A 72,089-nucleotide genomic window follows, 5' to 3' on the forward strand; every position below is an offset into this window, starting at 1 on the left:
CACTTAAATATACTAGACACGCAATGTTTTGGTGTGGGTGGAAATGTCATTGCCTTTGGTCAGCCTGCTTCTTCCCCTGCATCTCAACTGCGTAAACTCTTCTGGATGTTAACCCAGTCAAGAGATTTTTCCTGAAAATTTGTTGAAATTACAAGTCGTCTCTGAGTTTTAATAATGCTATTTCTGCTTTTCTTAGAAAAATTACACATGTCCTTAAATGCTGAATTTTCCATAATTTTTGTTTTTTGCTTACTGTTTGGAATCTGCAATTTTATTCCTGCGTGGTATTACATACCCAAGAGAAGCACATCTTGCATAAGGGGTTCTGTGGAGTTTTTCTTTTCTTTTCTTTTTTTGGCTTAAATTCTTTTGTCATTCTGAATTTGAAAGATCAAAGATTTTGAATTCGAGAGATCAACAAATATGAACATTTTTGTAGTACTCCCTTAAGGATGAGCAATGGAGCATCTTAAACCCTCAGCCCAATCCATACTTCTGAGAAGGCATCCTGCCACTTATGGGTATTCTTTTAATTGGCTGCTGACCTGAAATTCCATGGGGCCTACTAAAAGGGCAATCCCTGCCCCTCAAGGGAACTTTCTCCCATTTGCTTCCAAGTGTAAGGATGCCCTCCAAGGGTTAATGAGGGGATGACTTTCCCCCACTGGACCCAAATCACGAGCACATGGCCTCTTAGGGCAGTATGTGTCTGGAATGGATCTACCTCTTATTGGTGTCTTTTTCCCCTTTACATGGATCTTGTGAAACCTTGGAAGGCAGCTGGTGTTTCTACCTTTCTTGGGCTCCTGGGCTGGAGTGAATGAGATGTTACCAGTTTTTGGAAAGAGTGATTCACAGATACTCACAGTTTTTTTTCACAGATAGGAAACCCAGGAAAGAAAGAACTCATTTGGCACTGATTGCACTGTGCTTAATGGAGGAGAATTGAAAAACAGCTAATGAGCAGCCATGTCGCAAACATCCCAAAGAGGCTTGAATAGTAACTTCTCAACTGATTCTAATGAATTCTGTAATTCTTTGTTGTTTAGCATTTCCCTTTCTGTGTGGGAATAAAGCTGTCTGTTGTATTCCTGATTAATGTTTGTACTCTTGAGACTTTTCTACTCCCTTCTCCCTCTTCTACCTCCCCTCCATCCCCTTTCCTCCTTGCTGGAGACTCCATACACTAGAGCCAAAAATAGAATTGCTCCTTAGGAATCTGAGGTGAGGAGTAGAATTGGAGTACTGGGGAGTGTGAAGCCCCTTTTGAGGAGACAGACAGCCCCAGAGCAACGGATCCTGGTCAAACAGCCAGGGCAGGCAAAGGAGCTGGAATGTCAACGTTACCTGCTCCTATGGCCTTTGTACCCACTTAAGGGAGTATGGATCCTGGCTAGCTGTTGTACTAGGTTTCTATATAGAAAGGGTGGAAAAAGAGGACTGCATATGAACAATGTACAGCTTATTTATTATCATATACAATAAGCTTTCAAACATAATGATAAATTTAACTCATTAATTTCAAAGCTCTCCTGCTTATCTGTCCCCCTCTATATTTCTTTCTGCTCTCATCTGTGAATTTAAATGCTTTCATTCATTCTCTTTTTTAATTTTTTGTTGGGGGGGTGTACAAATGGGGACCTTCCCTCCCCATTTCCCTTCACCACTCTCCCCTACCAAAAACCACAAGCCTTCCTTTATAACAAATATAAGGCGAAACAAATCAACAAAAAAATCTACCTAAATGTCCATTTATGAAACTATGTCTCATTTTGCAATGGTAATCCATTGCTTCTCTATCAAGAAGTGGCAGGATGCTTCATCGGCGGTCTTTTGAAGTAGCAGTTCGGCATTGCCTTAATCAGAGTTTTCAGTCTTTCAGTCAGAGTTGTTTTTCTTTATAATACTGTAATAACTGTGCAAGTTGTTCTTTCAGTTCTTCTCACATCATCATGCATCGTTTGTGCCAGTCTTTTTGTTTTTTTTCTAGTAAGGACCTCAGTGCCTGGTACCGTATCCTGTCAGGTGATCTTCAGAATCTTCCTAAGACGATTCAAATAGAAGTGATTCAGTTTCGTGGCATGGCACTGGCAGACTGTCCAGGTTTCAGAGGCATACAGCAATTCAAACCCTATGGGCTGGCCATGTTCAAATTCGAAACATACGCTTTCCAAAAAGACTATTTTATGGAGAACTCACACAGGGCAGGCATTCACATGGTGGTCAGAACAAGTGATAAAAGGGCACTCTCAAGGTCTCTCTTAAGAACTTTGGAATTGATTATGTGACATGTGAGACACTGGCACAGGATGCCATCATCAGAAAAGATGCTGTGCTCTGTGACCAAAGTATGATTGAAACAACTCAAAGGAAACTCAGAATGCACAAATTTAGAGACTCCACCCCAAATGTTCCCACGTACTATTTGTGCTCGACCTGTGGTAGAACATTCTAAGCTCATATTGTTTGATCAGCCATAGTAGGACACAGTGAAACTCGACTCTAGCAGAGTGATGTCATTTTGGTCTTCTGAGAATGAAGGACAACACTCAGCCTGTTTTTTCTAATTTTGTCATTTTTAAATGTTGTAATGCTATTCCTTTACAATCACGTACTAGAATTTACTTTGCCATTCCTCCATTGATGGCCACCCTTTTAGTTTCCATTTCTTTGTGGTGACAAAAAGTGTTGGCATGAATGTTTTTGTATATATCGATCTATATGAATGTATGTTCACATATATATTGGTCTATTTGAAATATATACCTAGTAATGATATTGCTGGGTCAAAGGATATGCCCATTTTAGTGACAAAATATAATTTCAAATTGCTCTCCACAATGGCTTGGCCAATTTACGGCTCCACCAACAGTAGATCAACATGTTTGTCCAGTCTTATCCCCTCCAACAATTGCCATTTTTTATTTTTATCATTTTTACTAATCTGATAGCTACGAAGTAGAAATTCTGAGTTGTTTTAATTTGTGTTTCTCTTATTTTTAGTCCTTTGGAGCATTTTATATGATTGTAAATAGCTTGTTTTTCTTCTTTTGTGAGTGGGCTGTTATCTTTTGGCCATTTATTTATTGATGAATGACTCTTTTGAACTTTGAATTGGTTCCATTTGGATATTAGATCTTTAGGAGAGAAACTTACTGCAAATATTTTCCCTAATTTATTGCTTCCTTTCTAATGTTGATTGCATTAATTTTATTTGTGCAAAAGCTTTTCAATTACATACAATCAAAGCCATTTATTTTATTTCCTGTGATCCTCTCTATCCCTTGGTTGGTAATGAAACCCTAACCACAGTTGTGAGAGGTATCTCTTTTTTTGCCCCTTCAAATTTATTTGTGATGTGTCCTTTCACATTTATACCATGCATCCATTTTGAGCTTAGTGTGATACATGGTGTGAGCTGTTGGTCTAAACCTAATTTCTGCTCAATTTTCTGTCCTTCCTCATAAGAACAATTTCCAAGTCCATCCCCATAAATGGGTGGCTTTAAGTGTTAGTGTCTTAAGCAGTGTCCCCACTTTGACATGAAAGGAAGGGGGTGACACAGAGAAGGAGGTGACCAAAGGGAAAGTTATGCTTTTCACCTATAGAGGCATGACACACAAAAAAGGAAGAGTAGTAGAGGTGCTTAGTAATTAATCTACATGAGAAGTTGGTAGAGAAAAGGAGAGGGGCAGAAACTCGTCTAAACTGGCTCAGGTGAGTATACACATACCATGAAGAGTAAGGTGAACTAGAGACTTCCATGTGAGGAGGTAAGATCTCAAGTACAACTGAGACTTGGCAGAAGATGATTCATGACAAGAATGCTGCAATGGAAGAAAACACATTGCTCAGAAAGAACACATTAGGTACAAGAGGAGTAAGGAGCATATCGAAAGAAGCTATAACTTTGTACATCGACGAGATGATGTCTATTTGGAAGTCTATGAACCTGGGTAAGATATTGGAAAAAAAACTGAGTAGGGATCAAAGCAGGGGGCAGCTGGGTGGCACAGTGAGTACCAGCCCTGGAGTCAGGAAGACCCAAGTTCAAATCTGACCTCAGACACTTGACACACTTACTAGCTGTGTGACCTTGGGCAAGTTACTTAACTCCAATTGCCCTGACTTCCCCCCTCTGAAAAAAAAGGATCGAAGGGAGAAGAAGCACAAGTGAGTTAGTGGTGGATATAGACTGGTTTACCCTGCCATCTGAGGAACTGGATGATACATTGGCAAGCTGGCAAGGAAGCAGTCTATATACTGTTTCATCAATATAAACCTATTCCTCGCATTTACTGTGAGCTCAGGGTCTTTGTCTCTCATCCCCTTTGTCCTAGTCCATCTCCTCTTTGACTTGTCTCTACACCTAGCAGTTATTATATTATCTCAGTAACTTTGATGTTTTACTACTTAAAAATGCCTTGCCACCTTGACTCTCTCCAATTCTTTCCTTCACACTCTCTTTCTTGGATAATTCCCACTATCCAATTTTTCTCATATTGAATTTAGAGGAAGCTAGCTGGCAAATTGGTAGAGCACCAGCCCTGGAGTCAGGAAGATCTGAGTTCAAATCCAGCCTCAGAATTTACTAGTTGTACGACCCTGTGCAAGACATTTTTTTGGGAGGGGGGAAGGCAGGGCAATTGGGGTTAAGTGACTTGCCCAAGGTCACAGTTAGTGTGTCAAGTGTCTGAGGCCACATTTGAACTCAGGTCCTCCTGACTCCAGGGCCACTGCTCTATTCACTGCATCACCTAGCTGCTCCCTATGTAAGACATTTAATCTCTGTTGGCCTCAGTTTCCTCAATTGTAAAATGAGGATGATAGCACCTACCTCCCAGAGTTGTGAGAGGATCAGATGTGATAATATTTGGAAAACACTTAGCACAGTGCCTGGAACATAGTAGGCATTTAGTAAATGTTTATTCCTTCCCCTTCCCTTCTATATTTTTATTTTCTTTGTCCTTTTTTTGTTTTTGTTTCTTTCTTCCATTCATAATTTTTTAAAAATTGAGTTCCAAATTCTCAACCTTCCTCCTACCCATTGAGAAGGCAATCAATTATATATGTGGAGTCATGCAGAACACATTTCCATGTTAGCCGTGTTGCAAAACCAAAAACAAACCTGACCGACCAACCAACCAACCAACGAAAAGCAAGAAGCATAAAGAAGGTGAAAAAAAGTGTGCTCCAATCTTCTCTTACAGTATATCGGTTCCCTCTCTGGAGGTGGAGAGCATTTCCTTCTATATTGTTCAGAACTGCCATGTGCTGTGAAAGAAAGCCATGAAGTCTCACTGATTTTATCTGGTACAAATTCATGGTGTTATGCTCTTTGATTTTGACTTAGAGATAGTGACTTAATGGAGACTTGACTCCACAGAGTCAAAGTGGGGAATATGAAAGTTACATTAGTGGTTACTTAATAGTTGAGTTTTAGTGAATTACTAGGATTAATATCTATTGATCAGATTTGGAGTTTAGGCCTCAATAGTTTGTAAGAGTTTAGGTTCCCTATTTTTTTGTACGATTTCTTTTTTCTTTTTTGGAGGGGGGAAGGCAGGGCAACTGGGGTTAAGTGACTTGCCCAAAGTCACACAGTGAGTAAGTGTGTCAAGTGTCTGAGGTCGTATTTGAACCCAGGTCCTCCTTACTCCAGGGCCGGTGCTCTGCTCACTGTGCCACCTAGCTGCCCCGAGGTTTCCTAGTTTTGTCTCATGAGGGAGATAAGGAAGATGGATGGAAGATGAATCAATCCGCTCAGGAGGTGTTTTGCCTAGCATCGGGTCTCTCTGGTATTGAGTGGTATTCTGGCACAGGACTTTGAAGAGGTGCTGTTCAGCTTTGTGTTTTCCCCACTGCTATGGATTCTGGAGACCCCCTCTTGCAAGTCAGCACGATTGAGCAAAATGTATAGCCCACCCTTTGCCTTTCTTATAGATCGATCACAATCTTAGTTTACTTTGTATCACTGGACCTTATGTAACTAATTGCATAAAAAAATCTTCTGTTACGTGTCTCTGGCTACTGAGGAGCCATTGACCTCTGTTTATTGGCAATTGCTAGCCTTGCTAATAAATTGATCATGCTTAGAAACTTGTACCTCAGCTTCTCTTTATTGCAGATTTTTATCATGACAATTAGCTATCAGATGGGACTTAGTGATGAATCCTCTACCCTAGGACACCCTCTAGACCTCTTCATAGAGGACTCCTTGGAGGTTGGATTTCCCCTTCAGCTCCAAGCCAAATTTTCTCTGAGCCAAGGTAAACTCTTGAATAGAAGCTATTTGAAACCAGCCAAAAACTTTTCTGTCTTGCATAGAACAGTCCCTGATAAAGAAGGGAGAAACCCTATTATAGATAGAGCAATCCCTGTCACAAGAGGAGGAAGGAGATTTATTTCTCCAACAAACTGAAGAATCTCTTTTGCAAATAGAAGATCATCTCCTACGCCTAGGAAAAGCTTTAAGGCACTTAGACAGTTATTATATAAGCAGAATGGCAAAATGAAAAAAGGCCTTAGGAATTGATTGTATGCACTAGGGTTTTAGCAGAAAACTTCAGAAAAGAAAGAAAAACTTAACAGAGAGATTATAAAAATTTATAACACTTAGCACCTCTCTTTTTTCCAAGTGGCAGTTGGCCAAGGCAAAATAGCATTCAGTTCATAAGACATCACTTAAACTTTAAGTGATTATTTGGCTTTTTTCCAACTGACAAATTCAAAAATTTAAGATTGAGAATCAGTCTTCGGGACTTCCTTATTAACCCATTAGTCAGGAACCAAATACCAGCTCTGGCATGATAATTAGGGGCAGTTGCCTTGAGGCTGTCTTAAGCATGGTGCTGTGTTAGCAGTTTCAAAAGTAAGGGCTACTACTTGGAATACTGTGATCTGCTGGGAGGGATCCCCTGACATGATTTCCTGGGCTTTGTTAGATCCATGAGCCAAGTACCAGGTCTGTGACTAAGCTCCCAAAGCTGGTGCATCTATTTGGCTAGGTAAAGGGAGCCACAGTAGAAAGCAAGGGATGAGGGATTCAGTTGAACCATGTGACCTTCTGAGGAATAAAACCTTGGTGGGAGGTTTGGCCTCCTGAGGCACTCCTGAAAACCATACCTTTACACATTTGGCCATAAGCAACCTAGAGTAGTCTGAAAGGAGAAATTTTTGAATCCATGCTTTGACTGTGATGAGTGGGGGGACATCTCACTAGTCATCGCCCTCTTCCACGAGGGCCCTACTGTGAGTCACCTGTATCAACTTCCTAATTACCCTCCCCTAGCCCCTTGTGATTACTGCTGCTGGTCTCTCATTTAATATACCTTTAAAGGATGACAATGGAGCCAGGTAACAGTATTCCTATGAGAAATCCCCACATCCTGGGAAAACTGCTTAAATCCTGGAGTCGAGGCAAGGAATGATGAAAGTGTACACTGCTCTGTTAAATTAAATAACATTTGGTCTAAGGCTGCTAGAGATTTCAGCTGATAAATTATTTTAGCTCAAATTTGACACTTTTGATTATCGCACATTAGAGAAACTAAGAATGGCCATTGAACAATCTCAATCCAAAACAAACTATGGTATGGGGCAGCCCTGATTGGACATGGCCACTTCACCTTAAAGAGCTTGCTTTTGACTATCCTGTTCTAACTATACCCTCCTTTTTTGCTCCTCTGCCTAATTCTTCTTCCAGGATGATAAAAGATCTAACCTCTTTCAGACAAAAGGGACTGGCTATTGGTGGTTTTACTCTCCAAAAGAGATTTATATGTGCTGTCACCCAGACCAGAAATGTGATATTGTTAAGACTTTATCTTGTTACCCCAGAAACTGACCAATACGAAGGAAGAGATCAGGAAGAGAGAAACTTAGAATTTTCAGGCAATCTTGGCCACTGCCCAAATCTCAGCTCTTTTGTGAGCTTTGCCACAATACTTCAGGGAACAGGTATATTTTTATTGCCACAAAAGGGGGTATAAATGTCTGTTTTATCTGTGCTATCTTATCAGCCAGGGAGGGGAAAAAACTGTAAGAAGGAAAACTTTTAAAAGTCTTCAGAAAGGGCAAGCCTCTCTTTTCTCTTTATATTTCTACGACTGGCCATGTTGGAAATTGTGGAGATGAAAGACAGATGCAAAAATTAATGAGAGACTAGGTTTGTGATTAAAACAAAAAAAAATTCCTCTACTGAAAATTTCTAAATTTTGATTTGAATGTTTTCTATGAGTATTTTGAGAGGTTTTTTTGAGGCATCAGTAAACTTTGCAAAGTTTGATACAAACAAAAATTGGCAGATCAATTACCTCACAGAAAGGAGGGGCTTTAGGAGAACTGGACACGGCTTTTAAAGCTGTAGTTTAGAACTTAAGAACTGCTTTTTTTTGTTAACCACGAAAAAGAGAAATTCAGTAAAATTCATAGAAGTGTTCAGAACTTAGGAAAATAGTACAGGAAAAATTAGAGTAAAACTCCTGTGAGTTTAGATAATTCCACAGCTAAGAACTAAAAAAAAAAACAAAACAAAAAAAACAACTCTTTGTTATTTAACATTAAAGTAATATGTTGGAGAATTAAAGAGTGAGATTTAATCTCTAACTGCTCAAATATTACCTGAGCAAAACCAGTTAGTGTTCAGCAAGAGCAGTTGGTCCCACTTTTTGATCAACAGAATATGTCCACTTTCCCAAAGCAGTTTCAGTTTGTCACTCTCTGAGTCTGAAGTTTTTGGGTGCCACTCTGTAGAATTAGCTTTAACTTTGGTGTGAATTGCAAATTCTTTAAACAGTACACTTAAAAACTTTACTTGAAAGTAATGACAGATTTATTGTAGGATGGAAATGTAATTTTTTTATCCCTAATTGAAAAGCAAAACAGGAAAATTTTAGACCGCCTTCAGTTTTCTCTCTCCAAAGAAATACAAGTAAGTAAAGTTAGAGCTTGTTCATTCTTTTGTTGCTCACTGTTTTTAAACAACCAACCCGAAGACACCAAGATATTGGACTCCCAGATTGAAGGTGAGTCCCCGAGTGCTCCCAGAGATGGAAAAACTTGTTTTAAAATAAGAAAGCAACTGAAAAATAAGTAAAGTTTAAGGCTTTTCCGTGAAGGCTATGATAAGCTATGGAAAAGATTTATTGAGGACAGAATTTAACAAGAACATAGATGATAGGTCAAGTTAAGAAAACAGAAGAAACGGACTTAGCCTTTGAGTGATTTGAAAGGAAACAGACAAAAAGTTACACCCTGAAGCCTTCAGAAAATTATAGCTTCCATCAGACACCGATTTCTCAGTGGTGCAATTCCTAATAGTTTTGGTTGATGTGTGAAGTCAAGATTGTGTTTTAAATAAAAGCAAATCAAATTTTGACTTCATATATTAATTAAATTATAATAATCTGTTTTAGCATTAAACAGTTAGTGAAAGTGGCATAGAGTCATTAGGGAAGGATATATGAGTCTCTTTTAAACATCAAAGGAACTGTTGAAAGGTGCTGTTGTTTAATTTACATTTGATTGAACCAATGTGCCATTCACAACTACTTCTCCACAATTGTAGTGTCACCATCATTTTCAACATGTTAATTTTATAAAATAAAAGTGTAAGCTGACTGATAATAGTGGGCCCTGACATTTGAAATCCTGGCGGCTGGTGGTCCTTGTGAAATTGTTAACATTACTGGTTATACAGCTAGATTTGATTTAGTTGAATCCCAAAATTACGTTAGTGTGATTAGGATGTCTGTTAATTTCAAATCATGAGAAAATTAATTCCTTTTTGATGAGAGACAAATTTAAAACTCCTAACTACATAATTAGATACAACAACTTAATAACCTATTGTAGTGGAAAATGTCAAAAACTTTGGAAAAGGAAGAGACAATTAGAAACTAAAATCTTTTAGGGCAAAGAAAAAGTGTTTATGAGTTTCTTTACCCACTTAAGTACCTGTAGCAAAATGAAAGTTGCTTTTATATAATAGACTATAAATTGAGAGACCATAGTTGGGCTGTGGCCAGTTCCCCTGGTCATTGCCAACTCCTTTGTGAAGTGCATCGATAAATGCTTCTCTAGCATAAAGAAAGGAGATAGGTGACTCCTCCAAAGTCATTCTGGTTACTGAAATCTGTGACACTACAATTAGGACCTAGGAGAGACCTGACATTTTGTAGTTGTGCTGAATGAGTTATATTTAGGTTTATTTGACTATCACTTACAAAAACCAAGACCATAATCAAGTCTAATTGGCTAAAAGGCCTCAAAGAAATGGGAATGAACTATATGTATGTAACCTCCAAATGTAACAGCATTGCAATTAATTGGTTTTGTGCAATAAAAATTTGTACTAAAGTATAAAGGAACATTCACTAGAATGAAGATTTAGCCTAGACAGTCTTGGATGTGACTGGGAAATGAAGACTAGGGGAATTTAGCAAGTAGAAGAAAGTAAGAGAGTGTTAGATCAAAATATGAACTGGGCAGTTTTGAAGGGCTTTAATCAAATTCCACTGAAAGGATAGAAAAAGAAAGGAAGGAAGAAAATTTAAGCAAGTAGGGATGAGAGAAAAATGGGTAGAGTTAAAGGAAAGTTGGAGCATGTTTGTGCTGACAAAGTGTGAATGGAGGGTTTGAGAGTAAATAGTTTTAGAGGTTTGAAAAAGATTTGAGGAAGGGTTTTCATTCCACTGAAATAAAAAGATCTGAGGGATTTTTAGAGAAATGCCTCTTTGATAAGTACAGCAGGGCTCCTTTCCCCAACAAATATGGTTACAAAAGAAATTTCATAAGACTCTGAAGGGTTAAGTGAAAGTTTAACAAATACATATTAACTAACGGATTGACAGAGAAAATACTGTTTCTTTGGTCTGGTTTAATAGTTATGTTAAAGGCTTTTGTAAAACCATGTAGTAACTTTTCCTGCCAGGGTTACAACCAAAAAGCCTCCTGGTAAGAAAAGATGTTCCCTTTCTTTCTCTGGCCTCTTAAGGTACACTGGTAGGGTTAAGTTAGGAAAATAAAAGGAACTAATTTGGCATTTGGGGAGATTTAAAGAAATAAAGAACCAGTTATAGGGAGCTGGGAGTGCCACCATGAATTTTTTGAACTTGAGCTGATAAAAAACAGTGGACCCTTGGGAAAAATGAGAGTTAAATATTGCCATTAGTAGTTATAAATCAAGAATTGATTTGGTTGAAATTTTTCTCCTGAAACTAAAATGTAATGTAGTCTCATTTACAGTAAGAGGTATGATTTGCACCTACCTCCCAGGCTTGTTGGGAGAAGCACATAATTGTGAAGTGCATGGCTTGCACAGAGAATGGGCACTGTAATATTCAGACCTTATAGGAATTCACTCAATCAAAATGCTCTGCCACTGAAAAGGTACTTTTTAAAAATGGCATTGCAAGGTAACAAATTTGAGAACTGATACATTTCAGAAATTCAAATTACAACCAGAAAATCTAAGAGTAAACACTTTAAAAGTACTACAGAAAGCATGGCTCTGAAACTCTTTAAATTAAGCTTTACAAGCCAAGAAAAAGCCTGGCATGTGGTAGGCACTAAATAAACTACTGTTAAGTGTGATTACTCCGTGCTGGATTAAGATGTGACTAGTATTAAAATGCCAGCGCTAATAAGAGAAACGATTTTCTATACAAATAAGATAATTCTATGTAAATAATTGATTATGTTTTAAATATATAGCATTGTGTATATTCTTATTTCTTATATTGAAAAATTTTGAGACCATTTTATCATCAATGCCATTAGAAAAGTGACTTCCCTTTTTATTTGGATGCTGTTATGAATTGAACTCTAAAGAACAGGACAAAAATATTTGAAAACTGTTGAATAGTTAATGGGTTATATTGCATTTTAAATTAAAAAATAATGACATTATTGGGAGAATAGAATAACAAAATCCTCTTAAGAAATCTTTGTGAAATTCCTTGGGATTTCCTACTCAGGCAGGGTCATAAGATCTTACAAGTTCTCTGTACTAAAGTACTAAAGAAGAGTATTGATACTGCTCTGTCCCTCCCTTTTTCCTCATATAACAAATTCCTTTTATAAGGGAAAAGATATAATGATGCCTCTTTTTTTCTTGTAATAAACAAAGGAGATAAACCCTACTTGTGACTTTTGACTGAATAATATATGCTGGTATGGGGCAGCTAGGTGGCACAGTGAGTAGAGCACTGGCCCTGGAGTCAGCAGGACTTGAGTTCAAATTTGGCCTCAGATACTTGACACTTAATAGCTGTGTGACCCTGGGCAAGTCACTTAACCCTGATTGCCTCCCCAAAATTCACCTCTTAAAGAGGCCTAGTCACTGAATGGGCATTACCTTACTCAAAGTGAGAACCTGAAAAGGCCTTAGCCTGAAGGGGCCAGGGTCTCCTGTTGCCTCCCGGGCTACCTCCAGTTGGCCTGATGTATATCAGGCCACTGAACCCACATGGCTCTGGAGGAGAAGGTGAGGCTGGTGACCTTGCACAGCCTGCCTTGACTCAAATTAAAGTCAACTGCAAGTCACGGTGTCATTTCCCTGATGTCATGGTCCTCTTCGAGAATGAAGGACAAATACACACACACACCTACTGGTATAATAGTACTACAGTGAGGAATCTTTTTAAATTGTCATTTGAATTACAAATAATAGAGACTATGAGGCCTTACAATTGATAAGATAGTGTTTTGTAAGTGATCAAGACTATAATAACCTTTCATTTTGTTAATATAATCATAATATCCTCCTAAGTGGAGAATTGATTGGAATCAAATTTAGATAAAGATGGAAAAAGATGAATGAAGATGAATGTAAAATTTTTAATTTTTTTTTTGAGGGGAGAAGGCAGGGCACTTAGGGTTAGGTGACTGGCCCAAGGTCACACAGCTAGTAAGTGTGTCAAGTATCTGAGGCCAGATTTGAACTCAGGGCCTCCTGAGTCCAGGGCCGGTGCTCTACTCACTGAACTGCCTCGCTGCCTCTGAATGTACAATTTTCAAAAACTAAATAGAGCACACAATTTTGAGGAGCAGCAAGACACATGTGTGCATACCACTGGCTCCCAAATAAAAATGACTGTCATGGAATATACTATTTGGCCTATTGGTCTATTTTCTGGTTTTAGAAACTTAATTTTTTTTTCTTTTATGAGTTTTAAGATCTGTTTTGTAAAAGAGTCATAGCAGAAATACCTAGGGACCTCTGCACCAGACAAGAAGCCTTCTATGAAGACCCACCAGAGCTGCCATCAACTGAGACTTATTTCTGAATGAGATCACTAGATGTTGTTTCCAGAGACCACATGAATGCCTGAGACATCTGAAACTTAGTTGGAGATTAAATGGACGTCAAAAGTGCGCTATACTTTTGGTACAAAGGCACTTCATTGCTTTATTACCTGGAAGACTTAGAGATTCTACCTTTTCCATGAACTGTTTTCTCTGTAAGGCTAATTTGCCAAAGGGGACTGCTTCCAATGTATCTTGTCAACATGCTGGCCATAGGTAGCAAGGCTGTAGCATCAAAACAATTCCTGAGTCATGGGAGCCTATTTCTGTCAAATCACCTTTTGCTGCGCCATTTTTTTGGAGTGGGGGAAGGCAGGGCAATTGGGGTTAAGTGACTTGCCCAAGGTCACACAGCTAGTAAATGTGTCAAGTGTCTGAGGCTGTATTTGAACTCAGGTCCTCCTGATTCCAGAGCTGGTGCTCTACTCACTGTGCCACCTAGCTGCCCGTTGCTGGGCCATTTGTAATAGTCAACCAGGAACAGTAATAATCAACTTCTTATGGCTGGCCTTATTTAAAATCTTGAGCCCTGTAATAATTACTTTCCATTGGCCCATTGCTAATTCAATTTCAATGGATACTGATCATGCCTAATCATATCAGTTTGGTCTCTAGATATAATGGAGACTGGCTCCACAGAATCAAAGAGGGGAATGTGAAAGTTAGATTACTGGTTGATTAATAGTTAAGCCTCTTAGTTAACCAGAATTAATATCTGTGGATCAGATTTGCATTGACTTGTATAGGCCTCGGTAGCAGAATTTGTAAGAGTTTATGTTCCTTAATTTTAAGGGCAACAAACTGGTCCTGTCTCATGAGGGAGATAAGGAAAATGGATGGAAGATAAGTCAGCCTGGGCAGATGTTTTGCCTAGCATTGGGTTTCTCTGGTATTCAATGGTCTCTGGTATAGGACTTTCCGGAAGTGCTATTTAATTCTGTGTTTTCCCTGAGCTATAGATTCTGGAAACCCCCTCTTGCATGTCAGCATGATTAAGCAAAATGTATAGCCTACCTTTCCCTTTTCTTATAGACCAATCACAGTCTTAGTTTAGTTTGCATCACTGGACCTTATGTAAACAACTGCATAAAAAGCTGCTCATCGTCATGTGTGTCTCTGGCTACTGAGGAACCATTGACCCCTTTTATTGGCAATTGCTAGTCTTGCTAATAAAATGATTGTGCTCAAAAATCTGGGCCTCAGTTTCTCTTTATTGCAGATTTTTATCACAATGCAAAGGGCAGGTAGATGCTTCTAACAACATTTTCATTCCCTGTTAACATGTTTGTTCTGTACTTCTTGTTCCAAAGACTAATCTTTTTGTCAGAGAAAATGAACAAAAGGAAAGTTGAGTACAGTAATTCTGCCTTTTATCATCCCACCCATTCTTGCTGGTCCTATCAATCATTCAGTCAGTCACAAGCACTTATTAAGTGTCTACTATATGCCAGATACTATGCTTTTGCTCCAAACAATTAAGCAAACTTTTTATTTGCCTGTTCTTAGCATTTACAATCAGCTTATTTTGAGTATTAGTGGTCTTGACACGATTCTAATATGCCACTCCTGCTCTTTTGTATTCATCCTCAGCATGCCGCCATTCCTTTTACTTTGTGTATATGTCTTCTGAAAATGTAAATTGTCAAGGGCGACCATATAGTGAATGCTGAACATCAGCACAAGAGGCGAAAAGTACTTTGTCTTAACAGACAGTGAACGTTGTTTACTCATGCGGGAGCCATATCAGGATCAGCGCTCTGGAGCCGCTCAATCATTGACCAGTGGAAGCAAGGCTCAAGTTCAACACCGGATCAGAAGAAGGTGCAAAGATCACATGATGATGCGGTACAGTGGCACCTGACATTCAAATGAGTCAAAAAAGGGAAATGGAATCACAAGAATGACAACAAAAACATATATACATATAGTCCTTTAAGATGCACAAAGAAGGCCTTGTGTGTGAGGCCAGCGGACCTGGAGATGAAACCCATGTTCTGAATTCTCAATGCAACAAGATAGGCTGATTTTCCCATTGGATTATTAAGGAAGTTGGAATTTGTAGGCAGAGCCAGTTCCTAGGATAAAAGCAGAACCAGATGGAAGTAATAGAAGAAGGTAGGGAAGGGCAGAGGGAATAAACATTTACACAAAGCCTATCGTGTTCCAGGCACTATGCTAAATACGTCACAAATATTACCTTGTTTGATCCTCAAAACAATCCTGCAAGGTAGGCGCTGATATATATCCAGTTTATAGTTTAGGAAATCGAGGCAAACACATATAAATAATAGGTGTTATTTTCATGTATTCATTTGGGGCCACAGAATTTCTCCTTCAAAGGAGAGACTTTTAAACTTGAATTATTTCTTCCAGAAAAATACCCAATGGCAGCTCTTAAGTATGTTTCATGATCAGATTTATCACCCCAATGTAGACAAGTCAGGAAGATGCTTTGACATTTTGAAAAATAAATGATCTAAAACAGATTCGTCCTGTGCTGCTCTCATTCCAGGCTTTAAGTGCTTTCAGATCCCTTAGCAAATTAGCACAGCAGTGGAAGACCAACAAACCAAGGGTATGCTGGTAAATGTTTAACAACTGCCTCCCCCAAGAAGTATGCATAATGTATTTTAAAGTTTAATATGCATTATTAACACTATCTCCATAACTTTCTTAACTATGGACAATGAAAACAACAAACCAAACCCTGATTTTTAACGTTTGCCTCTTTCTGAACTATAAATATTCACACTGAAAATTACACAATTAACTCTTGTCGCCTGGTATGAGCTGGTTCCAGCATAGCCCTGCACCAAGCCCAAGCCAAAGAAACAGAGAGATTATGTTATATGCCATGAATAATATTTAAATTCACTCTCAACACTAAGGATGCATCACTTCTCCTGTTCTGCCAGGACTTTTTTTTTTTTTTTGGTTTGCTTTTAATGGATTAAATTAATTACACTCAGACCACCTTTAGCCCTTTGGTGATTAAATGAACATTAGCCAATCTATATCTTGTCTTGATTCATAGTTTTAATGCAGGAGCAGAGGCTAGAAGTCTCATCAAGATTGTTGTGAAGCTATTTAAAATCAGTGGCACTTTTCTGCTTTTATTCATTTCTCCCTTAATGGTTTAAGCTGTCAGTTAATTGCAGGGATATGTCATTTTTTTAGGTGTTTTAGGCTCTTTCTTACTTTTTACAGTGATGTTAATTGCACTGATTAAAGCTGCTAGCAAGTTATTCTTTAAAATATGTCTTTGAGCCAGGCTTAAATCTGAAGACACCTTAGATGGACAAATTCGGTTGTTTTAACAAATATGGGAACAATACATATTATGGCCATCACTACTACTGTACTTCTGTTGTCAAATTCTCCCTTCAAGCAGAACTTAGGAGCATTTTGTATGACTTTTTCTGGAAAATTCTGTAAACCTTTAGTTATTGTTCAGTTGTTTCAGTAAACCCCATTTAGGGTTTTCTTGGTAAAAGAGTGGTTTGCTATTTCTTTCTCCAGCTCATTTTACAGATGAGTAAACTGAGATAAACTTGTCCAGGGTCACGCAGTTAGTAAGTATCTGAGCCTGGATTTAAACTCAGGTTTTCCTGACTCCAGACAGGCGCTCTATCCACTGCACCATCTAGCTTCCCTAAATCTTTAGCAAAATATTTTAAATGCTTTAGTAAAATGTTTTTTGTTATTCTAGTTTGCCCATGTATAGCTTATTTTGCTGTTCATTTTATTTTCTTACTGTGACAATTATATTTGAAAATTTAAAAAAATTATTATGGAATATTTTATATTTTTGTTTTTTACCATCTGACTAAGTAGGAAGAGATACAGCTTATGGGTTTCTTTTAAATGATGCAGCTATGTGACAAGGTACTGCTAAATGAATATTCACAAGTTGGCCCTAATAGTGCAGAAATTTCTTTGGTAGCCAACAAATGTTAATTGAGATAATTTTTAAATGTGCAAAATTAAAAACAATTATAATAATTATCTCATTTGAAGAAACCTTTTGTGATTTGTGATACTGACCTATCACCATTTTTTGTAAAAGTTTAATGATGTAAAGCAGTTGGTCAACAAGATGACCAAAAATACGTTGAAACAGCATTAATCAGAAAGCACTTTATCTTCTTTCCTGAGACAAATGAAAAGTCTGAGAGACAGCATTTCTAGGTAATTAATAATCAGTTTATTAACTAGGCTAGCAAATAACAAATTGAAGTCATTGGTGTCTCTCAGTAACCAAAGACAAAACTATGGAGATTACTGAATGCTTATATACCTTTGGAAAAGGAAGTGCTCCTGACAGGTGAAAACCCACACTAATTGGTGAACAACTAATGAGACAGTGGACATAGTAATGAGGAGGTGGGCTAAAAGTCTTTAGCTCCTCCTGCTGAGAATGTAACTTGATTATGTGGCTCAACTGCCTTTGGTAATCTGGACAAAGGAACCCATCTTTACCCAGACAACACTGGTTGCTTTTCTCCTTCATAAGCTGGGTTACCTTAGACCACAATAGAGCATAGGGAAAGGGCATAGACTTGCTTTGTAAAGGCAAGAATTCACCTAGATATGATTCTGTTTGTAAGGTCCTCTAGTTGGGTAGAATCCCACCCAAGATCGCAGAGTAAGTACCCAGAGGATTTGGGCAATCTCATTTATCAACAATGTCCCTCAGAAGCTATATGAGTAAGGCAAGATTCATGACCTGGAGGATGACCACGAACATGCCTGTATGATTCAGAATCACAAAGTATGAAAAACTCTCTAGGTAGAAGGCAGAGAAAGTATAACATTTATTTAGGCACCAAAGAATCAAATCCCAGAACCAGTAATTCCAATTTGATATAGCAGTAACTGTATTCCAGAACCTTAGTAAGCCCACGTCAGTGTAGCAACAAGGAGATTAAAACACAGTATTACAGCAAAGAGCCAAGTCATCCTGTGATCTTCCCTCTCTGCTAGGGCCTTCCCATAAACAATCACTCATGGTTTGCTTGCCTGTGTCCTCTCCCCCCTCAGTCCTCTGGTCTGCAGCTCTCTGGTCTCCATTCTCCACTCAGCACTCTCTTCTGCAGCTCTGTGGACTTGGAGTTCTTACTCCTTCTCCTTGGGCCAAATTCTGAAGTCTGGCTTCTCTTCTGACTTCTCAATTCTCAGTTCTCAATAGCTACCTTCTATGTTCTTTTTAGGGTCCAAGGGCTTCACGCCCAATAGGCAAAAGAGTGTGGGAAAGATCTTTAAATCAGTGATTGGCATCCCAATGGTAAGGGACTGCCTCTCTTAACTGGCCCCACCAGAGGTCTATTGAATGGGTGGGAAGGATTTTCAATCATATTATCACCACAAAAGCTGACTGAAGGACCTGCAAGGGCTGGTCCCTGAATGAGGAAATAGAAAAGAAAAAAAAAACTTCAATCCAATTTAATAATTGGTTATTATAAGAAAATAATAATTTCTCTCATTCCAAAGGAGGGGGATGGCTATTCCCTAATGAGACAATCATTCGTTTACATTAGTGTGGTTATTGTATAGATTTTCTTACATCATCTGTTTCAATTCATACAAGTCTTCCCAAGTTTCTATAAATTCTTCATATTTGTCATTTCACATGGCACAGCATTAAGGTTGACACCAGTTGATTAAAAAGACAACTAATTTGTAAAACTGGGGAGAAGATGGTGGAAGACTGTGAAAAATATTACCTCTTTAAGTAGTAAATAGCAGTAGAAGCAAAACCAAGTCTATAGAAAGTTTAGTGTGAGACTCAATGGAATCACATCATGCCAAGAGCATTTAAAGATGAAAATAGCATTAAGGACAATGCCTTGAAAATGTTATATATTTGTCAATGTTTCATTATCATTACTATTATTGATTTTATCAGAGACATAATGTCCCAAGTGAGCCAAGATTGTTGAGAAATACTGACAACAAAAATCTATATCTATATCCATATCAAAATTTATATCCATGTCTACACGGTGTTTTACAAATAGGTTTTTATCATGAACTGGTGTTGACATAAGTACTGTTCCACATGAAAAGACAAATAAAAAGAATTTAGAGAGACTTGGGAAGACTTGTATGAGTTGATGCAGATGACATAGTAGAAATTAAGGAAACAATGACTCTGATTGTCTTTTCTTTTAAAGTTAGATTGGAGAAAGAGGAAGACCAGAAAAGGAAGAAGATGGCTGCTCAGAGTGGATAAGATGATGACAAAGGTTAAATAATGCCTGAGCCAACCCAGTGGGAGGAGACAGGTGTGGTCTGGGAGGACTGACACTTTATCTTTTCTGTTGACCGGAGGGAAAGCACTCTTCAATCAAGCTCTCCACCCGGTAGGGACATTTGCTGGTTTGTCTGGAAACTGACTAATTGGATTAAGAGTACTTTAAGCTAAAAAGAGGGAAATGGAGCCATTATAGAGGTAGAGGGTTGTTCATGATTAATAATGTACAGAAGGCAAAGCTCCTCAAAACATTTTGCTTCTATTTTCTCTACCACAGAGCATAATCTTTGGAGTAGAAAAAGAGCAAAAATAGGTGGTAGGGAGTTGAAACCCAAGGTCAGTCAAGTACCTAGCTACAGTTGAGGAGTTCAAGTCACTAGCCCCAAGTCAACTACATCTTTGGTTACTGAAAGATTTGGCAGTGGTATTTTCTGGGCTACTTTGATTCTTGACAGATTGTGGAGAATGGGAAAAATACCACAGGAATGAAGAAGGCCAAGTATTCTTCTTTTTTTTTTATGAAGGGAAGGTATTGGAATTTGAAAACCATAAGTTATTAATCTTATTTTTGCTTCCTGGAAATATTCTAAATCATGTTATGAGAGGAATTGGTTGGGACAACTAGAAAATAAAGTAATGATCACAAAGAGCAATTATGGATTCATCAAGGAGAAGTCATATCAGACTAACCTCATTATTATTTTTTTTTGGAAAATATTACTAATCTAGTGGATCAAGGGAATGCTCTTTCTCTCTCTGTCACACACATATACATACACAATATGTATCTATATACACATATGCACACATGTGTATATATCACACACATTTGTATTTGTGTATATTTTTATATTTACATATTTATACACACACATACATATATATTTTAACCAGATTTTAAGAAAGCATTTCACTCAGTGCCCAATTCCTAATGATATTCTTGTTGAAAAGGTAAAGACACATGGACTAGATAATAATATAGCTATGTGAATTCCGAGCTGGTTGAATTGTTAGACTTAGTGATTACTCATTAGTGGTTCTAAGTTCACTTGGAAGGCGTTTGCCAGTGAAGCATCCTAAGGACATGTGCTTGGCCCTGTGATGTTAAACATTTTTATCAATGACATGGATAAGGGACAGCTGTCATACTTATTAAATTTGTGTCTAACACAAAGCTGGAGGTAGATAGCTAGAATGTTGGGTGATAGAGACAAGGTCTAAAAAGCTCAATAGTATAAAATATTGAGCTGAATCTATTAAGATAAAACATAACAGTGATAAAAGGAAAGTCTTCATTTCATAGCACAAAGCCATGAAGGTGTAGTGAGATAGCAGTTTGTCTGAAATTGATCTGAGAGTTTTCAGCAGACTACAAGTTCTATAAGTCAACAGTGTGATATAGAGTCAAGAAAGTTAATAGGATCTTGGGCTGCATTAAGAGAGACATAATGTCCAAGACAGAGGTAAAAATCCCACCTCAATGTTCCACGCAGACACCATTTGGAGAATTATATTTGTTTCTGTGTGCTACGTTGACAAACTAGAGAGCAACCTGTTTGGTGAAGGGCAATAAGACAATTCCATACGATGACTGGTTGAAGAAACTGGAGAGCTTCCTCTGGGAAAAGAGAAGACCCAAAGAAAACCAGAGACATGCCTTCAAGCATTTGAAGATCTGTCATGCGGAAGAGGGATTGGACTTGTGTTTAGACTCAGAAAAGGTCAGAATTAAGAAAAAGAGATAGAATTTGTAAAGGGGCAAATTTTAGCTGATGTCAGGAAACCTTCCTGACAATTAGAGCTACCCACAAGTGGGATGGGTTACTTCAGGAGGTTGTGGGTTCACCTCCCTGAAAATATTTTAAAGATTTTTTTTTGTTGATGCTTAAAAATTGCTGTTATTCCCAATCCTGTCCTTCCCCACAGCCCCCAAGTCTTTTCTTGTAACAAAGGAGCACAGTTTGGCAAAACAAGCCAGTGCATCCATCCATACACATGTGACAAACTATGAATGCCTCATTCTGCACCTATAGTTTAACACTTCTCCCCCCAGAGGAGGAAGGCATTTTTCTTAAGGTGGTTTTCTGAAGTTGAGATTGCTTATTGAATTGAACAGAATCTTCAATTCTTTCATTGGTAATTTCTTATATATTAAAGTGGTCATGGTATTAACTCTTCTCTAGGTTCTACTTACATCACTCAGTCCATGTCTCCTCAAGTGTTTCTGAAATCTTTATGTCTGTCATTTCATATGGTGGAATGACATTCAGCTACATTCACAAGCCAGTTTGTTCAGCCATTCCCCACTTGATGGGAACTCACTTCATTTCCAATTTCTTGATACCACAAAATATGTTGCTATGAAAATTTTTATGAATATGAGATCTTTCCTCCTATCTTTCACCTCCCTGGGAGTATTTGCTCATCGTGTGTTTCTAATTTAGTTATTATTATTTATTTTAGTGTAATCACTGGAGATCTTCAGGGAAATGCTGGATGAGCACAGAGAGTAGCTAGAGGAGGGATTCTTTTTTTAGGCATAGCTTGGACTCAATGCCTCTTTGAATTTCTTCTGACTGTGAGAGTTAGTAGGTCTGTGAAGGACTCTTATGTGGAATAGGGACTTGTCTTGTTTGGTCCTAGAAAAGCTCAACTAAATACAATGAGAAGATATGTAGAAAATGACATTTTGGCTCCATACAAGAAAAATAAAAACTTCTTAACAATTAGAACTGACCCCCCCCCAAAAAAAACAACACACCGGGGAACTGTTTCAAGGGTATTTGCCACTATAATAATACATTTCCATAATCATATTAACTAATGGTTTATCTATTTTATTGTTTTTTTCATAAAATCAACTCCTAGTTTTATTTATTAACCCAATAGTTTTCTTACATTCAATTTTATTAATCTCACCTTTAATTTTTAGAATTTCCAATTTAGTGTTTAATTGGAGATTTTTAGTTTGTTCTTTTTCTAGTTTTTAAAAATTCTATATGTAGTTCATTGGTCTGCTCTTTCTCTAATTTATTGATATAAGCATTTAGAGATTCAATTTTTCCTCTGATTATTACTTTTGTTATATGCCATAAGTTTTGGTATGTTTCTCATTATCATTCTCTTTAGTGAAATTATTGTTTCTATGATTTGGTCTTTAACCTGCTCATTCTTGCAAATTAGGCTATTTAGGGACTCCTAGGTGGTGTAGTGGATAGAGTACTAGCCTTGGAGTCAAGAGGATTTGAGTTCAAATCCACCTCAGACACTTGCTACTTAGTGACTATGTGATCCTGGGCAAGTCACTTAATCCCAATTGCCTTGGAAGAAAATAAAATTAGATTGTTTAGTCTCCAATTAGTTTTTATTCTGTGTTTTCATGGTCTCTGAATAAATATAATTTTTATTGCATTGTGATCTGACAAACGATGCATTTAATATTTCTAATTTTCTGCATTTAACATTTTTATGCCCTAATATATGGTTAGTTTTTGTAAAGGTGTTGTATACCACTGAGAAAAAGATACATTCCTTTCTATTCCCATTCAGTTCTCTCCAGATAGCTATCCTATCTAGCTTATCTAAAATTCTATTCACTTCCTTGAAATCTTTCTTATTTATTTTGAAGAGCTTTTAAAATTTTTCCAAGAACTCTATTTGGGCTTGTGACCATTTGAAGTTTCTCTTTGAAGTCAGAGTGGCTTTTAAAATTTCCCTATCTTCCTCTGAATCCACTCTCCCATAATACATTTCCAACAGAGGTTCTGTAAGTGGAAGAATGATTCCCTACAGAAGATGAGGTCCTCTAGATGTTCCTGCTTGAGTTAGTACATGTATCTGAGATAGACACTTCAGATGGATGACAGAAGATGGCCTTAGAAGTGAATAGAAGGAAGAGTGGGAGCCAGATTGTAGTTGGGAAATTGTGCAGTGCTTTCAGTCATGCTGAGCTCTTCCCTGGCACAAAGATCTCTGTGGTAATGCCATATGATTGTGAATCTTGGAACATTATGCGCTTTGAAGAATCACAGTTGTGGCAGTCTCCCCCCACCAAAAAAAAAAAAACAGTGGGAAGATTCATGGTTGGTAAAAGTAGGCTGCAATACATTTCTGTTGAAGAGCCTCACAAAGAAGGGACATAAGGGATCTCCCTGAATAAATTTATAATTAGAAAAGAGGATGAGCTGCCCATGCTGTCAGGCAGTGTGGCATAGTTGATGGAAGACCTGAGTTCAAATCTTACCCCAGACATTTACTAGCTGCACCACTCTGGGTAAGACACAACTGTACTGAACCTCAGGTCCTTCATCTGTACGATGGAAATAAAAATACCACTTTCCTCACTGGGTTGTTTTGAGGATCAGTGACATAATGCAAAGTACTTTGTGAACCTTACTATGCTGTCTAAATGGCAATGATCACTTTGTTGTCAGAATTAGAATAATGGAAAGATGGACCAAGAGAAACACTGGTATCAATCAATGAGGCAACCAGCATCTATTAAGCACCTACTACTACATTCCAGGCACTGTACTAATACACAAGCAAAGTGCAGCTGCCCTTGTCCTTTCATCGGAGAAAATACCACACACATAAGTATATGCCAAATATTGCAAAGTAATTGTGAGGAGGGTGGCATTAGCAGGTGTGTGCGTGTGTGTGTGATGTCACATTGGAAGTGATATCTGAACTTAGCTAACATATATATACACATATGCGTGTGTGTGTGATGTCACATTGGAAGTGATATCTGAACTTAGCTAACATATATACACACACACACACACATATATACATACATACATAAACATGTAAGACTATCTCTGTGCCAGAGAGGTAGACGTGAGAACAGAGTTTACTCTGGGCGTGAGAGATAGTCTGTGCACGGGTGGGGAGAGGGCAGTGGAGGCTCCTATGTGAGAAAGAGCCATCTGGACAGTTTGGTGGGATTGTAGAGTCTGTGAATGAAATTATTAGTCCAGGAATGAGGTGATGAGGGCCTGCACCAGGGCAGTGGCAGTGTCAGAAGAGAGAAGTGGTGTGGCGGTATTGGAGAGATGTTACCAGGATAGAATTTCTTAGCAATGAGGGCAACATGGCACAGTGACCAGAGACATTGCCTGAAAGGTGGGAGTTCAAGTCCTGACTCTACATATACATATAACCTTTAGGAAAGTTATTTAACCTCTCAATACGGAGGCAACACTGTGGGTCTCTATAGGCAGTGAGGTGGCTCAGTCGATAGAGTTGTGGACCTGGAGTCAGGCAGATCTGAGTTCAAATCCAGCCTTATATACACTTACTAGCTGTGTGATCCTGTATAAGTCATTTAATAGCAATTTGCCTCATTTTTTTGTCTGTAAAACGGGGATAATAATAATAATACCTTATCTCCCAGGTTGTTGTAAGGATAAATTGAGATAATATTTGTAAAGTGCTTTGTAAACCTTAAAATGTTATGTTTATGTTAGCTATATAGCTATTTATACACATATATTTATGTGTTTATGTTTATACATATATAATACAGAAATGTACACCTATATAAAATGATTTTCTATCTATCTATCTATCTATCTATCTATCTATCTATGGCACAAACTGTATCTAAGGCTTTTGGAATGGTCTAGGTGTATGATTGCTGAATGATTCTCAGGGCTCCTTGAAGGAATTGTGGCAAATGGGTGGGGGCAGCTGGACTGGAGATGGCTATGCTTTTTTCTAATTTTCCAAAAGGAGAAGGCAGATTTTTTCAAGCTATAGACAGGTAGGTTTGCTGCAGATTCCTGGATTTCAGCAAGGAGTTTGACAAAGTATCCCATGGAATATTTTGGGACAGGATGGAACAAGATTTGTTTGATGTTGGCACAGTTAGGTGCGTTCAGAACTGGTTGACAGATCAGACCCAAAAAGTGTTGTTTAATAGAGTGTTGTCAGCCTGGAAAGCAGTTTCTAGTGGTGTGTTCTAGAGATCTATCTTTGATCTTGTGTTTTGCATTTTTTCAGTGACTTGGATGAATACTAAGTCATATTTACATATTGATAATTCATATTCATGTGGAAATTTAATATTTACAAAGTATTTCCCTACAACATGAGGAATAAATACATTTATTAAATTTGCAGATGATATAACACTATGAGGATTAGCTATTAGATGGCAGAACTGGTGCCCAAAATGGTCCTTATAATGAGGTGGGATTAGGGATAAAAATAGGGGATGATGCTAACATGATGAAATTGAATGGCGATGGTCATAAAACTCCTCTATTTGGGTTCAAGGAGCAAACATTGAGTGTCAGCAGCACAAGTATGGGATGGAAGAAGCAAGCTTGAAAGCAATTCATGAGAAAATAAGAGAGGGAGGGCAATGGGTGGGAGGGGAAACATGGACAACTTGCAATCGCAATAAAGGGATGCATTTCAAGAGAACAGATTGTATCAGACAAATGGTCAACCCATCTATGCTTCCTGTAGCTTGCCTTCTGATTCGGAAATGACCCCTCCAGATTGAATTCTCCAGCTCCCTAAGATCAGGGATTGTTTCATTTCTGTCTTTGTATCCTCAGCACCTAGGACAGTGCCTGGTACAAAGGAAGCATTCATTAAATGTTTATTGACTGATTGATGTAGCTTCTTACTTTTGTTCTTAATGCCTGGATTTCGATACTTCAAAGAAACTCTGCTTCTGATCTTTGGTTAATACTTGAATGGATCCCAATTTGGACCCTGTTCCTCTTTCCCTAAAAAAGAATTGCTTCAATCATTCACACGTGCTGCTTCTTTATGTATACTCTTTTGTAGAGCTGGAGAACCTGCAGCCTCAAGGCAACATGTGACCTTGAGGCTTCAGGGTTTGGATTCAGTCAAAGGGCCACTCTTGAGGACCTAGAGGGCCACAGGTTTCCCACCTCTGCTTTAGAGGATACATTTTTGCTTTCCTGGTCTCCTTCATCGGACTCTTAATTCTCATTGTAACATGCCCTCCAGCTACTGTGCAGTGCATCAGCCCCTCTGCCCCAACATCTTTTGACCCTTACCTCTACTCTTCCTGATTCTTCAGTCTGAACTTTGGCCTGTAAATAGGCCACTGTGTTCCTTCCCTCTGTCTCTGGTTCTGATCTGGCCTTTCTTTCTTTTCCTCTGAAATGAGAGCTACCTCCTGAGACTAGTGAATCAGTGGTTAAACCCTTGCCTACTTGGCACCATGTGGCCCCTGACACCCAAGGTCATGCAGCTAATTCATGGAAGTGCTGGGAATAGAACCCAGGTTTCCTGGTTCCCATTACAATGCTTTTTCCATTGTACCTGCCTCCCTTAACTTCTATCCAAGCCATCATTATTACTTCATGGAAATGTGATTGATTATACTGACTATTCATTCCAACTATTAACTCACTAGATGAATGTGGTCTCAAAACACTTTAGAAATATTCTCCTGACATTTCATTTCTGAAAAATGAGGAATATCTGTCCCTTTCCTATTTGATGCTTGATTCATTAAGACTTAAGGATGGAAAAAAATCCCATAATTCTCCCAGTGAAAACTAAAATCTGGAAAAAGACACTACTTCCCAAAGATACCATTCCCTCAACATAGTATATGTTTATTTTTTAAAAATTGGTTTTATTTTATTAATTGACAGAAATTATTTTATTTCCGTCCCATACCTTTTGAAAAAGAAAAAAACAAATTTTCTGGGACAAATATACGTTCTCAAGCAAAACAAACTCTCCTATTAGCCATGCCCCAAAATGTCTCATTCTACACCCTGAGACCCACCAGCTTCCTGTTAGAGGTGGATTGCAGGCTTTATCAGTGAGTCTGACATCATGGATGATTCCTGCATTGACCATAGTCCTTAGAGCTCTCACAGTTACTGTCCTTATAGTGTTATTGTTTGTTCCATTTCTGCTGATTTCATTTTTAATCAGTTTATAAAAATCTTCCAAGTTGTTCATTCTTAGCAGACTGATGCCATCATTTTATATATTATATATGCTATATACTTACATATATTATTTTATGTAATCTGGATGCTATATTTTCTGGTTCTGCTTACTTCATTCTGCAATTCATATGCATCTGTTTCAACAATCCAGCTAGCAGCTTCTGTGGGGGGTTTAAGATTCACCAACAACCAGCAGCCAGAAAGCTGCCAACACAGGTCCTTTTGATCTGCTTTACTTAAGGAAAGCAATGTTAAAGGGTTAACAATCTTACTTTAATCCAGCGTACAAATAACATCCACCTAGTTCAAGGGAAAAAGCCAGCACCCTGAATTACAGACCAAACACAATTCATAGTTATCAACATCTGGGTGTAGAGCCGGGGAGCTCATTAGAAGGGCTGGTCCAGAGTCACGCGCCACTCCTGCTGTGGCTCAGAGCTCTGAGAATGAATGCTAACCTCTGCTCTTATATATCTTGTTCAGGGCCCCAACCTCACCCAGCCTGGGTGTGGTGACGTTCCCCACCCCCCATATCACATCAGGTCAAATCAGTGGCTCCCAATTGTCTCAGTGCTGAGAAATACAAAAACATCCCACTTTATCTGCCCCATTCAAACAAAGGCCAGAATCATTAAAGGTCAACAGCAAAAAGTCCCACCTTAATTACTATTACAGCATCTTTCCACATCTCTTTGAAATGATCCATTTCCTTATTGCTTATAACACAATAGTTTTCAATTACATTCATATACCACAGTTTGTTCAGTTATTCCCCAATTGATGGGCTTCCCCTTAGTTTCCAGGTTTTTTTTATCACCACAAGAAGGAACTGTTTTAAATATTTTTGTACATATAGGGCCCTTTCTTTCTTGATTTTTTAAGGTATAGGCCTAGCAGTGATATAGCTTGGTCAAAGTATATGTGTTTTTATAATCCTCTTCTTCTCACAGTAACACATTTTATACATCCTTGAACAGGTTCATGACTGGGACGAGAAAGGGTTGTCACTAATTGCTCCATTACTCAAAAAGTTCTGCCAACTTCCCTCAAGGTACACTTCTTGTCATGGCCTTTATTGCACTTACTTTGAAGAGGCCTCCCAAGCCTCCTTCTCTTTGCCCATGTGTAGTCATAGCACACTAATAACATGTGGTACATAGAATTTCTTCTTAGAATATATAGTTAGAGACAAAGGTATAAGCTTGCCTTTTCTCCAAGCCCAGGAAAGTTTTGCAGACATTGCCCTTCTCCATGAATCTGTAGTGTTTAAGGATTCCATGCTACCCCACTTGGGGTCATTACCAGAAACTCACATTTCTACTCTGACAGCATGTTACATAGGAAATTCTACTTTCCATGGTCTTCATGTGATAGTCCTAACTAAAAGCACATTCTTGTTTTAAATTTTATAACAATTTTAAAAGGAGGCTTTTATTTGGGTGGCAGTGTGTTTGGGGTGGGGATGGGGGTCTGTTTTAATGTAGCATCTTATATTGTAAACACATACTATCCTATGGCCTTATTTTTAAGAGTTCAGCAGCAGACCCAGTGTGTTAGGATCAATTCACAGGGTGATTGTGCCCTCTGAGAATTTATATCCTTAAATATATCAAAAACAGAATATGGATAGGGGATGGAGACAATATGGCAGATTAGGGAAGCACTCAACCAAATTCTCCCAAATTCCCTTCCAACCAACTCTAAAATAACACCTCAAATGGAATTCTGGAGCAGCAGAACCAACGAAAGTTTGGGTAAAACAATTTTCCAGCCTAAGGCAACCTAGGAAATTGGCAGGAAAAGTCTGGATAGCCAGAGTGGTAGTGGGCCCCTGGAGGTCAGTGCAGGCAGCCAGGCTGCACTTTGAAGGAGACTGCACTGGTGGCAGTAGCAGCAACTTCTGGAGCTCTCTGCTCTTGGACAGTGGTGTGTGTGTGTGTGTGTGTGTGTATGTGTGTGTGTGTGAAACAACTGGTTGGAAGGCGATTGTGAGGGACCCTTTGCTAGTTCTCAAGACCCTGTTGCATTGTCCACACCCAATTCCTAGGTTCCTAGTCATAGTCCCAGGGCCAAAAGGAGTAACAGCACTTGAGGTAGGCAGAGGATCAGGGGCCAAGGTGCAGTTTGAGGGTGGAGTGGCATGCTTGTTGTTTCTCACAGGGGAGTAAGGACCCTGGTTTCTATTCTAAGACAGAAGTGAGCATGAACAATTGTGGCTGCAGAAAAGTGGGGGAGCTGGGCACAGTCTCAGGGCCAGGAGGAGTACTAGCTCTGGTGGCTACAGGAGAACAAGGTCCCCTCCTGGGTAAAGCCAGAATGCAGGCCAGGACAGCAGTGATAACAGCTCTCCTTAGAACATACCTACACTGGAAACACTGAAAATCTATAGACTCCCAGAGCTAGCTCTAAAAACAGCAACAAGAAAAACCTGAAGCTTTGGACAGTGCCCTCTCTACCCTGGGAGCAGAGCCCAACTTTAATATGAAGTTAAAAGTCAAGAAATAGGTTGGAAAGGTGAGCAAACTACAAAAAAAGAACCTGACCATAACAAGTTTCTGGGAAGACGAAAACCCAGAAGAAGACAATGCTGTCAAAGCAGCTATATGCAAAATCTCAAAGAAAAATAGGAATTGGTCACAGGCCCAAAAAGAGTTCCTGGAAGAGCTCAAAAAGGGGTTAAAAATCAAATAAGAAACATAGAAGAAAAGTTGGGAAAAAGAAAAGAGAGCGATGAAAGAAAGCTGTGAAAAGAGAGTCAACAGATAAAGAAAATAATTTTTTTTTTTTTTGCCCAAGGTCACACAGCTAGTAAGTGTGTCAAGTGTCTGAGGCCAGATTTGAACTCAGGTCCTCCTGTTTCCAGGACTGGTGCTCTACTCACTGCACCACCTAGATGCCCTGAAAATAATTTTTAAAAATTAGAATTGGGCAATTGGAAATTAATGACTCTATGAGGCACTAAGAAGCAATATGAGAAAATCAAAAGAATAAAAAAGTGGAAGAAAAGGTGAACTGTCTCATTGGAAAAACAACTGACCTGGAAAACAGATTGAGGAGTGATAATTTAACAATTTTTGGACTGCATGAAAGCCATGATAAAAAAAGAGTCTAGACATCTTATTTCAAGAAATTATCGAGGAAAACTGCCCCAATATCTTAGAACCAGAGGGTAAAATAGAGATTGAAAGAATACACCAATCACCCCTGAAAGAGACCCCCAAAATGAAAATTCCCAAGAATATTATAGCCAAATTCCAGAACTTCCAGGTCAAGGAGAAAATATCGCAAGTAGCTAGAAAGAAACAATTCAAATGTCGCAGAGCTACAGTCAAGACCACATAAGATTTACAGCTTCCACATTTAAGGATTAGAGGGCTTGGAATATGATATTCTGGAAGCAAAGGAGCTAGGACCACAACCAAGAATATCATATCTAGCAAAACTGAGTATAATCCTTCAGGGAAAAAATAGATATTTATTGAAATTAGAGGATTTCTAAGCATTTCTGATGAAAAGACCAGAGCTGAATAGAAAATTTGATTTTCAAATAAAAGACACAAGACAAAGTAAACAGAAAAGAGAAATAATAGGGAATAAATAAAGGAAAAATGTTTACATTTCTGTATGGGAAAATGGTAATTGTAACCATGAAGAACTTTATCATTATTAGGCAGTTAGAAGGAGTATACAGAGAAAGTACATGTGTGAGTAGAATATGATGGAGTGATTAAAAAATAAAATTAAGGGGTGAGAAAGAGGGATGTACTGGGAGGAGAGGGATGGGAGAGAAAGAATGGGGAAAATTATCTCATATAAAAAAAGACTCGAAAGGAAGAGCTTTTACAATGAGAGGAAGAGGGAGATGGGGTGGCAGGCCAAGCTTGAACCTCACTCTCACTGGAATTGGTTCAAAGAAGGTTTTTTCACTGCAGAGAACTCTGCCTTCGGCATTTCCTCCAGATTCTGTTCCTTTATACAATCCTTTCATGCTACTGTTAAAGTTAGGACACCTTTCTTTTCTGTTTGCCAACAGTACCAAACATGTCTAGCATAATTTAGGAGAGATCTGAGAATGGACCATGCAGAGATTAAGGGTATTTGGGAATGTCTCACCTCTACCTTTCCCCTCCAGGCACTAGAAGCGGTTTTTATTTTCATTCCAGTGACACTGACATTTTGCATTCTCTTCTTTTATTTTTAGAAATGTAGCAGGGAAATAAACAACATTCTGTTGGTATCTCAGAACATGAATTTATAAATGCTTGTCAAACCTATTTATGTATATACATTGTGTTTCCAAAAGCTTTAAAAAGCTAAGTCAATAACCTGATTGAAAAGACAGAAGAACTAATTTCCCTCCAGATAATATTCCCTGAGGGAAATGAAGATGAATTTGTGGAAATTGCTTTGGTTCCTAAGTGTTAGGTGGGGAATCCCCACTGGGAAGCTGATGGACAGTCTGCCATACATATTTATGAGCTTCTGACTTCAGATACAGTTTTATTTTGCTTTATTTTTGTTTAGGTCAGGCAGAGATTGGAGGATCTCATAGTATGCCCCCAGGCCATTCATGCTCCATACAGCCCACTCAGATGAAGAGGCATGTTTTCAGTTTTCCAACTCATAGTTCCGAAGCTGTCAACATCCCTCACAGCTGAGTCAGGTGAAATTTGTAATTTACTATGCACCTGTTATATTTTATTTGACTGGGGGACTATGGTGCCCTTGAAATGCAGAGTTTGAATATGGGAAAAATTTACCGGATTTTATTGGCGTATGTAGAATTTTCAACTGAATTCAATAAACATTTATGAAGCACCTACTAAGCATTAGGTATTGAGATAAAGAAAAAAATGAACTAGTCACGGCTCTCAAGGAGCTCATCATTCCACCTGGGGAAACAACATCTATGCAGAAGAGTAAAGAAAACAAACAAACAAACACAAAGCAAATAGAAAATAACTTTTTTTTTGGCAGGAGGAGAGCACTGAAAACTAAGGAGAATTAGGAAGGCCTCAGGTGGGAGGTGGCAGGGAAGTGAGGGAAGGGAGGGAAGAATTCTAAGAGTTGGAGGTAAGGGAAGAGTGCATTCCAGACATGGGGGTCAGTTTTTACAAAAACACAGAGACAAGAGACAAAATTTTGTTTATGGGGAACAGCAAATAGGACGGGGTGATTAAAATATAGCATGTGTAAATGTGAGTAATGTGGATTCCTTTGGGAAAGAGAAGCTGCAGCCAAATGGTGAAGGGCTTTAGATGTCTGTAGAGTTTGTATTTTATCATAGAGTGAGACACTGAACTTTCATTAGTGGGGAAATGACGTGGTTAAGGTTGTGCTCCAGGAATATAAGTTTGGTAGCTGCATGGACAGAGAAGAGACAGGAACTGGGTAGATTAAGGGACTATTTCAATGGTCCAGGTGAGAGGTGATGAACACCTGAACTTGGGTAGTAGAGTGTATGAGTGGAGAGAAGGGGATGGTTGCAAGAGAGAAATAGCATTTTTAAGACTTGGGAACTGACTATTACAATGGGTGGAGAGTGGTGTCAAGGATGACTCTGGGGTTAGGAATCTAGATGACTGAAAACCTGGTGGTTCCCTTGAAAGAAACAGGCATGTGAGGTAGGAGAATACGTTTTTGAGGAAAAGTTGTAAGTTCCATTTCGGACATGTCAAATTTTATGTGTTATGGATGGGAACTTAGAGAAGAGATGAAAGCTGGTTATGTAGATTTGGGAGTCATCTTCAGGGAGGTGATAAAGACCCTTACCTCCTGACTTTGGCATACTTTTCTTGGTCCTGGGGCTTCTCTTTCTTCTGTTCATGGAAGCAGTCATTGAGCTATGCTATACTTTGCCCATCAGATTTGCCATGTTGTTTGGAAAAAGGTGCCCTTCCAAGCAGTCTTTGATCTACTGATGGATTCCTTTCTGAATACTTTCATGACCACTGACAGCTTCCAGCTCAAAATGGCTCTCAGTACAATTCATTTATGTATAATGTTAATGATCATGTTTCTTGTTACACTTGAAGAAGAGTGGTGCCTACATCCTGCTTGCAGTGGTGGCACTTTCCAATGCTTAGAAAGCACTTTTCAAATTGTTAATATTGCAATGGTGGCACCTTCCAATGGTTAGAAAACCCTTTTCAAATTGTTGATATTTGTCTCCTACATCAAAAGAAGTTCCCAATCTAAATTCCCCATAATAATTTGCCAACAGCAAAGACAGAAAGGGCATCCTTGCCAATTCTGCGAAAAGGTCTATGGTTGGTTCATGAAAGCCAGGTCATCCTGTCTTAAAAGACCGGGCTTTGTTCTCACAACCTTGGAATGTAGGTGCTATATTTGTCCTTCGTTTTCAAAGAGGACCATGGCATCAGGAAAATGATGACATGACTTGCAGTTGATTTTGATTTGAGTGAGGGAGGGCTGTGCAAGGTTGCCAGCCTCACTTTCTCCTCCAGAGCCATCTGGATCCAGTGACTAGATATTCATCAGGATGACTGGAGGTGGCCCAGGATGCAATGGGAGAGCCTGGCTCTTTTAGGCTAAGGCCTTTTCATGTACTCACTTAGAATGAGGTAACTTCCATTCAGTGAATAGGCCCCTTTAAGAAGTGAGTCAATGGATGGCCCCTTTAATTAGAAAAAAAAATCGAGCTGGGAGGGGAAGACCCTCAGGGTTGCTGTTCCAAAGAGAAACAGCTACCATTGACATTCACTCTAAGTCAGGAGGGCCCAAAATACAACCAGTAAGTGGAGCTTGGGCAGGGACCTATTGTGGTCCAATCTATGAGCTTCAGAGTGAACTGGGTTTAAGGTATTGAGAAAGGGAAGAAGGAAGGAAGGAAGCAAGGAAGGAAGGAAAGAAGGAAGGAGAAAGACATCATCTCATAATGTCATTGGTTGTCTTTGAAAAGGAAGGACAAACAACAACCTAGAAGTGGTTTGGATCAGAAGGTGGAACAGGAAAGCCACTTTTGCATGCGTGGCTAGAGATATGAAAGAGAAGCTGAGCTTCTAAGAAAGTAGAAGTGGGTCAAAGTGTGCGGAAAGCTGATTTCTGGTGGAAGGATGGCAGAGGGAGGAGATTTTTCTACAAGAATAAATTAAGTCCTCCCTCCTATAATGTAGTAGTTTGTCAGGCTTTTTCACAACAACAACCTGTAATTCCTCACGTTGGCCACCAACTTTTTTCAGCACTGACGCAGGACCTCAGGTACTTGAATGCAAACTGGATTTAGGCACTTTTAATAAACTGGCATGCGCTCTTTTCACTCCTGTTGCTTTCATTAATTTAACTTGCATGGCAATAGTGTCCTTCCAAAATTTATAATCAGCAAACAATAAGGAGGAGCAATCAAAGGGCTGGAAGGGACTTCAAGAGCTCGTTTAATCCAGCCATAGTCCGTATCTCAGAATCATAGCCTTTATCTGGAGTGCTCCAGCGAGGGCAAACTCACAACCCCCCTGGGCAGCGGCGGATTCCCTTTTCAGATAGCTATAATTATTAGGATGGGCAGTTGAGGGTACAGTGGATAGAGGTCTGGGCCTGGAGTCAGGAAGACTCATCTTCCTGAGTTCAAATCTGGCCTCAGACACTTACTACCTGCGTGACCCTGGGCAAGTCACTTAATGATGTTTACTCATCTCTAAAATGGGTTGGAAAAGGAAATCGCAAACCACTTTACTATTTTTGCCAAGAAAAACCCATGAACAGAGGTCCACTGGGTCACAAAACTTGGACATGACTGAAAAACGAAAGGGACAATTATTAGGAAGTTTTTCCTGATACTGAGTCTAAATTTACCTCTTTAAAACTGTGGTACTGGAAAATCAGTTACTGCTAAGGAGACTCCTGAGAAAACCCCTAGCCTCTGACAACACCCCCAGAAAGAATGGACTCAGACCTCTTCGGCACTTAGCAAATGTCCCTGGGGCCCCATGACTCCTCCAAGGAATGTCAATAGATAAGATCATCCCACTGAACGATACCTGTCCAAATCCTTGATCTGTCCCTGTGCCCCCGGACCACCTTGTGACCTGGTCTGTAAAATTCCAAGAGATGATTCACCACTGTACCCTGTATTTTCTATTTAAGCTACTCCTCCACCCCAACTTGGGGTCATTTTGATTTGGGTAAAAGACCCTCAATGGTCGCCGGCTAATAAATTCTCCACTTAAAACTTATACTCTGTGGCGTGTCTCACTCGCTTTTGCTACAACATTTTGGAGGCCCCAGCGAGATAAGGCGGTATTTCATGTTACCGCCCCGGAGACACACACAGGATTTCAGACCTCAGCAGAGAGTCTCTGCCCCTGATCCACCTTCTCTCACTTCAGAGGGCCGGCTCCTGGGGATTTCTTTTCCTAGGACTCTGATGTGGGGTGACGGTCTCGGAGAATGGGCTCTTTGCTGACTTGTCCCTTTTCGGCCTATAGAGAATTCTGGTTTTCAGACCTCTAGAGGTAAGGTTTCTGTTCTGGGATAGCCATCTGGTCTCTGTTAACACGATAACCTGGACGCGGGGATGTGTGCAGAGTGGGGGGAAGCATGGGACGCCTTCTCTCCCTGTTGGGGTGTGGGAAGATTGGGGGCCTTTACCTCTGAGGAGGAAATCTGGTTTATTTTTCTTTTCTCTGAGCTGACTCGTTTAGCCTTCAATTTCACCCACACTATGGTTCTGTTACATTTTGAATTTGTCGGTGTCTGTGTGTCTATGTCAAAATTGTGAAATGTCTATGTTTTGTTAAAAAAAAAAACCTGAAATGCAGGCAGCCAGAGGTTTCAGGCTGCAACTAGAGAAACAAAGACTCTTTCCCTCGTGATTCCTTGACTGGTTAACTTGGAATTACGACAGAAATAGGGTTAAAATTTTGGCAAATTTTGGGTTTTAATTATTAAAAAGTTTGGAAATTGGTTAGTCGGATTTTGGGAGAAAGAACTGAAATTGTAAAGTCATTCCAGGAGCTCACTCTTGCTGAAATACCTCCTCCCAATGAATGCCTTCTGGCTAAAAACCTCTGTTTATCCGTAAATACAGAGTCTGGTAAAAGGTTTTCGGTTGGAGTCTCGAGTTTGTCTTTGTCCCCAAAGTTAGGAGGGAATCTTATCCCTTAGATTTAAGTGTAAAAAGGTTTTTAAGGAGTGAGCAAAAGGTGAAGTTTGCTTGAATTACAATCATTGAGATCTTTTCACTATTGTTATCTTGTCTCTGACCAAGCCAGAGTTGCAGTAAAAGTTAGAGCAGTTAAAACAAACTCCTCTCCTCCCAGATCAGATTAGAATACAATGCAGGAGAACTGTGGGGAAAACTTAAATCACCCTTCCCCACCGGACAAAAGAGGGAGAAGGACAGAAATTCACAGACTGACAGTCAGTCCTGTGCCCCTGGGTACCTTTGTAGCCCAACCTTTTGGCAAAGCTTAAAAAAAAGTAAAATTTGGGAAAAAGAGAGATAAAAACTTGTATAAAGGAATTTAGGGGGGTTGTAGAATAGCAGCTTGAGACCACCTGGCTAGCCAGGAGTCCATGTGCTGCTCTTAGCTGCCATGTGCTCCTGGCCACACCCTTCCCCCACCCTCCACATTGACTGAGAAATATTTTAGCTTGGTAGAAAGAATGAGTGGGGGAGTTGCAAACCAATGTGCTCTTAAGGCCCACTCCCTCTTATCTTCCTTAAGAGTCCAAAAGGTTTTTTGAAGAGTAGTGTCTGCACCCCTTTCCCCCTTCAAAAAATCCTTTTAGGCATTTTGTTAATTATGTATGTATAAGATGAAGCTTGGATAAAGCGGGGTGCAAATAAAGTTTTTCATTTCTTTTATAAGTTCATTCATGGCCAGGCAAATATTCCTAATACTTGGGCCAGAGGTAGTGGGTGCTGAAGAATATACAGCTAAAAATAAAGTGTATTAAAGAAATACATTAATATAGGAACACCAGAAGTAATAGGATCAACAATTCCTATATGTGATAATCTGGAAATGCAATTGATGTCATCTGAAATTTATTGTTTCTGTATTTCTAAAATTATATTGTATTTCTAAAATTCTTTTAGATTGTGTAATTTGAGAAGACCATTATGTGATTTTAATCTGAGTTCGATATATGTGCATTGGGTGCTTTTAAAGGATGTGATGAAAATTTGGTAATTTTAAACTGTCATATTCGGTTTAGAAATGTATTTACTTAGACAGAAATGAGTAGTTCGAATTTTACATACATAATAATATTTAGGACATTATTTGCATTACCTATGCTGTTAGAAAATTAATTCCTCTTATAATCTGGATGTTGTTAGATTAAGAATTGTACTTAATTAAGAAATTGAGGTTGTTAACCATCTAGTCATGAATTCTTATCAATCTTGTGTAAAGCTTTCCGTGTAGAGGAATTCCTATGAAAAGTTTTTAAAGTCCTCGTAAACTTTGTTATTGTGATAAGGTAAATTTAATTGGGTATGTAATTATAGAAATTAAGTGTCCCCTACATTACAACACCTTTTGACTAGGGAACTTTGTAATATCTAGGAATTCTGTGCAATATTTGAGAATGGGAACATTTTCCACCAACTTAGTTAATGAATTCCAGTTTTTAAGGGTTAATTTGCTTTAAGGAAAGAGAAGGAGATGTCTATCATTCTATTTCTATCATTCTAAAACCTTCTAAATAATCCTCGTCAGAAAAGTTTAGTGAGTATTCCTTTTAACATCAGGATAAAATTTTAAACTGTTTTAAAGAAGGGAAAATACTTTTGAAAAATGTTCTGTAAAATCTTGTAAGGAGGTTCGAAACGGCAACCTGCATTCCTTACTCCTCCCAGCCCTTAGTTTAAATAAGAAGAAAGAATTTTACCCCAGCCCACCTGTCAGAAGGGAAGGAAGGGGGAGGAGCAGCAATTACTGGGATTTGAGTTTTACTGAAAATAAGAAAACGGTAGGGGTCAGAAGCCTCCAAACCTGGTTTCTTAAAGTCAATGTAAGATTAGACTAAGACTTGAGATGGGTTTGGTTTGGTAGTTTTATTAGTGAAGTCTGCCATCTGATGGAGAAGAACCCACCCTCAGGGGAAGATGAGATGGCAGATCTCTTTAATAAGTGTCCCTTTCCTCCAGAATGAGTTAACACGGAACACAAATCCATCAACCTGTTGAGGTCAGTCATTAACCTCTTTTGTTTGTTTAAGAAACTGGAATGGGATTCCAGTATACACAGTTATGACAGTAAAAGTACTAACTTATGAGTTGTTTTGTCTTATGGTTGCAATGTAAAGGAAGACTGAGTTTGAAAGATTTGGAAAGGTAAATTAAGGTTTCAGGGAAAATAGGAAAGGCAGTTAAGAAAGTTTGGGGACAAATGGGAGCTAGCTAAGCCTCTCCTGTCCCGAGGATGATAGTTTCAGAAGGTTTAAGTAAGTTGGGAATGAGAGTGAGGAAGTATTTAGAAGATGGAAAAGTTATGTAGCTTGATTTGATAATTATTAGCTCAATGAAATTTGGGCAGTCTTATCTGAAGGATATTTATTTGCTATTTAAGATTTTATGGGACTACAATTTAATATTGTTTTAAGCTCCGATTACAGGAATAGGTCACATGAAGTCAGTAGTAGTATGGCAGGCATTACAAGCTGAGAACTTTAAAGGTGGATGTCTGTGCCTGGGAAACAGTTTTGAAGACAACCTTGGACACAGCCTAGGTAGGGGCTTCCTGACTTTATTTCCCAATTCTGCTATTTCCTTTCTGAAAAGGAAAGTCCCCACCTGGTTACTCCTAAGTCCTGCTTTCAGTACCTGGTGACTATATGATTGGCTATCAGATATGACTCATGCCTGGAATCAAACAGAGCTAAGGAAGTTCTTTCCTTCTGTTAAGATATATGACATTGTCCCTCTTTTCTTTCATAGCAAATTTATATTATCAAGAAGTTTTGTAAGCACTATGCTAAATCTGTTAGGTAATAGATGAATATTGAAATATCTCTGAGTTATTATAATAGGATACAGGTATGAATAGCTTACAATTTTAACTTATGTTCATGACCAAGTAAAAAATTGAAATAATATAGGGATAACATCCAAAAGGGGAAAATGATTAGGCAAAGCAAATAAGGCAAAGATGTAATGTGATCAATGTCTAATAAAAGGAAGGGATAGCAAATTTTGAAAAAGGCAATAGGATCAGATTGATTCCCCTAAGAATTATGTACAGATGTGTATGATTGGCTCTAAAAAATTTATCAATTCTGGAAATTCGAGCTGATAAATGTGTTTCGGTAATAAGACCTTAAATTTGGATGCTAATACAAGAAAATTTTATAAGATAATGGTACAAGTGAAAATATATCTCCTTTGTAAAGTATCTGTAAGTTATATTAAGTTAGAATTGTCTGAGAATTTCTAAATCTGAACCAGAAAAGCAGAACTCTCTTTTACTATCAAGGGACCAGATAACTACAATCAGGCATCTGGGATTTAAAAGTGCTGCTTTGAATGGACATTGTGAATATGTAACTGTAATTTAAAGTTACTTTGTATACAAAATGTGCAATTAAGTGCTGGCATTAAATCAGAAACATTTTTAGTTTTGTTAAGAATGGTTTGTGGGTTATTTTGTAAATGCCATCAAAGAGTCATGGCATGGCTAAAAGTTTATGATGTTATATGTACTGTGCTACTGGGATATGAGGAATTTAATGCTAGTCAACTTTGTTAATAATGATTGCATTACTTCGAATGGTTCATGTTTAAGTTTTCTTGGTTATCTAATGTGTAAATGTAAAACATGTGACATGCAAATTTCCCCTTCTGTTGTGAACCATCTAAGTGGTTTGGTCTGTACCTGACTTAATATAATTGTGCAGTTTTGTGAATTATGGGAAAAACTTTATTGTAATTGTTTGAACTCAGCCCTGTGTGGCTGGGATACTGAACCATTTATTGTATTTGTTTGAACTTAGCCCTGCGTGGCTGGGACCTATGTTGTGCTTTTTCTCTCAATCATCAAATCATATGTGTTCTGGGAGCTCCTGTTAAGTGGATATCGACTCCTTGATCCTTCTGTCACATCTGAGGACTGCCCCTGCTCCTGAGTGGACATCTGAGCCCATAGGAGACCTTGCCCTCCGGTTTCAAAGAGCGTGAAAGGGACAGTATCAGATGCAGACGGCATTCTCACAGGATCCAGAACCAGAACCTGAGCAACAACCTGCTTTTTCCCTTTCTGAGTCCTTGTGTTCCCAAGACTGTTTTCCTGAATTTTAATATTTTTAGCAATTATGTTCCCTCTGCTTGCTTACAATTAGTTTACAATTTCTGCCCAACCCTGGGGATGTCCAAACACAGAAAAGGGAAAAACCTGACTCCACCTAGATAAGGATTTTTAGAACTTCACCCCTGAGGAAGATAGAGGTTTTTCCATACCTTAATTGGTCTTCAGGCGAAACCTTCAGTTTGCCTTTGACCAAAAGGGGGAAATGTGGAACATTTTATACCATTTTGTATCATTTTTAATTTCAACCAGACCCAGAGCCTGAATTAATGAGTAACTGGAAGAAGATCCAGGACCTGGGTGTCTTTGCTCAGACTGTGTAGCCCCTGAACTGAACCCATCAAGGCAGGGACAGCTCTATGCCCCTTGCCAGCAGGAAGCAGTTTCAGAAGCTGAGACCTTCGTCTCTGACCCCAAAAGAATTTGGGTCCTATTTGTTTGGGGGAATATGATGAGGGCACGGTCTCTGGGAACCCTCTTGAATCTGGGGTGCAGTCCCTGGGAGGCTCCTTGGGCTCTCCTTGAGTCTTCCAACTAGGTCTGGCCTTCCCCTGGGGCCATAGGCCTTGCATTATCATTGGGCCAGAATCTCTGCCTGAGCCTTGCCCTTTATTGTTACTATCAAAATGCATGCCTTCCCCAGGCTCACTCTTGCTTAGCGTTTTGGTTGGCCCCCTCATTTTATCATCAGGTCATTCCTCTTTCAAAGGTTTGAATAGCTCCACAAAGAGAAGTGGGGAATGTGGTACTGGAAAATCAGTTACTGCTAAGGAGACCCCTGAGAAAACCCCTAGCCTCTGACAACATCCCCAGAAAGAATGGACTCAGACCTCTTTGGCATTTAGCAAATGTCCCTGGGGCCCCGTGACTCCTCCAAGGAATATCAATAGATAAGATCATCCCACTGAATGATAACCTGTCCAAATCCTTGATCTGTCCCTGTGCCCCTGGACCACCTTGTGACCTGGTCTGTAAAATTCCAGGAGATGATTCACCACTGTACCCTGTATTTTCTATTTAAGCTACTCCTCCACCCCAACTTGGGACCATTTTGATTTGGGTAAAAGACCCTCAATGGTCGCCGGCTAATAAATTCTCCATTTAAAACTTATACTCTGTGACGTGTCTCACTCACTTTTGGTACAACAAAACTTCCACCCATTTCTTTAAGTTCTGTTCTCTAGGACCAAAGTGAACAAATCCAGTCTCTTTCACTTAATAGGTCTTCACGTACCTGAAGAAAGCTATTGAGTGGGATGGTGAAGCCCTCTCATGGAATTTGGATCTCAGCTTTTCTGTGAGTTGAGTGGAATGAATGGGTGTGGGGACCTTTTGGCATGGCTCAGGGCTTCTGATTGTCAGTTAGGCCTAAGTTTTGAATCACCTGACCCATAGGAATCTGGAATTTAGAGTAGCTGGACCCACTTCTTCCCCACTACCACCTCAGTATGAGCCTCGCCAAATAAGGGAAAAGATGTTTTTACTTCCCTGTTCCTGGGTTAGATTTCTTGTGAGATTGTGAGCCTGAACTCCACCAATGAGGATGAAAGTCAGTGGTGGGAGGAGGTTGGAACTGCTAAGGTATATAGTTACGCTTCACTTCCTGTACCCCCGCCTCTCTCTACAGATTGTCTATCGGTTAGGAGACCACCTTTCCTGCGGGATTGTAATAAAGTTTTTTTCCTGTTTCTAAATTTGAGAGACCTCTGACTTTTTAAATTAATTGCTGGTGGGTAGTCTCACCCCACACACTATCATGTACCATATTTTTTGCCCCTCCCTATCTTCTCTTCTCTTGGCTAAACATTCCTAACTCTTCCACCATTCTAGTTGTCTTTTCCTGACTCTCTCCAGCTTTTTGTTGTCTTTCATCTGTTTTTCAGTTGTTTCTGACTGTGACTTCATTTGGGATTTTCTTGGCCAAGATACTGGAGTGGTTTGCCATTTCCTTCTCCAGCTCATTTTACAGATAAGGAAACTGAGGCAAATGGGGTTGAGTAACTTGCCCAGGGTCCCACAGCTATTAATTATCTGAGGCCAGATTTGAGCTCAGGAAGATGAATCTTCCTGACTCCAGGCCTGGCACTCTATCCAACGTGCCATCTGCACCACCCACTTATTAATGTCCTTTCTAAGATGCTACCAGAAATGAATACCGTACTTCAGACAAGGTATGGCCAGGATGGAGTCTCCAGCAACACACTCACCTCCCTACTTCTGGACACCATGACTCTTAGAGAGGCAGAATAGCATTGAGCAGGACCTAGATTCAAACACTGTCTCTGAAAGATGTCAGTTTTGTTATAATGGTCAAGTCACAACCTCTCAGGCTTCCATGTAACTCTCTAAGAATATAAGTTACAGATAGAATTGCAGGTCTGTGTTGGCAAAGGATGTTTTCTACACTGCGGAAAAAAGAAGTCTGAAGACAAAGTCACAACTAACTCATCTTGTTAATCAACCAAATCAATCAACAAGCATTTGCATAGTCCCTTCCCTCCAGGAACTCACATTCAGGTGAGGGGACAACATGTTCATAAGTATAAGAACATACATGAGCTATAAAAAATAATTATATGGGGGGGACAATAGCAGGGGGAAGGGGGACTCAGGAAAAGTCTCATGTAGAATAGAAGGCAATACCTGAGAAGAGCTTTGAAGGAAATGGGATTCTAAGAGGTGGAGGTGAGGAGAGACTACAGAGACAAGAAGTGATGGTCATGGTGGGAGAAACCACAAGAAGGCCAGATTGCCTATCCTGTAGAGTGGGGGAAGAGGAGCAATTGAAATAGACTTGCAAATAACTCAAGGAAAAGAAGGAGAAACAGGAGGAAAAGGAGGAGGAGGAGAGGGAGAGGGAGAAGGAGGAGGAGAAGACAACAACAATGGCAGAGGCAGCTAGATGGCATAGTGGATATGAAGAGGTTTGGGGTTGAGGGGTGCTCAACACCGCAAAGTACCGACAGGCTGGGTCCTGCCGAAAGAATTCGACTCAAGCCTTCTCAGCCAAGGGAAAAGACAAAGTTTATTAAGGGTTCACCATAATGGGTTGTCTTAAGAAATCCCACCCTTTGTGACGCCTGTTTTCACAAGCCGGCCAGATTCAATCTACTGAGCCAGATTGAATCTGAGCACCTTCATGGAGGCAGGATGGAGATTATACACACAAAGATTGTAGGAGGGATTGAGGGGTGGTCTGGGGTGACTAGAGGAGGGGTTTAGGGAGGGCCTTGAGGAGGAGTCTAAGGAGGTGCTTGATGGGACTGAGATGAGGTCAGACTCCAAGGTGGGAAATAGCTGAAGGCTACATGGAAACATACAGACAATAGAGGGCTGGGGTAACAGAGCTAGAGTATAGATATTTTGATCAGGATTAAGGGTGGGAAACAGCTGGACAATAGAGGGTTAGGCTAGGCAGAGACTTGGGTCCAATGATAATGCAAGGCCCATGGCCTTATGGGAATGCCAGATCCACTTGGAAGACTCAAGGAGAGTTCAAGGGGGCTCCCAGAGACTGTACTCCAGGTTCAAGGGGGTTCCCAGAGACTGTGCCCTCATCAGATAGAGCGCCGGCTCTGGAGTCAGGAGGACCTGAGTTCAAATGTGACCTTTGACACTTACTAGCTGTGTAACCCTGGGCAAGTGACCTGTCCACAATTGTCTCACAGAAAAAAAAGAAAAGAAGTCTTCTACTTAAACATGAGAAAGAATAAATTAGGGTTCTTTGCTGCTCAGTTATGTTTGTGTCACTTAAAAGAATGAAATGGTGAAAAAGAAATGTTTCTTCTGAACAACCTCTATATCTCACATGATGGCATTTTTATGCATGCCATATGCTTTATCAGGGGTGGGGTGTATTGCTTCTTACTTGAGATGGACCATATTGGATTTCTTAGAAATAGGAAGTCTGTTGAGTTTTACACTGAAACAAATTCCCCTGACTCAGTTGTTACACTTCTTCATAGGAAGAGTTGGGCACAGCAGAAGCTGTATTCACCCGAGGGGGTGTCACAGGCATAAATGGTGAGAGCTAGTTGGGTCTGAACAAGTAGGAACATGTATTCATCAAGCATTTCCCCATTTCTTCAGGAACATGTCCAGGCTGACCTCTTGACATCTTCTGCAGGGTTTAATGATGCTAAGTCATTAGTACAAAGATTCATTATCTCTAAGGTGGACCAGTGCTGTTTTTTTGTTAAATTGTCCCTTTAGTATTGCATTGCAAAAAAATTATAATTGGTTTGTAGACTAGCTGCCAGGGGCTTGGCATGGACTGGGATCAATCAACTTATCACTCTTGTGTTAACCTCATTACTTTGGTTACACATTAAATTTCGAATCAATTACCAAAAAAAAAATCATGATTTTAATTTAGAATACAGCAGGGGGTAGCACCAACTCTCTTCCTAATTCCCTTCCTCTGATGTTGCATCTCATTCCTCAGGACACATCTCTCTTTAGCGTACTCATCTCTGCTTCCTCTACCCTATGAGCCCCACTGGGCCAAGTTGAGATGATTGCTATAGCACCAACTTGATAATAGCTAAGCCATGGAGAGAAGCTACTGGATGGTAGCCGGCTAAGTCATGGAACCAAGCTTCTATCACCCAGTAAGCCCTAGAGCCAAGATGCTGAGTGAATGCTAGTGCTTTGTGGGCTTAGAACTGCCTCTAGCTCAGAGTCCTTTATCTACATGCATTTCCAGTGGCCTGCCAGCTTCGTTAGAAGGGCTTGCTGACACAATGGGGTTAAGCTGAATATCCAAGATAAATACTGAGAAGCACCCTGTTCCTCCATTAAATTGCTCTTCTTTGGTTCACAGCTTGAATTTTAATGGGGATTTAATTTCAAGTGTCAGTCATGTGCAGCACGTCGTGCCTCAGGCAATACCATGAAGAAACCCAAATGATCAACAGTGGTATTGCTTTACCAATTTATTCGAGAGAAATGACAAGCTGACCGAAATCTCAATAGTAACCTTTGGTCATTTGCATTCAGGTAATAGGGGTGAGGAGAGTCTAAGAAAGGCTAGGTTTCCTAGAGAGAAGCAATTTTCTTTCTCCAGGATTTTTAATTGAGCTTGGAGGTGGTGTTGGGTTTTTTCCTCTCCAAGGAAAAAGGGAAGACAGATAACGAACTGAGTGGCATGGAAAGAAACCTTGACTTACTTCTCTGGAGAGAGATCCAGGTCTGAAACCCATCTGTGGAGCAAGCTGACGATGCTGTTAACTTGACTCCACTGAGGATGCTAACTGTCAGTTTTCATGAAAATTCAATAAAGTCGACTCCCGGCTGGATGGAGCCAGCTTCCCAATCTTGCCTAGGGCTGGCCCTGCACCTGGTCATTTCATTGTAAGGAAGCAGCCTCCTGATGGTCAAATTATACCTGTTGTTATGGGAAATGGGGTGGGGTGCATCAGATAATCTGGAAATAAAGGTTTCAACCAAATATACATTTATATTTATGTATTTTCTCTGGTGCAGCCTGAGTCTTTGATTTGTATTCAATTCAGAGCAAATCTAGCAATTTGGAAGGTGTCATATTCATCAAATGCTGATATGTGGCTAGATCTGAATAACAAATGCTCCTGTGATCCTGGAGCCATGCTCTGAAATTCAGTTTGATCTGGTGGTATTTTATCATCAAAGCATTTATAGGCCGTGCTAAGATAATAAACATTAAGAGGGACCCCCTCCTCCCCCCACTCCTCGTCTTAGGAGAATTGCCCAGCTGAGGTGGAGCTCTTTTGACTGCTTGGCCTAGCTGACAAACTCCATGTTTCACCTCAAGAAGACAATTTTACTCTCTTCGGGAATAATTGTGAACAATGACAACCCCCAAGAAGCTTCCCTAGGGATCGACAGAGGTATGACCTCTTTGTTTTTCCATCTTTGATATTCCCCACCTCAACTAATTTTCACTGAATAATTTCTATTCCATTTCTTTTCTTATGAACAGAGACTAAATAACAGGAGCCCTGATGAGGTTTGGATGATAAAAGACACGCATACATAGGGAGTTATTAATAGGATTTGTATCAGCTTCATAGGATCATAACGCTTTGGAGCTGAAAGGTACTTAGAGGTCACTTAATCGTAGCTAATATTTATATGGGACTTTAAAGCTTGCAGTAACACATACAAACACGTACATATATTATACATACATTTTATTCTTCATAACCATCCCATGATATGGATACCACAAACAGTATTCATCCCGTTTTATTGACCAGATAACTGAGGTACAAAAGAGGCTAAATGTCTTGCCTTTGGCCACACGGCTATTAAATCTCAGCCATGAGAATCCGTTACCAAGTCTTATTATTTCTGCCTCCACAGCATCTCTCTGATAGGTTTCTTTCTCTCCACTCACATAGCTGCTATCCCAGCGCCTGCCTTCCTGCTGTTTGTTTCTCAGGCACATGATGTTTCATCTCTGGACTCTGTATTCTTGGTACACCTTTTTGCTGGCAGTCTCCCACTCTGGGAGTGCTCACCCTCCTCACCTCTGCCTACCAGCTTTTCTGGCTTACTTTGAGACTCTGCTCAAATTCCACCTTCTGGAGGAGAGCCTTTCCCAGTCTCCCTTTCCCCAATCCTTCCTTCCCAGAATCTTCCTGTTGAGATTTCCTTCCATCTACTCTGTACGTTCCTAGTTCTTTGCATGTGGTCTCCTTCATTACAATGTGAGTTCTTTAAAGGCAGAGAACACATTTTTGCCTTTTTTTTTTAATCTGTAGAACATAGTAGGGGCTTCATAAATACTTGCTGACTGAAATGAGTTTTGAACCTGAGCCTTCTTGACTCTAAGTACTCGATTCTCTGTTGCAGGCTGTCTAATCTCCCCATTTTATGGATATGAAAGTTGAGGAAACTTGCCCTGTCACACAGCCAGTCAGGGTTAGTGTTTAGGTCTCCTGAGTTTGGCGTTCATTTTTAGTTTTCTGTATTTTCAAAAGTGACCTATGAATCCACTTCAGAATAAGAAGATGAAAGAGGTTGTCCTATAACCTCATAAAATTTGGTTGCTGGCTTAGAAAGGAAAGCGCCATTTCACCAGACATTACCCTGTGCTTCCCCAAACACTTCTGGGAGATTCCTCCTGCCAGAACGGGCAGACGACGTTTCTTAGCTAGCTAGATGCCTAAAGAAGCATTGGACAGACTTCTGGGTCCAGAGTCAGGAAGGCCTGAGTTCAAATTCAGCCTCAAATACTTATTAGCTACATAAACCTGGGCAAGTCACTTTAACCTCTGTCTGCCTCAGTTTCCTCATATGTAAAATAGGGAAAATGTAGCACCAACTTCCCAAGGCTGTGGATCAAATGAAATGACGTTTGTAAAGTGCTCTGCAAACTTTGAAGTGATACCGAAATGCTATTATGATTATTAATGACTACTACTAATACCGTTTTTACTGCTGCTGCTACTAAGTAGAAGTTATTTAGTAATAGCTACTTTTTAGTAATTTAGTAAATTTAGTAATTGCTACTAAGACTGGGATACAAATGCAAGCCAGATAGTCTCTGCTCTCAAGGAATTTACCTCCTGGTGGAGGAAGAAAACAGACAAAGGGGCACTGCAAAGGGGGTTAGGAGGAGGATATCTGCATGGACACAGGGTAGTGAGACTGTGCTAAAGGATGTGGATACCAGGAAGGACAGAGATAAAAGAAAAGGGAGTGCTTAGATGCTTTCAATAACTTCTTGTCCATAGATCCACGATAGAAGCGACCTTGGAGACAGCTTTGGCAGTTGGGATGACTGGTATCAGTGACTTTTGAAAAATCTGACAAATGGGAGAGGTTCAAAAGGACTGAAGAAGATCAGATGTCCAGGTTTACAAGCAGGATACAGGACAGATTCTTCAAATTATGGCATGGTGAACTTGGTATTGATTCCTGGAAAGGTTCTAGAACATATTAACAAAGGAATGGTTTTTGAGCATTTATAAAGGAAGATTTATCAAAAACAGTTCATGTGAAGCTAATCTTCCTTCCCTCCTTTCTTCCTTACTTCTTCCTTCCCTCCCTCCTTCCTTCCTTCCTTCCTTCCTTCCTTCCTTCCTTCCTTCCTTCCTTCCTTCATTCCTTCCCTACTTCCTTCCCTCCTTCCTTCCTTCCTCCCTTCCTTCTTTCCTTCCTCCCTTCCTTCCTCTTTCTTTCTTTCTTTCCTTCCTCCTTTCTTTTTTTCTTTCTTTCTTTCCTTCCTCTTTCTTTCTTTCTTTCTTTCCTTCTTTCTTCCTTCCTTCCTTCCTTTCTTCCTTCCCTCTTTCCTTCCTTCCTTCCCTCTTTCCTTCCTTTCTTCCTTTTCCTTCTTTCTTTTCTTTTTCTTTCTTACTTTCTTTCTTTCTTTTCTTTCTTCCTTCCTTCCTTCCTTTCTTCCTTCCTTCCTTCCTTTCTTTCTTTCTTTCTTTCTTTCTTTCTTTATTTCTTTCTTTATTTCTTTCTTTCTTCCTTCCTTCTTTTCTTTCCTTCCTTCTTTCTTTCCTTCCTTCCTTCCTTCTTTCTTTCCTTCCTTCCTACTTTCTTTCTTTCTTTCTTTCTTTCTTTCTTTCTTTCTTTCTTTCCTTCCTTCCTTCTTTCTTTCTTTCCTTACTTCCTTCTTTCTTTCTTCTTTCTTTCTTTCTTTCTTTCTTTCTTTCTTTCGTCCTTTCTTTCTTGAATAACAGTAGTAGCTTGACTAGATGAGTAGATCAGTAGAATACTAGGGACCATGGCATATGTGGATTTCAACAGGCATTTGATAAACATGGTTTAATAATATAAGAAACATGAAGAGTCAAAGGTTTGTGGTCCATACAAAAGCCTTCTGCAGGATACTTTCTTTAAGAAGAGTGGTGGGGATCTCTGGACGAAGAAAGTATCATATAGCATCACCGCAAAAATTATTTTATTCTAATGGACATAAAAATTAGTTAAGCATATTGTAAAGGGAAATCCAATACTTTTTAGGTACCATTTAGACTAGATGGTCTGAGGTCACTTCCAGTTCTGAAGTTCTATGATTCTGGTTACTGATCTGGGAGTCATTTCCAAATCAGCTATCTAATTACAGTAAATACTGATTGGCTAGATCAAAGATAAGAGTGAATAGAAAATGAGGAAAGTAAAAATGAAAAGAAGTTAGAGTGTGCATTTGAGGCAACTCTAATCTGACCAAATTATGGGTAAGAGATAAAAGGATAGACATTGGTTAAGACTATTGCCATTTTATAAGGAATTTTAGCCAGCATAAATTAATCTCTACAATGAGGAGACCAACAGAACCTAGAAATTACTTTAGCTTTCAAACACTTGATTCCTTGTCAAATCAAGAGAGATAAAAGCCACACACAATGCCAGCTCAAAATACAAATTTCTTCTCAAAATCTTAGTGGGGAAAATGGTGGAATATTATAAGTGGTATTACTTCATAAAACAGTGAGAAGAGGTAGAGGTAAAAATAAGTTTGCACAAAACTTGCTGAAGGAACCAATTAATAAATCACCCTGAGATGATTTAAGGATGAAATTGTAAGAAGGACAGGAAACATGAAAATGAAAAGATCTGTTAAGATTTCTATAACCTACTTTTCTCCCTCAGTGACCATAAAGCTGTCACATTTATACCTTAATGTCATAGCCCCCAGTAAACTGCATGAAGAAGTAAAAATGGCACTTCCAAAGAACGAAAATGGGGAGAAGAACTAGACTAAATCAAATCTGCACAAAGGAGGTCAGTATTTGGGGGCTACACAATTTTGAAAGTGTGAAGGGATCAGTTCTCAAGTTAGAGGATTCTCAAGAGGTGAGGAGCCAAACATTTGTAAAGAAAATTGCAGACACTAATGCTACTAAATTGCTATTAAAAATAATCAAATAAGTTCCAACCCATATGCCTATTTTCCATATCTATGAAATCTTTCTGTGAATAATCTACACATGATTGATAATATCCTTGCTGAATGTGTCTAAAGGGAATTAGCAGACTTTTTACAAATAATATTCTATTACAGGTGACATCTTTATTTTCACCCAAATGATTATAATGTACAGAGTATAAAAGATCCAATTTTGTTTATTTATTGTTGACTATAAAATGCATTTTATTCATTAGTACAAGTTTCCACTTTAAAAGCTTTTTTCAACATATTTTTACTTGTATATATTCATTCATATATTTTTACTTGTATATATTCCTAAAATTTTAATGTAATCATTAATTTGATGATCCTCTGACTATTAAAAGCAAACAAGGCATAAAATAGGGAGATACACATGCCAAAGATATTTGCCATTGTCACAAACAATGTCCAAGACAGAGTCTGAATCAGAGAGATACTCCATATAGATGCCAAGGTTCTCTAGATCCTTCTGTTTACAAATGGCATTGGGCTACTTACATGCTATAAATATTCAACAGAGTTTGATATGACTACCTGTATGATCTTGAGCAATTTGCTTATCTTCTTAGGCCTCAAAATCCTCATATGTAAAATTAGGGATTATATTAGATGATCTTCAAGGTCCCTTTTCAGTTCCAAATTTTTGATCAATAATCCATGAACTATAGTCAGAGGAGAAAAAACCACAAATCAATGAAGAAGGTCAGTTGGGCTGACAACCTGTTGAACTGGTCCATCAGTACATGGCACTGTGTATATATTACACAAAAGATGGCAATGAGTTTGGAACAGATTGATTAAGAAGGCTGGATTGCTTTGTGATATTACACAGTGTTTATAATTCATTACCCCTACCTCCCAAAAAAAATACCCCAGCTACAACAAAGCAACACATTGAAACAACAATCCATCTTTTTGACACCAATATTTTTGCAGTGATCCTTTATGTCTAGGAGTCATGTAATTCCTCCAGCAAATTAAAGTTTCAGGGTGTTGAAAAGCCAGCAGAGAGGAGCATGGCAGGCATGAGCAGGTTGCATCATATTACCAGGAAAGGATTATACACGAAAAGTGATGAAAAGGATATTTTTAGAGAGTTATATGCCTGGAAAAGAATGTAGGTTGAGCGTATAATGAAATGAATGGCCAGGTTCCAAGAATATTGATTAAAGGATTGATGTCAACCTGGAGGTCTCTAGTGCCCTATTACAAGACACTGTCTTCTGGCCCTACCATGCGCAACAATGGGTTTGATGAATAGCAGTATTAGTAGTAGCTAGCATGTACACCGTGCTTTTAGGTTGGCAAAGCACTTTGCAAATATTATCTAATTTGGTCTTTACGGTAGCCTTGGGGGGTACGTGCTATTTTCATTGTCATTTTCCAGATGAAGACTGACAGAGACAGAGCTCGAGTGACTTGTTGAGGATCATATAACTAAGTGAGTGTCAGAATTTGAATACAGGACTTTCTGACTCCTGGTCCAAAGCTCTACCCACTACACTACCCAGCTATCTACAAGGGAAATATTGATGATGTGCTAATTTAATTTACAGATGACATAAAACTAGCACATGTAATGATAGGATTCCAAATCATCTCTATAGGCTAGAACAATGGTTTGATTTTAATAAGAATCCAATAAATATAGTCAGGTGTGTAGCTTAAAAAAATCATTTGCACAAATACAGGCTACAATTGCAGGTAGACAAATGTTCATAAGAAAAAGATATGGAGGCTTGGGTGGGCTGCAACCTTATCATGGGTTCCATTAATTAAGAAACAAGGAAGTAGGGAAATAGTAGTCTGTACTTTGACTTGATCAGATCATATCTGGAATGTTGTCTTCAGCTCCTGGTGCCAAATTTTAGGAAGGACATAAACTCTACAAAGTAAAAAGTCCAGATCCAATGCTTCATCATGGTGTCTTTGTACAGAGGATAAAAACTGGCATGGTAGAGGGGAGCTATATTCAGGTTGGATTATACGTCTGAAGTCCATTTTAACAGACATTCTATGAACAGATTTTGGAGGAATGAAAACTATTAGGAATCATTTCTGAATATGTTCTCTTTAAGGTCCCAGTGGACCATTCATGTGATAATGTCCATCAGTCAGCTGGAAATGTTAAACTACAACCAGGGGACCTGCAAGATGGTGGAACACTTGCTTTCTATAAACTTCTCTAATTCTCAAACCCCAAAAGGAATGAATTATGTGTGAGATCTAGAGCAGTTGTAACTGAAGCCATAAGGTAATGAGACAGAACTTGTGCAGAAGGTAAAAACCTCAAGAATCAACACTGGAGAACTTGAATAATTAAAGCTCTCATTTAGTGTCCAAACTCCTAACTGCTCACCAATGATAGCTGTCAACTACAGTGAGCTCAATCAGATTTGGAGGTCTGTAACTCAGGTTCCAAGTACAGGAATCCCTCATGACAGAGGCTCTGTTTAAACTAGTCATAGTCCAACATCTCATACCATATTACCAAGATAAGCTCAAAATTAGTACATAATTTAGACATAAAGGGTGATATCATAAGCAAATTAGAGGAGCATGTAAGAAATTACTTGTTATATGGATAAGGGAAAGAATTCATGACCAAACAAAAGATGGAGAGGTTCATAGGAAATAAAATGGATCATTTTGATCACATAAAATTACATTTTTTTTCAAAAATTAAACCAAATTAACTAAAATTAGAAAAAAAAGAACATGGGGAAAAATCTTTGAAGAAAATTTCTCTGATAAAGGTCTCATTTCTAAAATATATAGAGAACTGCGTCAAATTTACCAGAATAAGAGCCATTCTGCAACTGATAAATGGTCAAAAGATACAAATAGGCACTTTTTAGGAGGAGGAAGTCAAAGCTTAAATAATCAAACAAAAAATGCTCTAAATGACTAATAGAGAAATGCAAATTGAAACAACTATGAGGAAGAACACATGCATCAGATTGGCTGAGACAACGGAGAAGGAAAATGACAAGTGCTAGAGGGAATGCGAGAAAGTAGGTACATTGACACACTGTTGGTGGAGCTATGAACTAGTCCAATCATTCTGGAAAGCAATTTGGAACTATGCCAAAAAATCTATTAAATTGTGCATATTGCTTGGCCCAATAGAACTGCTACTAGGTCTATAACCCAAAGAGGAAAAGGGCCCATATATACAAAAATATTTATAGTAGCTCTTTGTGTGGTAGCAAAGAATTGGAAACTGTGAGTATGCCCATCAATTGAAGAATGGCTGAACAAGTTATGGTATATGAATGTGATGAAATACTATCATGCAGTAAGAAATGATGAGGGGGATGGTTTCAGAAAAGTCTGGGAAGATTTATATGCACTGATGCAAAGTGAAGTGAGCAGAACCAGGTGAACAATTTACATAGTAACAGTAATATTGTAAAGGCAATCAGATCTGAAAGATTCAGTAACTCTGATCAACACAATGACCCACCTCAATTTCAAAGGACTCATGAAGACACATGCTATCTACCTCTAGAAAGAGAACTAGTGGCCTCAGAATGCAAACTGAAGCACAGTTTTTCTGTTTCTTTATTTTTTCTTGTCCCCTTTTTGGTATATGACTAATACAGAAATTTGTTTTACATGTCTACATGTGTTTGTCATTAATTTGATTTTTCTTGCCTTCTCAATGAGTGGCAGAGGAAGAGAATTTGGAACAAAAAATAAAACAAAATTGAATTAAAAAAGAAAGAAAAATATAGTAGAAATCAGATTAATGAAAAGTTACATTAAAACAAAGCATCTTATATAATCCATCAGTGAAGATGAGAAAATGAAAGGTTTTCTTTATTAAAAATAAAAAAGAAAATGCCACTGGATCTGGAAATTAAAAGGTCATTGGGAATCTTAGAGAGAATAGTGTCAGTAGATGGTGGTGAAGTAAGCCAGATTAGAGGTAATTTAGGAGTGTGAAGGTGGTAAGGAAGTGTAAGCAGTGAGTACAATCAAACACGTTAGCAGTGAAAGGGCAGAAGTTAACATGGGAAGTGTTACTTTCCCACCACCTTTCTATACCCTTCATAGATCTTCTGACTAATTTATCCTCTCATTAAATCTTTAACTTGCTTTTGAATATACTTCCATTCATTTCATCTCATAATCCTACACTAAAAATAGTTCTAAAGCAAAACTCTCCTACGTGCGAATACGTGACTCTCTCTAATCAATTAATCAACAAGCATTTATTAAACACCTACTATATGCCAGGCACTACGCTGAGCATTAGGGACACAAAGCAAGGCAAAAACAGTCCCCGCCCCCAAAGACCTTGCATTCTAATAGAGGAGACGACACGTAAATAAGTAGATTCGTGTACTACACGTAGAGAATAGATGGAAAGCAGCTGGAAAGGAAGAGACACTCAGAGCTACCGTGACCAGGAAAGGTTTCCTGCAGAAGGCATTGGAACTGAGTCATGAAGCAAGCCAGGGATTCTGGGCAAATGCTTAGTGGTGGGAGATGGAGCATCATGTGTAAGGAATAGAAAGTAGGCCAGGATGGGTATAGGGTAGATGGAGTGGAGGGAAGTACGTTGTTGGAAGCCGGAAGTAGGAAAAGGCCGGGTTGTGAAGAGCTTTAGATATCAAAGGACTTTTCTATTTTATCTTATAGGCCTTTATTTGGAAGTGACATAGTCTGACTTACACTTTAGGAAATTCACTTTGGCAGCTGAGTGGAGCATGGGCTGAAGTAGGAAGAAACGAGGCAGAGAGAACAATTAGAAAGTCCTGGTGAGGAGTGATAAAGCTTAGAGGAGGATGGTGGCTGCCTGAGTTGTTAAAAGGGGGGTGGATATGAGAAAGTAGAAGCAATAGGATTTGGCAACCGATTGGCTATGTGGGGTAAGTGAGAGTGAGGAATCGAGGATAACACCAAAGATGACAAAGACAACCAATAAAATTCACACTTCTCTCGGATTTACTCTAGTAGAGTAAAAGCAAAAAAAAAAAAAAAAAGGATAAGGCAAAATCAGGGCAACTTTAAATGCAAATATGTTCTTGCCATTTTCCTCTCTTTTCGAATTTTTTTTGGTAATTAATTGGCTAAGAAAGATCTCTCTCAAAGTTCACTAAGGACTCTTCAATGTTCATAGGAATAGGAAGTCTGGCAAATTATAGGTTCTTATAATATATATGACTTTATTGTAAAATGTATAAGAAATTTTAAAAGAGGAAATTAATCATAATGCTAAAAGGTGAATTTATTTTCAGTAACTCATAGCTTTATAAATGTCCTTTTAAGAGACCACCCAGCATCACTCTAAGCTGATGACACTAGAGGGGCTTGGAAGACATGTATCAATCTCAGAAGAAGAGGAAGTAGGCATAATGGAATTCTATCTAGAATAGTCTCAAAGTCAATTTCCTACAGTCTAATTTTAGTAGAATGAATTAAACTCCTTTTTAACTGTCTATTTCAGTAGTAAATGATAGTATCACATCCAGGGGTCTGCTGGTAAATATTTAATATCTTTCTGTCTCTCATATATATACACAAACATACAATTAGACACACTGTACCTTGACCCCAACATAGTGATGGTTTTTTTTGAGCATGAAGATTCAACAACCAATCAACCAACTAACACACACACACACACACACACACACACACACACACACACACCCCCTCCTGGATCACTGCCTTGTCATGGTAGAGGGGCTTGTATAGCTCAATGAAACTATGAGCTATGCTATGCAAGATTACCCAAATGGACAGGTCATAGTGGAGAGTTCTGATAAAAGATGATCCACTGGAAAAGGAAAATGGTGCACCATTTCAGTATCTTTGCCAAGAAAATCCCATGAACAGTATTAAAATGATAAAAGAGATGACATTGGAAGATGGGTCCCTCAGGTTAGAAGGTGTCCAATGTGCTACTGGGGAAAAGTGGAGGACAACAAGTAGCTCTGGTACTAATGAAGTAGCTGGACCAAAGCTGAAAGGACACTTAACTTCAGATGCATCTGGTGACAAAAGGAAAGTCTGATATTGCAAAGATCAATATTGCACAGGAACCTGGAATGTGAGATCTATGAACCAAAGTAAGCTGGATGTGGTCAAACAGGAGACAGAAAGATTAAACATCCACATCTTGGGTGTCAGTGGACTTAAATGGACAGAAATGGGTGAATTTAATTCAGGCGATCATTACATATACTAGTATAGGCAAGAAGCCCTCAGAAGAAATGTAGTCCTTATAGTCAACAAAAGGGCAAGAAAAGCAGTACGGGGGCATAATCTCAAAAGTGACAGAATGGTATCTGTTTGCGTCCAAGGCAAACCATTCAACATCACAATAAAACAAATCTATGCCCTAACCACCGATGCCAAAGAGGCCGAAGGTTATCAGTTTTATGCAGACCTACATCTTCTAGAAATAACACCTAAAAAAGATGTCACATTCATCATACATTATGTATATATATATATGTATATATATATATATATATGTATGCATGTATGCAAGACATGTTTTTAAGTTTAATCTGCATTATATAATATTCATTTCCCCCATTACTTTCAATCCACAAAACAAAACAAAAATCTAGCCCTGGTTTGTAGTATTTGTCAATTTCTGAGGTGTAAATGCTCACACTGAAAATCTAACAAACTTCAGGAGCACTTATGTGTCGGCTCCAGTCCACAGCTGATGCCCATCTCATACTCATTCTTCCCATCACTGTTCCCCACTCCACTCCCTTTGATTTTTTTTTAAAATCTGGGCATACCTTGAATGTACTAAACTTGAAATGAAAACTGAATAGAAAAGCAAAGCAAAATGAATTTTGAGATTTCATCAGAGATGTAGGATAAGAGGAAGCAGGCTTGGAATGGGCTTTAGCAGCACCATTTTGATAATTGTGGTGATAATGTGAATGTGCTGGTAAGGAAAATGGCCTTTGTTTTCTTTGAGTAATTCAGTGAGCCTTACTAGGTGCTAAGCCCCAGGCCTAAACCCCTAATAGGTGTGAAACCTATGTGGGTGTGGATTGGCAACTAGGGTGGGGCCCAAGGTGGGGCTCACTCCAGGGAGGGCCTTGTTTACATGTCTGGGACAGCAGAGGCTTTTAGACCACAGTGGGTTTAAGTCCACCTCTTTGTGACAATTCTAGGTCACGTGGGTGAGTCGCATGTGTGACTCACCCCTGACGCTGAAAAAGATATAAAACCAGGGGTTGGCTGTCTTTTCTTTGGAGCTCTTTGCCACAGCAGTGGTGGTGCATGACTCTGGGCCAGCCCTTGTTCCGAGCTCCCAGGCTGAACTTAGATGTTGGTAACTATGAATTGTATTGGGTCTGTGTGTTTGTAATTTGTTTAGGGATGCTGGGACTTTGTTAAACTCTGGTAACTATGTATTGGGACTTGAATCGGACAAAGTCTGTCTGTTGATGTTTGTAATTTGTTTATATTTTGCTCTGAAGTTCAGGGTGCTGGTTTTTTCCTCTGAACTAAGTGAATGATATTTGTATGCTGAATTAAAGTAAGCTTGTCAACCCCTTCACCTTGCTTTCCTTAGTTAAGCAGATCAAAAGAACCTGTGCTGTTGGCAGCTTTCTGGGTGCTGGCTGTGGGTGGATTTTGCACCCCCACAGAAGCTGCTAGCCGGATTGTTGAAACAAATGAAGATCTTTCCCACCCATTCAACAGGCCTCTGGTGGGGCCAGAGAAGAGAGGCAGGCCCATACCTTTGGGATGCCAACCACTGGTTAAAGATCTTTCCCACACTCTTTTGCATATTGGGCATGAAGCCCTTGGGCCCTAAAAAGAATATATATACACCCAGAAGGTAGCTATTGAGAATCAAGAATTCAGAAGTCAGAAGAGAAGTCAGATTTCAGAATTCGGCCCAAGGAGAAGGAGTAAGAACTCCAAGTCCACAGAGCTGCAGAAGAGAGTGCTGAGGGGAGAGTGGAGACCAGAGAGCTGCAGACCAGAAGACTGAGGGAGGAGAGGACTCAGGCAAGAGAACAGCTAAGGTTCCTGAGTGATTGTTTATGTGAAGGCCCTAGCAGGGGGGAAGGTTACAGGATGACTTGGCCCTTTGCTGTAACACTGTGTTTTAATCTCCTTGTTGCTGCATTGATGTGGGCTTACTGGTTCTGGAACACAGTTACTGCTATATTGAATTGGAATTACTGGTTCTGGGGTTTAGTTCTTTGGTGCCTAAATAAATGTTACACTTCCTCTGCCTTCTACCTAGAGAGTTTTTCACACTTTGTGATTCTGAACCATACAGGCATGTTCATGGTCATCCTCCAGGTCATGAATCTTGCCTTACTGATATAATAATAGATAAACATAAATTTAAACCTAAAAGATGTGATTGGGTATTCCATGATTCAAAGCTTACAAATTTTCAGAAAACCATGATGTCAGAATAATTGAAATGATGAGTAAACCAAAGAGCAAGTATAGATGTACATGTTACTGAAAATTATTGACACAGAGCAGTATAAAAGACACTGTTTAGAAGAAGGTGTTGGCTTTAGTTTAGTTAAATATGTGGGCCCCACATACTTAATCTTTCCTAGTTTCAATTTCCCCACATATATAGGAGGAGAGGCAAGTGGCTAATCATGTTGTAAGAATGAGAGAAAACAGACTGGAATACCACCTAAGTGGTAGCCTCCAAGATAAAAAAGAAAACTAAAGGAAGCACTCTAGGGTGGATTTCTATAGTTATGGACAAAAATCACAAAAGATGAGAAGGCATGGACAAGTGATGAGCTGCAACTGATGAAGGGAGTGGAAAGAATACTGATCTGAACCATAAGACTTTGGCTCTGCTACTTGCTCCTGGTAGCTTCAAAATTCATCGCCATATAGCATCACTAGAAGAATACATGTGTTAGAAAGATGGGCTTCTGTTTCCAAGAGAAGTTTGGATTATTCATAGAGTTGTATAATTTCCCAAATTAGGAAACAATTACCTCCTCCTCCTCCTCCTCCTCCTCCTTCTGTTCCTTCTCCTCCTCCTTAGTAACAGTAGCAGTACTCCCCCTTTCAAACTCCCGTTTGTGTGTTGTCTTCCCCTATTAGAATTTAAATTCCTCGAGGGCAGGCGGTGTCTTTCTTTCTGCTTATCCCCAGTGCTCAGCATAGTGCCTGACACATAGTAAGCATTTAATGAATGCTTCTTGACTTAACTAGTTTTCTTGTGTGAGCTTAAATGAATCACTTAACCTTTCTAGGACTTCATTTCCTGGTCTATATAACCGAATGGGGGATTTGCATACAAACCTTCTAAGGTCTCTTTCAACTCTAAGTCTTCGTCCTATAATCACATCCACAGAGATAAACTCTAGGATCCCAGACAAGCACCATAGCATTTGAGTGGGTGTTTTCACGTGTAAACAGTAGGTGGTGCCATTGACTAGTTAGAAAATCCTTCAGCCAAATTAGATTTTTTTGAAGCTACTCTAATAATAAATCGATAAACATTTATTAAGCACCATTAAACATACAATTTAAAGCCATAGTTTGAGGTATCAATCACTCAATTAATAATTAAGAATTTATCGAGCACCCATTTTAGTCCAGAGGTAAACAATATGAATAGGAGGTAGTTTTTGTTGTTCAGTTGTGTCCAACACTTAGTTATCCCATTTGGGGTTTTCTTGGCAAAGATCCTGGGGTGGTTTGCCATTTCCTTCTCCAGTTCATTTTACAGATGAAGAAACTGAGGGAAACAGGGTTAAGTGACTTGCCCACGGTCCCACAGCTAATAAATGTCTGAGGTCACATTTGAACTCAGGTCTCACTGACTCCAGGCCCTGTACTCTATACACTGCACTTTAGGAACTGATAAATGTATTAAAATCATTTATTATGAGCTTACTATGTGCTAAATACTTTGCTAAACACTGGGGATATAACTACAAAAGCAAGACAGTCCCTGACCTCAAGGAGCTTACATTCTAATTCTAGAGATGACATATATAGAGAGCGAGGGCCAGGGAAGGAAATGAATGGTATGGGAAAGTAACAGAGGTAGTAAGCAGAGTGACAGAAGAAATCATTGACATACCTTTTAAGCCTATTGCTTATCTCAACCATAGGTTCTTCTTTGGGTGACCCGTAATTTTTTTTTCATTCTCTGGGGTTTTGGTAGTCCATAATTCATTGCCATATAGCATCACTGGAAGAATACATGTGTTAGAAAGATGGGTTTCTGTTTCAAAGAGAAGCTTAGATCATTCATAGAGTTGTTCTTCTCTACTTCCTCCTCCTCCTTCCTCCTTTCTCCTCCTCCTCCTCCTCCTCCTCCTCCTCCTCCTCCTCCTCCTCCTCCTCCTCCTCCTCCTCCTCCTCCTCTCTTCTTCTTCTTCTTCTTCTTCTTCTTCTTCTTCTTCTTCTTCTTCTTCTTCTTCTTCTTCTTCTTCTTCTTCTTCTTCTTCTCCTCTGTCTTTCTGACTCTGTTTCTCCTCTCTCTTTGTCCCATCTTTCTCTTGTTGTTTGTCTCTTTCTTCAAACTTCCCCCTACTCTCTGGAAAATATGATGCACACAACTGAAGTACTATAGCGTATAAATGTAGAATCAGCTAACAAATTTGAGGCCTTTTCTGAATATGAGGCATCTGAACCCTCTGAGGAAGAAGTAGATGCTTGTCTTTAACATTTGTGACAAAGATGGAAAGGGAAGTTGGGAATAGCCAGATAGTAAATGAGCACTGAGGAACTGCTTATGATATGTCAGGTACTGTACTTAAGATACAAAGAAAGGCAAAAACATAGTCTCTGTCCTCAAAGAGCTCACCTTCTGAAGGAAGTAACATAGAGACTTCTAGATACATTCTCTCTCTCTCTCTCTCTCTCCCCACATATTCATATATGTGTATGTATGTACATATATGTATGTGTATGTATATATATGTGCTTCTCTCTATCTATCATCTATCTATCTATCTATCTATCTATGCCAGTCTGAGAGGGGAAGGAACTACAGTTAGAGGGAACAGAGAAAGCCCTTTTAGAGAAGGTAAGACTTGAGCTAAGTCTTGAAGGAAGCTAAAAGAAACAAGAGACAGATGACAGGGCAGAGCATTCCAGGAATAGGGCACAGTCAGTGAAAAGACGGTCAACGGGGTGTTCTGTTCAAGGAACTATAAATAGTTTTTATAATTAGAGAGCAGATTGTGCGGAAGGGAGTAAGTACATGAAGACTGGAAAGGTAGGAAGGAGCCAGCTTATGAAGAGCTTCAAATGCCAAATGGAGCAGTTTAATTTGATCTTGGAGGTAATAGGAAGCCACTGGAGCTCACTGAGCTGGAGATGAAGTAGGATGACATGGTTAGTCATATTCTTTAGGAAAATCACCTTGGCAGCTGAGGGGAGAAGGGATTGGAGTGGAGAGAGATCTGAGGTAGAGAAACCAGTTGGAAGACCATTGCAATAGTCCAGGAGGAAGATGACTGCTAGAGAAGGAGAGGTATTGAAGAGATATTGTGAAGGTAAAAATAACAAGAAATGGCAAGAGATTGACAATGTAGGATGATTGAAGGTAAGAGTGACTCTGAGATTGTAGGCCTGGAGGACTAGCAGGATGGTGATGTCATCAAAAGTAATAGGGAAGTTTGAAAGAGGGGGAGGTTTGGAGGGGAAAGATAATTAGTGGGGTTTTTTAGACATAGTGCATTTGAGATACTTACAAGACATCTGGTTGGGGATATCTAAGATGAAGTTGGTAATGAATGACTGGTGCTCAGGAGAGACCACAACTGCATATCTAGATCCGGGAATCATCTGCATAGAGATGATCATTGAACTCACGCAAGCTAATAAAATCCCTAAGTAAGAGGAAGAGGGAAAAGGGAAGAGGGTCCAGGACAGAGAATCAGGGGACACGTATCCTAGATTTTGAGACAATAGATTTCCAGGGATTCAAAGGAAGGATAGAGTAGCCTGATGTAGATGGGAAGCTTTCAAGTATTAAATTAAAAAGAAACAAAGAGAAAGAATTCAGTTGAGGAGGGAAAAAGTGTGTGTCTCTGTGTGTATATGTGTGTATGTATGTGTACATGTATGTGCAAGCATGCATGTGTGAAGGGGGTGGGATTGTCAAAAGATAGTGATGTGGACATACAGGGAACTCATTGACCAACTTAGACTTTAAAAAGCCATGTACAAAAGATGTAAGCTGGGGCAAGTAATAGAGGTCAAAGGAAAAATTATTGCATGGTACTTTAAAGAATAGTCTCAGAAGTGTTAAAGTTATGAATGTGCTTGATTAGTTAGGAGAGGATCAAAGCAATGTTAAGACCACTGCTCAACATGAGTGGGACAATGATTACCAGCAATGGAGAAGAGGCAGACGTGCTCAATTTTTATCTTGCTTATGTTTTCTTTGCCAAGGAGAATGATCTTTGGATTGGAAGAGATAGGAGGAAAAGTAACTAGGGTAGAGCTAATACTACAGTTTTGTATGTAGATACATGTAGAAATGAGGTTCTTAACCTTTTTTGTACGTGTGTGTTGTGGACCCCTTTGGCGGTCTGATGAAGTCTGTAGCCTCCTCTTCACAGTAATGTTTTTAAGTGAATTAGATAAAATGCATGGGATTACAAAGGAAATCAATTATGTTAAAATTCAGTTATCAAAATCTTAAAAGCAACCAAACAAGTTCACAGACCTCAGGTTAAGAACTCTGAATTAGGTAGATTTGGACCCAAATGGCTAAACCTAAAGATTAGATGTTAATTATTTGATGTTAACTTGGAGAGAGGTCTTTAGTGGAGTGGGTCTGTGCTGGCCTTGTACAATTAAGTATTTTTATCAATGACTTGAATAAAGTTTTAAATGGCATGCTTTTCAAATTTGCAGGTGATTCAAAACTGGAAATAAGAGCTAATATGCTGGACGATAAAAGTCCAGATTAAAAAAGCACTTAAAAGCTTAGAATACTGAGTCACAACCTGGAAAGATGAAATTTAATAGAGATAAGTATAAAAAGCGTGCATTTAGGTTCACAAAATAGCCACACTGGCACAAACTAGGAGGTATGTTTAGGTAGCAATTCAGCTGGAAAAAATTTGGGTGTTTTAGTGTTCAGCAAGCTCAATACAAGTAAAGAGTGTAATACAAAAACCAAGATAGTTAATACAAGCTGTGGCCAAGGACTGTTGATTTCATCTTTGCAGCAGCTCTCCATTATGCACTTTTTTCTCCTCTGACACCGCTTCCACTGCATTGTAGACCCTCATCACCTGGATTATTGCAATAGCCTACTGATGGGCTTACTTGCCTCAAGTCTATCCCCACTCCAATCCATTCAGCTATTAAAGTGATTTTCCTGAAACACAGGTCTAATCATATCACCACCCTACTCAATAAATGCAGTGGCTTCCTATTGCTTCCAGGAACAAACACAAAATGCTCTGTTTCGCATTCAAAACTCTTTATAACCTAGCCTCCTCCTACCTTCCCAGTCTTCTTATGCTTTCCTTGCTGGCAGGTACTCTTATCCAATGACACCATCCTGACTGTTTCATGAACAAGATGCTCCATTTCTCTGCTCTGGGCATTTTCTCTGAGTGTCCCCCATGCCTGGAATGCTGACCTTCCTCAACTCCAATTGCTTATCTCTCTGGCTTCCTTTAAGTCCCAGATAAAATCCCTCCTTCTACATGAAGCCTTCCATAGCTTCTCTTAATTCCAATGCTTTTCCTCTTTTAATCATTTCTTATTTATTCTGTATGTAGCTTGCTTTGTACATATTTGCTTGATGTTGTTTCCCCCATTAGACTGCAAGCTTCTTGAGAGCAGGGACTTTCTTTTGCCTCTTTTTGTATCCTCAGTACTTTTAGTACAGTGTCTGGCTCACAGTAGGAGCTGAATACATGTTTATTGAATGAATGAATAAATGGCCACAGAGGCATAGGTGGTGGTATGTTTTCATTGCTGTTGCCATTGAAGGTAAAGGATGAAAAAAGGAAAAACTGATTTGGAAAGCAAACAGATGATTAAGTGAATGGAGTCTAAGAATGATTAAGCAAATGAAATCTAAGAATTTGATTTGGACTTTTGGACTACATGCTGACATGTAGGGATGACAGACTTCTGTTCACGGATGGAATACATTTACCAAAGGCTGGTGAAATTGTATTTGCTTAGTGTCCTGAAAATATAATCAAAAGGCCTTTAAAATAAGAATGATCAAATGAGATAAATTACACAAAATTCTTTGCAGACCTTAGTGTACTATGTGAACTCTAGCTAGGTGGTACAGTGGGTAGAGCTCTTTAGCTTGGATGCAGGAAGACCTGAGTTAAAATCTTATCTTGTTTACTAGTTACATGACCTTGGGCAAGTTGTTTAACTTCTCTTTGCCTCAACTGTAAAACAGGGATAAAAACAGCACCCTTCTCACAGGGCTATTGTGAGGATCAAATGATGTAATATTTGTAAAGCGCCTAGCACATAGTAGGTGCTGCGCAAATGCTTGTTCCTTTCCCCTATCTCTTTGCCTATTATGGTTATGAAAAAGAGTGGGGAGGGAGAAGACAGCCTGTGTATATTTTCACAGCTAAATACCAGAGATTGTAGATACAGCGAAGAAGCAACAAACAGTTGAGGGACCCTGAAACTCATAGGAGACAGGACCCAAGAAAGGAGCTAGTAGTAAAATCCCTGGACTCAAATGGCCAAAGTTTAGGCAACGAGCAAGAAGGACCAATGCAAAGAGGCCAATTTGACCTTATAGGCATCATTGAGACTTGGCGGAACGAAACCCACAAGTGGAATGTGGCTCTGGTTGAGTAAGCTTTATTCAAAATAAGCAAGACAGATAAAATTCAGAGGGAGTAGAAGGTATACTTATGTGGGAACATCAAAAAGCATCTGGGTAAAGGTCAGTTGAGGGAGAAATAGAAATGATTTTGTCTTTAAGGTATACTACATATTCCTTGGACAACATGGGGAAATGGATGAATAGTTTGGGAAACAGGGGGCAAGCCTAGGGGAGAGGTCGTGACGTGGGAATTTAATTAGTAATTAAGTGTTTACTTTGTGCTAGACACTATGCTAAACGCTTTACAATTCTTATCTCATTTGTTCCTCATAACAGCCCAGGGAGGTAGGTGCTATCATCATCCCCACTATACAGACGAGGAAACTGAGGCAAACAGAGGTTATGCGACTTGCTTGGGATCACACAGCTAATAAGTGTCTTAGGCTGGATTTGAACTCAAGTCTTCCTGACTGCAGGCCTAGCCCTCTACCCACTGTGCAACCAAGTGCCCAGATATCTTTCAGAACTCTCTCTTTGCTAAAAACAAAGCAGCTAATAACTTCTTCACTTGCCTTAATAATAATTTTACCTTTCAAAAGGTAGAGGAACAAACAAGGGAATTTTCATTCTGCGGCTGATTTTTACTAATGGGGTGGTACCAATTACTGGGGCAGAATTGGTGGGAACCTTGGGGAGAAGTCAACACTCCCTCCTAGAGTTTGGATAGAGAGGGAGAAGAAATCTGGGCACGGTTTGAAATAGATGATAGATTTTTTTTTGAAAATCACATTTCAAAAGACTCAGAGGACAGACAGGTAGGATCCTATGGATTAAAATCCTACAGGGAAGTCAGTCTAGGAGGGATGGAAGATGCTTAAGAATGAAGCAATGAAGACACAGAGGAAAATAACTCCAAGGAGGAGGAAGTAGTTTGAGGAGACCAATGTAGAAGGATAGGAAGTTAACCAAACATCTTATATTTAAAGAGTATATGTATAGAAGATGGAGGCAAGGCCAGGGAACAGAAGATGAATAAGATCATGGCATGGTCCTGTAAAAACCGTGTCAGCAGCACTAACACTCAGCATAAGTTTGGCAAGGAAAGCCAAAGACTATGAAATGGAATTTTTTGCCTTTTTAGTCATACTAGGGAAAAAAGGAGGATCAAAATAAGGATTGGACCTTTGTTTGGTGTGGTTAAGTCTAAGAGAAAGAAGGCATAGCTGCTCATTGTCATTTTGCTTCTGTTTTCTCTGCCAAGAAGATGACCTTTGCATTGAAAATGATAGAACAAAAATGGTTAACAGGGAGTTAATACCCATGAAAATTATGAGAGCACGTAGGAGCCTTTGATGAATTCAAGTCACCTGGATCAGATGAATTACATATTCAGTTATGGAAACCAGACAGATGTGGTTGTGAACTGTCAGTATTTGAAAACCTTTGGAAAACAGGAGAGGTACCACTAAATTGAATGTGGGCAAATGTCTGAATTTAAAAAAATTAAAGAGATCAGATTCAGAAATATATAGTTCAATGAGCTTGACTTTGAAAGTTCTGGAACAAATCATTAAATAAGTGGTTGGTGCACACAACAGGGCACAAGCCTAGGGTAGAGGTAGGGATGTGGGAATTCAATGAATAACAAGAGCTAGCATTTATATAATGTTAGCTTTGGGTCAACCACCGCGCTAAACATTCTGCAATTATCTCATTGGACCTCCACAACAATCCTGGGAGGTAGGTGCTACTGTTGGATTCTCCATCTTTGGAAGTATTCAAGAAAGACTGAATGGCTACTTGTCAGATGTACTATGGTGGCTATTCCTTTGGGGCACATTTTAAATTAGATGGCTGAGGTGCTTTAAATTCTCAAATTCTGAGATATTATGATTTTCATTCTAGCTCTACCATTGATGTATTTTGTGACCTTGGACAAGTCATGTCTCATATCATGGTCTCAGTTTCCTTATTTGGAAAACAAAAGAGCTACAGTAAAGAAAGGATAAAATTGACTGGTTCCTGAGGCTAGTGCCAATTAGACCACAAGTCAAGTGGTATCTCCTGAGTCCCTAGAAAAGCTTTCCAAGACTGCTATTCTTTAATCCCTTTAAGCATTTGGCATAAAGAAACTACTCATTTCACAAAGGAAAGAGTAGAACAATTGGTTATGACAGACACCAGAAATGAGAAATTTAGCTTGTTTTAAAAAATAAGACAGTTAGTAATTGCCTCTCTTTGTATCTGAACAGATTAATTTTGATATTCACCCCCTCTGTGTATATTTAATATTTGTGAGCATATATGCTGGCATGATATGACTCATTCCAATTTTAAAAGGGAAAAAGGAATGATTTTTGTCTTTGGCTTCAGGATTGCAGTAGGGCCTCAAGTATGTGGAATTTTCCTAGCGCCATTGTTAAGTTGTTTACCATTGAATGTTAAAGAACTATTGCCTTCTCATTTTACCTGCAATAAAAGGTGGTTCTGTTTCTCATAAGTGGGCCTGGAACTTTTTTGCTATGATGTGTTAACTCTTTTCAGCTCAATTCTCCTTGTTTGAGACTCTTCCTCTTCCTGATGAAACCATTAACAGCTGGTATTGCCCTCCATTCAGCTTCAGCATCATCTTAAGAATTTCATTAACTAGGGAAGTGGTCTCACCACTGGGATGGTGAGGAAGGAGAGAAGGCAAAAGGGAACATGAGCAAGAAGAGAGAGGAAGGGAGGGAAGTGGGAAAGATAGATAAAGAGGAAGGGAGGAGAGAAAGAGAGAGGAAAGGAGGGGGGAGGGGGATGGGAGAGAAAAAGAGAGGGAAGAAAGGGGGAGGAAAGAGAGAGAGAAAGGGAACATGAGCAAGAAGAAGGAAGGAGGGAGGGATGGAGAGAGGTGGGAGAGATAGCTGAAGAGGGAGGAGAGAAAGAGAGAGAAAAGAAGGGGGGAGGGAGGAGAGAGAGGGAAAAAAGAGAGGAGAAAAGAAGAGGGAAAAAGAAAGAGAGGGGGAGAGGGAGATAGAGACAGAAAAAAAGACAGAGACAGAAAGAGACAGAGAAACAGAGCCAGAGACAGGGAGAGACTGAGAGACAGAGATGGGGGCAGGAGACAGAGAGGCAGAGAGAGCGAGAGAGAAAAATGGAGGGAAGAAAAGGGAGGAAGAAACAGAGAAGAAAAAAGGTAAAGAGAGGGAAGAGAGATTTAGTAATTTTTCTTAAAGATAATTCAATAAAGCAGGAGGTGTATAATGGAATTTCATTTTTCTTTTGTTAATATGAAAGCATTATACAGATGTGAACTATTTTATTTACTGAGGCAGTGTTGCCTAGCAGATCATGCACTGGACTTTGTGTCAGAAAGATCTGGATTCAAATACTGCCTCAGATACTTATTAGTTGTGTGACTGGAAAATGAAAATAAAGATATCTAATACCACGTGGGGTTGTTGTGTGGATCAAATAAGGTAACGTAGAGTATTTAAAGTGCTTTGCAAACCTCAAATGCCACTTATCACTATTCTTAGACCTAACAGAAGGATGGGACTTTAGAAATTGTCTAATCCAGGGTGGAGAACCTGCAGCCTGGAGGCCACATGTGGCCCTCTAGGTCCTCAAGTGCAGCCCTTTGACTGAATCCAAACTTCACAGAACAAATCCCTTTAATAAAAGGGTTTGTTCCATAAAACTTGGACTCAGTCAAAAGGCGGCACCCAAAGACTTAGAAGGCCTCATGTGGCCTTGAGGCCACAGGTTCCCCACCCCTGATCTAATCTAGTCTTCTTGTTGTACATACGGGGAGACTAAGGAAGACTGAGAAGTAAAACACCTCATAGACATCAAAGCTTCATGTCATTGTGAGCTTTTCTTCTTGACTGAAATTTCAGAGGTAAGCTAATAGTAGATGTGTATCTCAGTCAGGCCTAGAACTCAAGCCCTTTGCCTCCCCAGCCAGTGAGGTTTCCACTAAATCGTGTTTCTCCTGTAGTGTGGAGGTTTGTCAAAATGACCATCTATCACTGTATCACTAATTCACTTCACTCCCATTTTGACCTGTTGCATTTTTTGTTACAGTTTGGATCAGCTTTTCAACCTCTTTGAAAATTGTTTTCTCCTTCCTACACTTAAAGCAAGTTTTCCTAGTCTTGTGGAATGTAACCTTCCACAGAGTCCAACTGTGATGCCCCATCACGGCAGAGAGTTAACTCTCTGTTGACCTCAAGGCTATCCCACTGGAGCACATTTGCTGGCAGATTCTACCAAGCTGAAAAGACTAGTGTGGAGGTTTGTCAAAATTATGCTTTCCAAGGGCCAGTTTCCTAACTACACTTAGTGATGAATTTCTTGGCCCTGATACTCATCAAATGTCACAGCTGACCTCCAGTCCCATGTGGCCTCATTATGCTTTTGTAGTAATGGTGTTAGAGAAGGGGGCAGAAGGTATTAAGAATTGCACAACTTTTAGGCCCTCCATAAACATTAATTTAGCTGCTAGTGATGAGATTCTTACTCAACAGCCAGTGGGTAGGCGTGCTCCTGAAGGTGCCTATCAAAACAAACTTGACTTTTCCTATACAAGTGAACTGAAGGACAAAAGCAAATTATAGCAAAATAGACCATTCAAAGTGCGATGGAGAGAGATACATGGTAGGAATAGTGCAACTCATTACAATCAAGGAATTCCATTGGAGAAATCTTATAAAATGTCAATAAAAAGTATGATAGGAAAACAGACAGGTTGGTCATGTCATGAGAAGGTGGAAAGCCTATGTGCTCCCACTTGTGGAAAGCTCGTGAAAGGCCCTGGGTGAAAGTTATACAGGACAAGAAGGCAGGGATGGCTTTGATCTGTCTCATTGGGAGGAATACTCTCAGAGATGAGTTCAAAAAATCACAGTGGAGTATTAAGAGCGACATATGCACCCAAGAAACATTAAAAAAGTTCTTCACCATTGGAATAACCACTGCCTGTCTTTGAAAAAATATTCTCTGGCAAAATTTGGTCTATTGATGAGTAATAATAATTAACAGTGGAAGCCAGCATTTTGATAGCACTTCTCAAGACAGAAATGGTACATCGAGGAGTGACAAGAGTAACAGCAAGGATTTCTAAAGTGCTTTAAGTAGTTTGCAAAGTGTTTTATAAATATCATCTCGTTTGATCCCCACAACAACCCTGGGAAGTAGGTGCTATGATTATCCTATTTTTGCGTTTGGGGAAACTAAGGCTGACAAACATTAAGTGACCAGTAAGTGTCTGACCTTGGATCTGAATTCAGGTCTTCCTGACTTAGGTTCCAGCCTTTTCTGCACTGCACCACGCAGAGTTCTGGGCTATTGGAATTCAGGCTGGCTAGGACACTGAGATCCCTTCTTTTTCAATGGGACAGTGGAGATCTAGTGCATCCAGTCTGTGCTTACTGCCTCCTGAGTGTCGGAGTGCACAGCTCCAGGCTCCTGGGCACTCACGTATTTATAGTTGCGAATGAGACTCCACAAATCATTTGGTTGGAGGGATTTTCCTATGGTGCATCAGCAGTGAGTGTAAAAGCAGGATAGGTAATTTGCAGTTGAAATGTAGAATTGAATTTAATATACCAGCAAATACTATACAAGCAAATGCTTGTTTCAGTGGAGTAGAAATCAAAGTTCTCTCAATAAGCATTTATTAAATGCTCACTATGTATCAGATTCTGCGGATAAAAAGACAAAAACGTAAAATAGTCCTGGCCCTCAAGGAGTTTGCATTCTATTGTAGGAGACATGTACATATATCATTACCTATAAAATAAATATAAAGTAATTTTGTGAAGGAGGCACTATTTTTAAAATATTTATTTAATTTTAAAAAAATTTCTAAATTTTCTACCTCTTGTCTGTCCATCACCCACTGAGGAGGCAAGTGAAATGAGTAAACTGAGGCAGGCAGAGCCTAAGGGAATTGCCCAGGGTTACATAGTTAGTGTCTGAGGCTGGATTTGAACTCATGTCTTCTTGATTCAAGACCCAGTGCCCTATGCTATCAATGGTGGGGGGGGGGCGCAGATCAAGAAAGGCTTCATAGAGAGAGTTCTTCTTGAGCTTAGTGTCAAAGGAAACAAGAGATTCTGAGAGGCAGAGGTGAAGAAGGAGGGCATTCCATGAATGGAGATAGCCAGGGCAAAAGCACCAAGATGGGAGATGTTGTGTTAAGTGTGAAAAGCAGCCAGTAGGTCAGTATGAATGGACTGTAGTATGTAGGCAGGAGAGTAATGTGTAACAAGATTAAAGCGGTAGCTTGGACTTGAAAAATCCACCAGAAGGCATGTATTTGATCCTAAAAGCAGTAGGCAGACACTGGAGTTTATTGAGCAGGGGACTGACCTGGTGAGATCCCCGCTTTAGAAAAATCATGCTAGATTTATTTGCAGAATGAACTGGTATAGAGGCACGATGCAGGGAAACCAACCGGGGGGTTATTTCAACAGTGCAGACAAGAGTTGAGGGCCAAGGCTGTGTGCGTATGCGTGTGCGTGTGCATGTGTGTGTGTGTGTGTGTGTGTGTGTGTGAGAGAGAGAGAGAGAGAGAGAGAGACAGAGAGAGAGACAGAGAGAGACAGAGAGAGACAGAGACAGAGACGGAGAGACAGAGAGAGACAAAGAGACAAAGACAGAGTGGGAGAGAGAG

Source organism: Trichosurus vulpecula, chromosome 2 (assembly GCF_011100635.1).
Source record: "Trichosurus vulpecula isolate mTriVul1 chromosome 2, mTriVul1.pri, whole genome shotgun sequence".
Classification (NCBI taxonomy): Eukaryota; Metazoa; Chordata; class Mammalia; order Diprotodontia; family Phalangeridae; genus Trichosurus; species Trichosurus vulpecula.